We start from the raw sequence: 72,089 nt of genomic DNA, 5'->3' as shown, positions 1-72,089 counted from the left end.
GAACAAGCGTGCACAAGCTTGCGCTTGTAACTTGCTTCCAGTGTGAACACCTTCGCCGCGCCACCAAGAGTTTCAAACGGATATTCACTAATTTTGTTTCTTCAGGCACGCTTGGGCACGCAGGCACTTCCATTTTACTTATCCAAGCGTGCCTCCAATATGATCGCAGCCTTAGTGACGGTATGGCATATTTGAGCCCCGCGGTCAATTCGGAGACCTAGGCATGGCATAGTTGCGCTCCAAAGAAATCAGGTAGCAGAATGGACATGGCATAATTGCGCCCTGAAGAAATCAGGTAGCAGAATTGACATGGCATAATTGGGCTCTGAAGAAATCGGGTAGCAGAATGGACATGGCATAATTGCGCCCTGAAGAAATCGGGTAGCAGAATGGACATGGCATAGTTGCGTCTCGATGGGCATAGTACACACGAAAGTGATTGTCATAAAATAAATAAATTACTTTAAAATATTATAGTGGCAGCTGCATTTTTAAGAACATCTTCCTATTTTCCCGCTTCTGAATTCCTCGATCACGAGATTTAAAAAACGAAGCCTATCGATATCGGTAGGCTATCGATAATCACTGCAGAAACAGTAGAAAAACAGTCGATAAAGTACTGCCAATTTCATGGTGTTCATTTTAACGGTATCGATAATGAACATTAAGTCGAATAAGAAATCAATAAGGTTGGTTGATTACGAGGCTCGAGTTTCTGTAATGTCTTTTTCTCTACCTATTTCATCGGGGCGAAACTATGCCATGTCCCTCTTTTCTACCTGATGGGAAAGGGGCGCAAGTATGCCCACAAAACAGGGACCCTTTTTATCTGCTGCATTTTACCTGAACGTGGGGCGCAACCATGCCCTGCCCCTTAGTGATGCAGATGAAGTCGCTCGTCAAGAAAAATTCTGCTCGGAAATATTGAATCGAATAGGAAACGATGAGACATTCCTGGACGTCATCTTCAGTGATGAATCAACATTTCGTACCAGTGGTAAAGTGAACATTCACAACTACCGAATCTGGGGTCGCGAAAATCCACATGCAATTTTACAATATGTTCGTGCCAGCCCAAAAATTAATGTTTCTTGTGTTGTCAGCAAATTAAAAAATGTATGTTTCGTTCTTTTTCACCTAGAAAACCATAGACGGTAGTCCAAATCTAGCTTTCAGGTAAAGCTGCCTGTGAAGCAGACTTGAATAATTTCAAGAGAGAAATTGTTCCGAGGCCGGGTATCGATCCCGGGACCTCTAGCTGAACGCACCAGCGCTCTTACCGAATGAGCTACCCAGGAGCTCCACCTGACATCGTCTCACAATTTCAAGTCACACTGAGTTTGTGTGCACTCGATGTGGGTTTCTGGCGTCTCGTCAGCCCACTCGAGGTGTGTGGATATATGGGGAAAAATTGAGACGGGATTAATAATCAGAAAGTGAGTTAATACCACAAGAACTGTATGTTTATTTATAGATTAGAGATTAAAATAACTCCATCAATTACTGAGAATGAAGTCAGATAGAATTCCATTTAAAATACCCAGTTACAATCCAAGAATATATAATACTGAAGACCAAGAATAAGCTAGGAACGTCATTTTTAAATGAATCTCAGCTTTGTGAAGCCGGAACGGGCCTCTGAGCCAAAGCGACCAACACAGCATCACAGCATTTCTTGTCGTCTTCTGTGGTGACCATGCTTGCAAATGAACCTGGAGTTTGCGAATTCAATCCGTTCGAGTGCAATAAACATTCGTAATATTATTTCTTTCGGAAAATAAATTAATCCGGGATACGTTACGTAAAATAATCCTGTCTCTGGATAAAAAAAAAGTTTCAGGCAGAATTTATAGATCATTTCTCGTCCGAAGTAAATTCTGGAGATAGTACTCATACTGTGGGACCGTTTGGGTGGTCTTATGTGCGTGAATTTATTACACTCTCCACTTGAAATCCTCCCATTCACTTGTACTTTATTTAGTCTCATTAAAGTGACGACTCTGCAATGTATATGAGAATTATAAATAGAAAATTTACTTGGTCAACACACTTGGAAGGTTATGGAGATAGAATTATTGTTTTGTGCGAGATACGATCAATGTTAACACGAAAATTTAATTAAACACGTTCGTTTAATAAATATGCTAGAAATAAACAAGACTTCTTATCTCGATGTATGTAATTTTTCTTCCTACTTTTTCGACCGAACCGATATCCCGTGGGTCAGCACGTCGCTTTTCGATTTTATTGTATAACGTGACTTTATGCGAGTAGGTACCTTAAAACAGACGAACATTTTGCTATAAATTGTATCACATTTCTGTTTTCCTATAGACGACGCGAAACTTTTGTCATAGCAATCGTCCTTATTTTTAAAAGCTTTGCCGAAAATGTAAGTTTTGACACCTGTGAAGACTATCTGCGTGCATTGCTAGAGTGTCTATTTTACATATCAGAGATGATAGTTCAGGTCTGTAATTTGTTGTGATGATGGCGATAAATAGTTTGGATTTAAATTGAACGACGTGGAGAAGAGCTTGACAGAAAAAAAGTTTTTTTCGTGTTTAGTGATGCAGGAAACATTGTTACTAAACGTAGAGCCGCATTTAATTCGGAGCATGTGAATGCACTCACATGGTTAAAATCATGGATGAAGCAGTATTAACTGGGTGAGTCTTCATACTTTTCGTTATTTATGTTTGTCTCAAAAATTCCGGAGAAATTGACACAATAAATTATAAGCCTCATAATAAATATGTTAGTAGGTAATTAAAATACTTGTACTGTAATATGAAGATACAATAGAATACATATATGCAACATTTAATACGTATGCTTATCACCGAACACAAGTTAAATTGAACAACAATTGTGTATTACAATACATTACAACATGTTTTCAAATCGATCAAAATTCGATTAATCGATTAAATTCAAATAGTTAATCGATTAAATATTTTGATCGATCAACAGCACTAATAAAATAGTACATTATGCAACGAGCCTATAATGATAAGAAGCGAGTATGGATGTTTATGAAACGAGCGCAAGCGAGTTTCATAATTTTCATACGAGCTTCTTAATTACCATTATAGGCGAGTTTCATACGACTTTTTATGCTCGACCATATTTCTAACTTGAAATTATTCAGATGTATACATTTTATTTGTATCTGACAAGATCGGAAGTGACCTTGTTCTAGGTCGTGAATTGTGAGATGTGCGCAGACGCGAAAGTACTGGTTTTTTCCGAGGAACAATAATGTCATTGACCTTGACGTAATCCCGTTAAACTTGATATAACCTTGATTATTGAATTCGACATTGAAAAACGAGATGACAAATTGAATTTATTTGAATATTATTTACAATTAACGCTAATTATTATAGTAATAGAACATAACCTTCTGCGACAGTATTGGATTTCCAGCCTCCGTGACTTTCGATTGCATATCCGAGAATAATCGATACTTGCGGTTTTATAACGATACAAAGCTGACTTGTCATTGGCTGAACACCTGTAAACTGAGTTGTCATTGGCTGAACACCTGTACTTTAATGAGTAGATGTACTTTAATGACATGTATTAAAGGACTGCTTCCAGGTGTATAATTACTACATTTCGGCATGGTCGAGCATAAACATAATTAAATGACAGTCGTCATTGACAAAGGACTCCAGAAAAATGTTTCGTATTGTTTTAGAGAATACAGATCCATTGCGAACGTGTTTCATGGACTCGATAATGAAAACAAATGTTGATATTTAACGCCAATGTCACGTGTTCTAATAATTATTCAGCTATTAGGATTTTTTACACGTTGGTATCGGAAAAACTGAGTCGGTGCAAAGAAAACACAGGGTGGACTGAGTACAGGATATGAAACTGCACATTTCTTTAAATTTTTACAATAGTCTGTTCACCTTTTATGTATCGTTCATATGCAGTATGCAAGGGATTTTTAAGAACGAAGAAAAAGAATGCTGAATCAGTGGAATCAGACCCGATGTTTCAGGAAAAATAACACTATCAAGTGTGCAATGAACATTCAAGGCAATTTGAGCTTAATAACTGAATATTTGAATAATATCCAATGAATAAACCATATTCCCGCTACGATATTTCACATATTTTGTGACGAGCTGCTTCAAATGCACAATGCATTCAGACATCCGAGTCATGTGAGGAATGCAGCGAAGAAGGTTACAAGTGAGCAAATAACTTCGGAATTCTTGTCTCGAGAGGATGTGTGCCTTAAAGACAAGTACAAGGCCATCGTTCTAGCAAACGTCTCTGAAAACCCTCTCTACTTTTCTAGTTTTCTTTAAAAATTAAATATGAAAGGAATCACCATTACAGAAAATATATCTCGATGTAGGCCTACTTTAATATAAGATAAATTGTTTTTATAAAGTAACATCCGATAAAAAAATATTGTAAAATTATGTGAAATATATCTTAAAATTATCGTATTCTGGGAGATGCGAAGATACTTTTTAAGTTCGTAAATAACAGCTTCAAGATTATTTTCATATTTATTCATAGTTTCCTGTCCAAAGGACTTTTAATTTTTAGTAGTTTATATTAAGATATTCATAGATTTCAAAAAGGCATATGACTCGGTTTTATATGATATTCTTATTGAATTTGGTATTCCCAAGAAACTAGTTCGATTAATTAAAATGTGTCTCAGTGAAACGTACAGCAGAGTTCGTATAGGTCAGTTTCTGTCAGATGCGTTTCCAATTCACTGTGGGCTAAAGCAAGGAGATGCACTATCACCTTTACTTTTTAACTTTGCTCTAGAGTATGCCATTAGGAAAGTGCAGGATAACAGAGAGGGTTTGGTATTGAACGAGTTACATCAGCTTCTTGTCTATGCGGATGACGTGAATATGTTAGGAGAAAATCCACAAACGATTAGGGAAAACACGGGAATTTTACTGGAAGCAAGTAAAGAGATAGGTTTGGAAGTAAATCCCGAAAAGACTAAGTATATGATTATGTCTCGTGACCAGAATATTGTACGAAATGGAAACATAAAAATTGGAAATTTATCTTTTAAAGTGGTGGAGAAGTTCAAATATCTGGGAGCAACAGTAACAAATATAAATGATACTCGAGAGGAAATTAAACACAGAATAAATATGGGACATGCTGTTATTATTCGGTTGAGAAACTTTTATCACCCAGTCTGCTGTCGAAAAATCTGAAAGTTAGGATTTATAAAACAGTTATATTACCGGTTGTTGTTTATGGTTGTGAAACTTGGACTCTCACGTTGAGAGAGAAACAGAGATTAAGGGTGTTTTAGAATAAGGTGCTTAGGAAAATATTTGGGGCTAAGAGGGATGAAGTTACAAGAGAATAGAGAAAGTTACACAACACAGAACTGCATGCATTGTATTCTTCACCTGACATAATTAGGAACATTAAATCCAGACGTTTGAGATGGGCAGGGCATATAGCACGTATGGGCGAATCCAGAAATGCTTATAGAGTGTTAGTTGGGAGGCCGGAGGGAAAAAGACTTTTAGGGAGGCCGAGACGTAGATGGGAAGGTAATATTAAAATGGATTTAGGGAGGTGGATTAATCTTGCTCAGGATAGGGACCAATGGCGGGCTTATGTGAGGGCGGCAATGAACCTCCGGGTTCCTTAAAAGCCAGTAAGTAAGTATATTAAGATATTTCAATATTAAAATCAAAATCAATATATGAAGCTGTTTTTATTGCATCACGTTAATTAATAAATGTTTGAGAACAGATGTCCCGTTTTGTGTCTTCATAGATAATATCACCCTGCTTATACGTGTATTCTTAGCGAAGTAAGGAAACTCAGCAGCAACGAAGAGGCTGAATTACGAGACGGACTATATACTAAAACTAGGGTTGCTGCCTGTTTGGATGGGAGGTGGGGATGTAGCTACTGATAGCCTATCATAACACAACCCCAGAACACAGCTTGTGGGCAGGGAAGTGACTAGGTCCCACATACCTGAGATATGCTATGTTGTACATTGAATGAGTCGGCTGGCTCACTAAGGCAGACGTCGATAAATTGCTGGACGGTCTCTGGGTGCACTGTCTTTATGAGCAGTAATGCGGCGCCTATTCTGTGTTTGATCTCCGACATATATTTCGAGGCCTTTCATCTTATATTGCGACCATGGGCGATGCATTGATACAGAATGAAGACTGAAATAGATGACGAAGACGTTTAGAGACAGATGATTATTAATTCGAATACAACCGAGCAAGCCCGTCTCTATAGTCACGTATAATGCGAAGATTTCTGTTATTAAAACAAAGATAATTATACAAAAGAATAGTAATAACTATTTATTTTTGTTGCCCACTGAAATTCTTATTTTTTATTAGGTTATTTTACGACGCTTTATCAACAGCTTAGGTTATTTAGCGTCTGAAAGAGATGAAGGTGATAATGCCGGTGAAATGAGTCCGGGTTCCAGCACCGAAAGTTACCCAGAATTTGCTCATACTGATTGAGGGAAAACCCCGGATAAAACCTCAAACAGGTAACTTGGCCAGACCGGGAATCGAACCCGGGCCACCTAGTTTCGCGGCTAGACGGGCTAACCGTTACTCCACAGGTGTGGACTGAAACAATCTTTGCTTGAAAGTTCAACAAGAATTAAGAGGAGAACAATGGTTCCAGAGTTGCGTTGAACGAAGTAGTTGTATTTGTACATGTATATTTGAAATATTATTAAATATTACACTATTTTCGCCAGTATGCTCGACACGTTTGCTTCGTGACGACATTAAATTTTTAGTTGTTACAGCGGACTACGTAAGTCTTCCTCAATATATCAAAACTTCATAAACAACTTGTGCTACAACTCTGAAACCATAAAAACTGGCTAAAATCTGAATACAGATTTGAAAAGCTCGTGTTTATTTATATATTTAACTCATAATAATAAGTAAGTTATAGCTTCAACTCTTATACTTCGGGATTGGCAAGCAATTGTCTGCAAATTATTAAATCGGTAAAGGAATTTACATTTTCCCAATACACTACTGACAATAAAACTTAATTCTATTATTACTATTACTATTAACTAGTACTATTACTATTATTATAGTTGGTATAAGCACATTTATGACTACGCATTGTAGGCCTATTTAAAGACGTTTCTTTTTCTTTCTTTTGCCCATAGTTATCTCATTTTTAGGCTGTGAGCTTCTTTTCTCTCTTCAGTCCACGTCGTTCCAGTCTTTTTCTTCGGTTTTTCCTCTTTGTCAGCTTGTCATTTATGGATTTTGATTCTAAAGATCTTTCTTTTTAAGACTGTCTTCTTGTGTGACTCCTGCCGATTTTAAGTCATTTTTTATTTCGCCAATCCATTTTAGAGTATCTATTCGTGCTTTACTCCTATTTTCATAAAATTTAAGTGTTTGTTTTGTGGGTCTGTTGCGGTCCATTCGCTTCATTTATTTTATTGGGTTATTTTACGACGCTGTATCAACATCTAGGTTATTTAGCGTCTGAATGAAATGAAGGTGATAATGCCGGTGAAATGAGTCCGGGGTCCAGCACCGAAAGTTACCCAGAATTTGCTCATATTGGGTTGAGGGAAAACCACGGAAAAAAAACCTCAACCGGGTAACTTGCCCCGACCGGGATTCGAACCCGGGCCACCTGGTTTCACCGCCAGAAATGCTGATCATTCGTTTGATGTGTTTGTAAAATTTTAACCTACGATTTCTAATGTCACTATGAATAAAATTTTCCTTATGATTTTGTATTTTTTTTTTTTTCATTGTTTTCGACATCTGCTTTCCTATTCAAAATTAACGTTTCTGCTCCATAGACACATTTGGTATAATGATAGTGTTATAATATCTTAATTTTGTATGTTTGGATACGCAATTTCTATTGTAAATATTTTAACCCTTTGAAGCATAGTGGTTACTCAGAAGGACCACCGTTTTCTTTCTTTCTAAATTTTATGGCATAGATATTCCACCAAGGAACCACCTCTTGAGTATAGATAGAGGTGCCATCTGTGATTTGAAACTGTGTGCAGATTTAAAATGTTGAAAAAAAATGATTGAAGCTTTGGTATGATCCATGATATGAAAAATATAAAAAATTAATTTGTGCTTCAAGGGGTTAAGCGAGTCGATGTGCTCTCTCCATTATTTTAGCATCTAATTTCGTTCGCTTTTGTTTCAACTCAATTTTCCTTAATCATTTCACCGAGGTTTTTAATTTGTGGGTCTCGTTTAATCTTACCATAATTGGTTTTCACATATTTTGGTGCTTGTTTGTTGCAGATAATGTATTCTGTTTTTTCCAAGGATATCTGGATACCGATTTTGTCCGCTGTTTCTTTTAACACATTATTATTATTATTATTATTATTATTATTATTATTATTATTATTATTATTATTTATTACTATTATTTTTATTTTTATTATTTTATTATCATTAATATTATTATTAATAATATTATTATTTACAAATCTGTGAGAACAATCATATGACTTGATTATAGTCAATTTTACAAAATACAATATAGATATATGAGCACATAATTACAAGGATAAATTAAATACTTTCATCACTAAGATTTAAAAAGTCATCGATGTGTTACAGTAAACTCATCAATATATAATCCAAACTAACCGTATGGCTATGAAAAGCAACCGAGGCTGTGTAATTCCAAAATGCGAAGCGACGGAACGTTTCAGTAATAAGTTGTAAGATGAAGAGGGCTACTGGTCAGAAAATAAGGTCAGTTCATGATTACAGGGTAAACACCCCGTTTCCGTGGACGAATACTAAATCTTTTATATTGCTAAAACTGGGAATCAAACCACGTATCACTTGAATAGGAAATGCGTACACTATCTACAGAGCCACGAGAACGCCAGCAGACAAATCAAATATAGATATGAAAATTTATATTCTCCACATATTACTACTAATGACTTTACGACTTAATTAAATCACTGTTAAGTTTGGATTAACGACGTTCATACTGAGAGCACCTTCGAAGTCTTACAAAGGCTCTAAAATGATCATTACAGCTAGAGGCGATGCGTGTGTACGGAAAACATTGTCACCATTTTGTTGAATCATCACGTTTAGACAAACGAATGGAAATTATTTCCGTTACACCCATTACACAAAAATAACACACCTATGTGTTAAATATTAGCTCTAAATATCATACATGGTATATATTACCATCTTATTACGTATCACGAAAGTAAACTGAAGAACATACACGAGACTTTCCTTTCCCCGCTTTAGTTGCTAGCACAGCCCAGACGTACTGAAGAAAAAATGTTAACATATGTAAGCAAACTTACTTACTTACTTATTGGCTTTTAAGGAACCCGGAGGTTCATTGCCGCCCTCACATAAGCCCGCCATTAATCCCTATCCTGAGCAAGATTAATCCAGTCTCTATCATCATACCCCACCTCCCTCAAATCCATTTTAATATTATCTTCCCATCTAAGTCTCGGCCTCACCAAAGGTCTTTTTCACTCCGGCCTCCCAACTAACACTCTATATGCATTTCTGGATTCGCCCATACGTGCTACATGCCCTGCCCATCTCAAACGTCTGGATTTAATGTTCCTAATTATGTCAGGTGAAGAATACAATGCGTGCAGCTCTGCGTTGTGTAACTTTCTCCATTCTCCTGTAACTTCATCCCTCTTAGCCCCAAATATTTTCCTAAGAACCTTATTCTCAAACACCCTTAATCTCTGTTCCTCTCTCAAAGTGAGAGTCCAAGTTTCACAACCATACAGAACAACCGGTAATATAACTGTTTTATAAATTCTAACTTTTAGATATTTTGACAGCAGACTAGATGACAAAAGCTTCTCAACCGAATAATAACAGGCAATTCCCATATTTATTCTGCGTTTAATTTCCTCCCGAGTGTCATTTATATTTGTTATTGTTGCTCAAAGATATTTGAATTTTTCCACCTCTTCGAAGGATAAATCTCCAATTTTTATGTTTCCATTTCGTACAATATTCTGGCCACGAGACATAATCATATACTTAGTTATGTAAGCAAACACGTACAAAAATTACGAGTAGGCCTACTAAATTATACACCATGAATTTGCAATTACAAATAACAGAATAAACATGTCAATGAATTTACATTATTTCCGTTTTGCAGTATGTAATAAGACATGAAGGGTTCAGAACCACAGTGGACCAAACGCCATGTACGAAAACCGTAAAAAAAACAAGGGTTAAAATGAAGTTATTACCACAATTCAAGGAAATATATAGCAAGTAATATAAAGTATACACATTAAAACTAAATTATATGTCAATCTTCATTAAACTAGAGTATTCACTTAACTTTAACCCTTGCTTTCTCCGTTTTTAATAAATAGCGCTTGGCCCACTATGCCCTTCATATATTGAATTCCTTCAAAATGTACCTTTGCGTCTGTCAGTATATCGATACCCCCACATTAGAGAAATTGAAACAAAACTATATCAAACCTAAGTAAGCGTCAAGTAACAGAACGTCCACATTTTTTGTCCTCCAGTTGCCACTACAGTAAAATAAATTTCGGCATCTAAATAAATATGAGCTTCATTAAGAGAAAATATTAGTAATACTATTCATTTTGTTGTGTAAATAAGAAAACACAAATGTATAATATAATTTTATCATTTTTCAGTCGGTTATATTATGAAGCTTATCAACATCTCAGGTTATTTAGCGTCTGAATGAAATGAAGGTGACAATGCCTGTGAATTATTTTTTTTATTTTATTGGGTTATTTTACGACGCTGTATCAACATCTAGGTTATTTAGCGTCTGAATGAAATGACGGTGATAATGCCAGTGAAATGAGTCCGGGGTCCAGCACCGAAAGATACCCAGCATTTGCTCGTATTGGGTTGAGGGAAAACCCCGGAAAAAACCTCAACCAGGAAACATGCCTCGACCGGGAAACGAACCCGGGCCACCTGGTTTCGCGGCCAGACGCGCTGACCGTTACTCCACAGGTGTGGACACATATTGGGTTGAGGGAAAACCTCGAAAAAAACTTGAACCAAGTAAATTGCCTCCCTCCGGGATTCGAGCCAGGGTCACCTGGTTTCGCGGTGAGACGCGCTAACAGTTACTTCACTGATGTGGACTCTCTTATCATAACATGGCATGCAATAGTAATATGCGTTACAAGAGCGGTATGTTGAAGTTTTCATGTTCGAGGAAAAGTTTGAAAAAGCGAAACGTAGTTGTGCTTTATTAATTTCCGAGAATTTAAAGAAAACATACCGCTCGTGTATCGTACATTATTTTGTGCGAAGATCGTTTATTACATACCTGAAAGACGAATTTCTAATTAGTTGCAATGAAATCTCCATGTTGGTTGCTGTTCAATGACGGAAAATTTGTAAAACCAAAAATATCTTTCTTCAACATTGTTGCTTTAAAATGTTTTCTGTGTTTACTATACTCCAGCAGGCCGTGATATACGTCTGTCTTTTTTTTCCCCCAGTCCATAAATGCGAACTTAAAACAAGCGGTAAGGTTATGTAATGATTTATTTTTCATTTTAATGTTTTAACAATATTATTTATATAACATAATGCAGTAATAACATCGGCATCTGGAATCTTGTTGATTTTTTCACGGCTTCCTTAATGTTACTTGCATCACGAATGCAGTAACTTTAGTGGAGTTGTAGAGTTTACTTAATTTTTGCAAATATTTAAAAACAATAATTAACAGTGCAATTTAGGTGAAATTGCAGTGGTAAGTTTCCAATTATAATTATTACTATATTGAACGTCTCTAAAAATAATATGTTAAAAGCCTAAAGCAGTAAAATGAATGTCGCGCTTAAGCGGTAAGAAGAGGGATATTGTTATGTGTGTTAGGTTGGGAATACTGAATGTGGAATTTTAGACACCGCGGATTGGTTTTGTGCGGAAACCAAGCAAATACGCACGATCTCGCACAAAATAAACCTTTCTTTCATAAGCATGTATATTTAATTTACAACTACGCAATTAAACCGTTGCGACTAACGAAGTCCAATAAAACTTCTCCTTTTATACTTTGCATTCGAATTTCACTTTTCAATTCGCATTTAGTAACAAAAGAACATGTCTCTGTAGCCTAGGATTGTGACGTGTCTGAGGCTAAAGTGCTAGAGCGCTGGTCTTCCGTTCAGGTGACCCGAGTTCGATCCCCGACCAGGTCGTGATCGAATTTGTTGTAGAGAAAGCAGACGTTGCAGAAGATTTTTCTCGGGGTACTCTCGTTTCCCTCTATCATTACACCAACACTCTCCACTTCCCCATCCAGCGCTGTGGACGAGCGGGTCCGGGTTCAAATTCTAGTTGGGACAAGTTACCTGGTTCAGGTTTTTTCCGGAGATTCTGCCTCAACTCATTAAGAGCAAATGCTGGGCAACTTTCGACGATGGATTCTGGACTCTTTTTGCCGACATTGTCACCATCTCATTTCGGAGAAAAATATTTTTTTTTTCCGAGAAAAGTATTCATTTGAGACTATATGGCATCAAATTTTTTATTCTGCTCTATCTATCTAATTTTATTAAATTTTCGTATTTTTTCTTCTTTTTTATTATTATTTTATTACATTCCATTTTGTTATATTCTTCCTTACATTTTCCATATTAACTATTTGTACTAAATGAGTTGCTTTTATTATATTCCAATGTATTTTACTTTCTTTTTTCTATTATGGTATTATTTTCATGTCGTTTAGTATCGATTTTGTTATGCTATTATTATTTTTTTTGTAATATGTTAGTATTCTGTTCTTTAACTTTTTGTTAAATTTTCACTGCTTGTATACTTTGTGACCTGGTAGAGCGTAAGGGAAGGTCCTATTTAACTCTGCCAGTATAAATAAATAAATTAATTAATTAATTAAAATAAATACATTAAAAAATAAAATAAATAAATAAATAAATTTAAATAAATAAATGCTTAAATGAATAAATAAATAAATTATTATTATTATTATTATTATTATTATTATTATATCAACCAAGAAATAAGCTATGAAAAGCTGTACAGTTCCACTCTATATATAAAGTATTATCATCACTACCATTATTATTATTATTTTCATTGTTTTTCTTAGAATCGTTTATCCACATTTACAAATGTTAGACATTCTCATAAACGATAATTATGTTTATGCGCTTTGTATGGTACCAAGATTACCGCTTAGAATATCGTCGTTGATTTTATGAAACCTCCTATGCGACAGTACAAGCATAATTTTTAAGAGGAAAAAAAATTAATTAAATATCAACAGACCTACACTGATCCACATGTTCACCAACATTTTCTACCAAATTATCTAACATTCTTTTGTAAGCCTATTGATATTTAATTACCTTTTTCTTCCTCCTGAAAAAATTACGCTCTGTACTGTCACACAGCAGGTTTCATAAAATCAACGACGATATATAAAAACCCCAAAACAAGAGAACCTAAAGTTTACAGAAAAGGAAAAGTAATATAAACTTCCTTAGCGGTAATCGAACATGCGTCCGCTTCATCCACCAAGTTTTATTTTCAAATACACAACCTTCAAAAAGTACTTCATGCCCATATATACTTTATGGGGTTGAACTTCAGTAGGTACCTCTGACGTCTTGTGTATGCCTCGTCATGTTTAGGTGTGCCCCTCTGCCCCTCGCCATGCATCAAGATCACAGAGAGAGCCACCTACGCACGTGTCGAGACTCGTTCAGCCCACCGCTGCCCGAAGATGATATTATCGGTTCGGTTATAATACACACAGCACGCGATACTTTTCATTGTAACACATTCCATGCTGCCACACCTCTACTCAACGCCACGCCACAAAATCGAACTCGCACCCTCCAAATCAGGGGGAGGAATCCAGGGTGGGCCTCTAATAGAATTCTGATATCTTAGGTGTGGTCGCTTCATGCAATTCAAATCGTAACAGCCGCCGCCGAAATTCGTATTTCATATTACTACCAAACAATTTATATTCAGTATTCCATTCAAACATTCTTTCACTTGAAGATGTCTGTGGCATCAATGATTGCCACTTGTGAATATGAAAGGTTTCATAAACCGGTCTTGTATTAGATGAAATTGTTATGTTGAATTTTCAGGCATGATTGCAAAAGGAAATTGAAAAAACAATCACGACTGTTCATATCCTGAATCCACGCCAAAATCTTCACAAGACATAGCACTCGAACTTGAATATCATCATAATAACATTATTTCATATCATTTAATACACTGTAACGTTAGTGTTTTCTGTACATTCACATGACACTTACAAAATACATGAAGGCAACATTAGACTCCTATACTATTTTTCTAGAAACAAATTATACATGTACAATGTATACGCAAAGACTAGAACAGATAAGTTATAAAAATTGTCATTAACAATTCATTTGCCATAATTTTATTTCTAACAGAGACATTTCTCACGGGAATTTTACTTGAAGCAAGTAAAGAGATAGGTTTGGAAGTAAATCCCGAAAAGACAAAGTATATGATTATGTCTCGTGACGAGAATATAGTACGAAATGGAAATATAAAAATTGGAAATTTATCTTTTGAAGAGGTGGAAAAATTCAAATATCTGGGAGCAACAGTAACAAATATAAATTTTACTCGGGAGGAAATTAAACTCAGAATAAATATGGGAAATGCGTGTTATTATTCGGTTGAGAAGCATTTATCATCCAGTCTGTTGTCAAAAATCTGAAAGAATTTATAAAACAGTTATATTACCGGTTGTTCTTTATGGTTGTGAAACTTGGACTCTCACTTTGAGAGAGGAACATAGCTTAAGGGTGTTTGAGAATAAGGTGCTTAGGAAAATATTTGGGGCTAAGAGGGATGAAGTTACAGGAGAATGGAGAAAGTTACACATCACAGAACTGCACGCATTGTACTCTTCACCTGACATAATTAAGAACATTAAATCCAGACGTTTGAGATGGGCAGGGCATGTAGCACGTATGGGCGAATTCGGAAATTCATATAGAGTGTTAGTTGGGAGGCCGGAGGGAAAAAAGACCTTTGGGAAGGCCAAGACGTAGAAGGGAATATAATATGAAAATGGATTTGAGGGAGGTGGGATATGATGATAGAGACTGGATTAATCTTGCTCAGGATAGGGACCAATGGCGGGCTTATGTGAGGGCGGCAATGAACCTCCGGGTTCCTTGAAAGGCAGTAAGTAACAGATATATTTCTTGAATTTCTTGTATAACTGTATGAAGGGAGACGATGTATTTGATTTTTGCTTATTAAGGATATTATTTAGTTGCTTATAACTAGAGCCCTGTGTTTGGTCACTTTGAATACAAGTTAGATGTACGGCGATCATAACTAGCTTCGCTTGGTACGGAGAGCACTGCGAGGCAAAGCAGTTCAATGTACTGTGATGCCGTCTCCCTGCACGCTCCGGTACTGAGTGTTTACAACTGTTAATTCGTGTTAATATGTGTATAAGTCGGTGAACAACAGAAATAACACTCGTGTACAGAATACTATTTGGATTTAATAACAATAATAACGAAGTATTTATTTTACGTCAACTCACATGCAATAAAAGATAATTCTTACCAAGGACAGACAAAACTCCAACATTTCAGGAAACAGCCCCTTTTTTTTCATGAGCCAACATATTTTGTCCACACAAACTCGCACAATAAGAAAACCATTCGAACTAAAATAAAAATACATTTACTGAAATATATTAAACAATATTAAATATCTAAGCAATGCAACCACACGCTCTCAGAGACGCTAATTGCTCTTCACTGAGGCTATGTAGTAACAGTATCTTGAGATGCGCAAGAAATATAGACTAAAGATATTAATCTAAAAACCACGTTCGAATTTCTTCCTACAACCGCTTTTGTTAACATTATGTATTAGTCGTGGTAATATAAAAGAAATCTAAGTCTTGAAAATTTTGACCTTTATAAAAATTTTAAGCTAAACGTAAGACTTTATAGTCATCATGGAATTTGGCTAACTCTGATTTTATTGTAAGTAAAACGTATCTAGATACCTTAGATCTAATTAAAGTTGGCATTAACAATTGAAAAAAAATATGTATCCTATATATATATATATATATATATATATATATATATATATATATATATATATATGCAGACACACACAGGTTGCCCTCGGTAGCGTAGTTGGTATAGCGCTGGCCTTCTATGCTCGAGGTTGCGGTTTCGATCCCGGCCGATGTCGATAACATTTAAATGTGTTTAAATGCGACAGGCTCATGTCAGTAGATTTACTGACATGTAAAAGAATTCCTGCGGGACAAAATTCCGGCACACTGGCGACGCTGATATAACCTGTGCAGTTGCGAGCGTCGTTAAATAAACCACAATTATTTATACAGGATGATTCAGAACTCATGTTACAGAAGAATATGATAGATAGAGGGTACTAAAAGAAACATTTTTCGGTAAGTGATATGTGTCCTATCTCGCACCGATGTAGCGCTGCATTTGTTTCATTGTTGTGGCTGGTAGGAAATTATTCATGTAAACGCCAATGGCTTGACTGCTTACCGAGCTTTCAATGAAAAACAACAGACAATGACACTTAACAACTTGGGCATTACAGAAGAGCTTGGAACCGACGCCCCCTTTCTTGTAAACAATGCTGGCATCGATGAAACATTGACTGCGCATCCGTTCAAATATGCCACGTGTAGTAAGTATGGTGTTACAGGTCCCGACAATCCGTGGAAGAAAATAATCGATCTGGTACAGAGTTGGCGTACACTAGGGTCTTCAGATGCCCCGCAAGAAGAAGTCAAGCGGATTAAGATCTGGCGATCTTGCTGGCCATGGAACGGACCTTGATAACCAATCCATCTGTCACCAAATGTTGCCGTCTGCTGTTGCTTTGCCACAAGACTGAAGTGCGCAGGAGCTCCACCATGCTGGAACCATACCCTGGTCATACTGCAAGTGGTACTTTTTCCAGTAAAACGGGCAGGGTGTTTTCCAGAAAATCCCTATAATTTTCTCCCTTTAGGCGATTCGCCATGATATGTGGACTGAGACGACAAACAATCACATGGCAGTCACAACACTAAAACAAGTTTACTGCAGTTCCGGTGCGAGATAGGACACACATTGCTTAATGAAGAATGTTTTAGTACCCTCTATCAACCATATTATACTGTAACGTAAGTTCTGAATCACCCTGTATATATATATATGTGTGTGTGTGTGTGTGTGTGTGTGTGTGTGTATACATATCAGAATAAATACAGTAGAACCCCGATTATCCGTCACCCTATTAACCGATTGACGGATTATCCGACTGTCTTCCTCTCTCTTTTTTTTTTTCGCTACAGAAACATATGAAGTAATACTACTATACTGTACGTTATATTAGTACCAGTATGTATTTTTTTTCTAGAGAGTGTTATTACAAGCCTCGACACTTACACAGTATGGTCTACTGGTCGAGTCGCCATACTGTACAACTTCTACTGTATATAAAATAGGCTATATTCCACGAGTGACAAAAGAAAACGTGATGTGCTAAGTACCGAAAAAAGTGCAAATAATTTAATTGAGGAAAGAGAAACTGTACGTAAATCTACAACACGAGACCTCTACTATTCCTATCTGTCCGCTGACACCCATTACAAGGAGTTGCCTTGCCCCTTAAAACCCGTCGTTGACAACCAGACTTAAACGAGAGAAATGCTGATTTACTGCCTAGCGTGTTAAACAATAGCTCATGAAGGAAATATAAAAAGTGCAAATATTATCAACAGTAATCTCACTAGAGGTTTTGATTTATCTAGAGAAAATCAAAACTCGAGTGGGATTTAATTGACTATTACACGATTAGAAGAAAGTAGGCTATATAAAGATTAGAAGTAACAAAGTGTACAATAAAATATTAATTGGCTTACGAAAATACAACTGTCTTCAAATGTATTATTGTACCATCTCAACATTACGCTAGATGGCAGTAGTGTTTTATGATAATGTTTTCTTGTTACCGGTATCAGTTGTGCCAGCTATGGAATCATCATTGAACTCTGTGGCCTGTTACTAGTCAAGAAGGCTTTGTTGATTCAGTTTCATTTTTATTAAGACAGTTGCATTCCACTTCAATTATCCGAATCCCAGTAATCAACGTCACTTGATAGATGATTTTCAATAAATCTTAATATTAAACAATCTCTGATACGTGACTATCCATAATATCATATAGCAGAAGCTATAACATAACCTAACTAATATACACAAGTGTTAGAAAAGTTTTATTTAAGGACGATGACATAAAAAAATAAACATGAATAATTTTAAAAGGAATAATTATTGAATGTACAATTTTCAAATTTGAATGTGGTTGGTGGTTCAATTGATGTTATATTGACGTGTGCATAATAGAAGTGGAACTCGTTGATTTAGGCCTACATGGTGTTTTCAACTTATTCAGGATTTCCGAATGAATAATTTTAAAAGGAATAATTATTGAATGTACAATTTTAAAATCTGAATGTGGTTGGTGGTTCAATTGATAATATATTGGACGTGTGCGTAATAGAAGTGGAACTCGTTGATTTAGGCCTACATGGTGTATTCAACTTATTCAGAATTTCCGAATGGTGCTCTTCATTTATTTGTAAATCAGATTTCAGAAGATGCATAGGTATGATCAGTGATTTTGATTAATTCTTGTTCTTGAATGCCAATGCGAGTCATATTTGAAACTGCTGTGCATCGACTGTAATTATATATATATATATATATATATATATATATATATATATATATATAGGCCTATATATTTTTTTTGACGTCCAGACCAGCGCAGTTGGAAATGTTGGCAAACAAAGAAACAAATGCTAGGGACGCGATAAAATTAAACAAATGCTAGGGACGCGATAAAATTAAACAAATGCTAGGGACGCGATAAAATTGTGCGATAAGCAGCCATGATTGGTTGAAATACGTCCTTTCGTACCGTTTTATTGGTCAAAAGTAGTATGACGTAGTAAGAGTGTAATAGTCCATTTAATTTACGAAAATATTTAAGGTACGGGTTATCCGATTTTTTCGATTAACCGTTCAGTCCGTCCCCTTCATTACCACGGATAATAGAGCTTCTACTGTAGACATTTTTCTCTATTTCCCAATAAAATGTGTCTGTTGACTGATGTCTTTTTAAAATATACAGTACAATTGGTAGAGAGCTAGTTAATAACCGACGTCTTCCTCACAAATAGCAATCTGAAACCGCAAAGAAGAGTCACAGAAAGTGTAGTGTTAATTTACCAGCAATCTCTACACACAGCTGAAGCTTATATTGCTCGACTTATTTTGACAGAGGTAAATGGCATCTAGTTTATCATGTACGAAAAGAAAATCAAATGCCCAAAAGACCTGCGATATCTCTGAACCTCTGCATGAACGCCGCTCTACAAAGCACACGAAAACATAATAAAAATCAACGTAGCGGTAATGCGTGCTCTTACCAACCCGATCTCTGCTGTCCGCGGGTTTCAGCGGCACAGATCACGGCTAGGATATGCAACACACACAGAAGAGTGAATATTACCACCACACACGGTACGGCGTTTCTCCACTTTATCACACGTCTTTTGTTGCAATGAATTAGTAAGGAATAAATAAAGCCTTTAGTGCTAATAATACACATAATACCAGCTCACTCAAAAACATACAGGATAGAAGTGAAATAATCCTGCAGATTTGAAAGGATGATACGATATAATTAAAGGAATAGTAAACCTTTATTACGTTTTGTGATTAAATGCACGGTTAATTAGAAAATTAAGTTGGAAGTTTCAGCAGTCTGGCAACATCGCCGCTAACACATCCTATTTCTTCTCGTAATACAGATGTAAGAGGTCAACGAACTCAGGTCTGTGTCCCTAGGTGAACTACATAGGAAAAAAGCGGAAAAGACAGGAGAAAACGAAAATACAGGAGGAAACGAAAACACAGGGGGAACAAAAAAAACTGGGGGAAACGAAAACACAAGGGGGGACGAAGAAACAAGGGTGACAAAAAGACAGGAGGTAACGAAAATACAAGAGGAAACGAAAATACAGAAGGGAACGAAAAAACAAGGGGAACGAAAACACAAGGGGGAACAAAAAGACAGGGGGAACGAAAAAAACAGGGGAACGAAAAAAACAGGGGGAAAGAAAAAAACAGAGGGAACGAAAAAACAGGAGGAACGAAAAAACAGGAGGAACGAAAAAAACAGGGGGAAAGAAAAAACAGAGGGAACGAAAAAACAGTAGGAACGAAAAAAACAGGAGGAACGAAAAAACAGGAGGAACGAAAAAAACAGGAGGAACGAAAAAACAGGGGGAACGAAAAAAAACAGAAGGAACGAAAAAAACAGGGGGAAAGAAAAAAACAGAGGGAACGAAAAAACAGGAGGAACGAAAAAACAGGAGGAACGAAAAAACAGGAAGAACGAAAAAACAGGAGGAACGAAAAAAACAGGGGGAAAGAAAAAAACAGAGGGAACGAAAAACAGGAGGAACGAAAAAAAACAGGAGGAACGAAAAAAACAGGAGGAACGAAAAAAACAGGAGGAACGAAAAAAACAGGAGGAACGAAAAAACAGGAGGAACGAAAAAAATGGGGGAAACGAAAACACAAGGGGGGAAGAAGAAACAAGGGAGAAGAAAAGACAGGAGGTAACGAAAATACAAGAGGAAACGAAAATAGAGAACGAAACGAAAAAAAAGGGGGACGAAAAAAGTTACACAACGCAGAACTGCACGCATTGTATTCTTCACCTGACACAATTAGGAACATTAAATCCAGACGTTTGAGATGGGCAGGCATGTAGCACGTATGGGCGAATCCAGAAATGCATATAGAATGTTAGTTGGGAGGCCGGAGGGAAAAAGACCTTTGGGCAGGCCGAGACGTAGATGGGAAGATAATATTAAAATGGATTTGAGGAAGATGGGATATGATGATAGAGACTGGATTAATCTTGCACAGGATAGGGACCGATGGCGGGCTTATGTGAGGGCGGCAATGAGCCTGCGGGTTCCTTAAAAGCCATTTTTAAGTAAGTAACAAAAAGATATATGCTACACAAACCGACTGGATTTAATTGTACAGCTTCAAGTAGGTGTTGATGTTTCATGGCACCATGTATGTCCAACAATATCTTTATATACATATTAAGACCGACACTCCTTCCAACAACATTGGTCGTCCTCCTCCTCCCCCAATCGTTCCTTCGAAATTAGAAAAAAATAAAACCCAACCCAAGTGTTTTATATGAAATGGTACTTCAATACGCCAACACCCTTCGAGATCGTTAACGCCTTGGATATACAAGCCCGAAGTAATGGAGAGGTCAGCAGTGGGGGGAGGAATAGAGGAGATGGGAAAGACTATTTTAAAAACCAAACTTAAGAGTCGTGTGAATTTTCAACAGGCGTCGGATAAAATCTGAATTGCAAATTATTAAAAAGTCATACAAGTTCTTCTAGTAAACATACCCATGAATTATCATTTGTACTAAAAATGGGCAGCATACACGCTCATCGTTATTCGAAACTTCCAAGCATTATTGTCTATTCCAATGTTTCCGCTTTTTCTTGTGTTCCAGAGACACTGAATTAAAATCTGTTACTGTACTGCGGTAAGCACAGTAATCTAAGAGCTTTGGCGATTCAAAATTTTACTCGTGGGCCTTCCAGGGGTTGTCGCGCCACGTATTATTATTATTATTATTATTATTATTATTATTATTATTATTATTATTATTAGATTCGTAACAAGCTTTTTTTTTACAGTGATGGGTTGTTAGCCCTTCGCCCAAACCCCAAGATGGAGGACCATCCCTTATCGGCTGTCCACGACTGCTTATTCAATATATTCGCACCTACCCTCCATATCTGTAGGCCGTCTCCTCTATCCACAACCTGAGGACGCGCCATGCCGTGGTGATAAGGGACCCAATATTAATCCAGACGTTTGAGATGTGCAGGGCATGTAGCACGTATGGGAAAATCTAGATATGCATATGGGCTATTCCATCTCAAATCGACCGAAATATAGGGAAAATTGACCTTGTAATTTTTAAATACAATGAAACTTTTTCTGTCCGTAGAAAACTGTGATATAATGCTTTGTGCAAAGTTTGAGGCATCAGAACTTAATAGTGTTTAAATTAATAATATTTAAATTTATCGTATTTTCATAAAATTAACAACTTTAAACTGTTGTGGCTCCCGAAACCTTTTCACCCAATGATCAAAATCATGGTTTATTTTGATGCTGAAAAGTTAAAGTTTATATTGATATGTAAACAGTTTTTCTTACTTTTTATGGAAATGGAGAAATCTTGATTTTTCTTCATTAAGACGCCTTTGGCCACGAAAAAATATTTTTAAAATATATGGTTAGATTCCGCATTGAAAGTACAAATAAACACATATTTTTTACTGATGGCACGTTGATAAGAAAGCATTGAAAATATCAAATAAAGAAAATAAATAGTACGCGCGTGAACTAACCAGCTGACTGTGAGGCGGGAGATAGCCGAGAGAAGCAAGGCCAGTAGACATAAATACGTGATGTGTCGTCTAGCAGTCATGGCTGTGCTAGCTTTATCACAAGTTTTCATACACACAGGAGTAAAATGACGCCCAACGCTCGCTTATATTTAGCTCTCGGCCAGTGCGTGCGGTATTGCGCCGTTCAAGTTAGACGTGTGAAAATAATTTATTTAATACCCTCGAAACTTATTGCCGAGCCACTAAGCAATCAATGTCGAATCCCTCTTAATAATGCAAGGTTTTTTTATCAATATTATTTTACATTTTTACAAATGGGCAAAAAGCCTAAAAGCAAGTAAAATCAGATTATCTGTCTCTCTGTGTACAATAAAAATAAGGATTACTTCTTAACATAACCTACCAAATGTCAGCTTCAAAATAAGCTCTCGTTCAATGTCCTAAAGTAAATGGTTCCAGAGTTCTGAGCGCTGAAAGAGGCTTGTTTTTATAAAATACGCTAAATTTGTCGCTCAACAATACGAAAACCGTTTGACTTTCGATAGTATATTTTTGAAAATGCACTCTCCTCAGCACCTTGTATAAGTAGGGAAAAAATTGGGGTATAAAAAATTGCGAGGCTTTTTACTAATCGATTTCATATGGAATAGCCCATATAGAGTGTTAGTTGGGAGACCGGAGGGGAAAAGACCTTTGGGGATGCCGAGACGTAGTTGAGATGATAATATTAAAATGGATTTGATGGAGGTGGGATATGATGATGGAGATTGGATTAATCTTGCAAAGGCTCGGGACCAATGGCGAGCTTATGTGAGGGCGGCAATGAACCTCCTGGTTCCTTAAAAGCCATTTGTAAGTAATTTGTGCAAGAGTGTAAATAGGGACAAATTATGGAACTCATATTGCATGGACTCAGCATGACATTAACACAGTTCATACAGCCAACAATGGATAATCATCATACACTGTATTCTAACTCACTTTCGCGGTTTCATACAACATAAAGAGCTGCGCCTTACCGCTGTGCATGGCACTGCTATCCTAAATAAGATTGTAACATTAAAAATTTATTTTTCAATGAAACAAACATCGTCATTCCAGGTTGAGATGTGTCCTTTTGAAATCATTGAACATTCAAGTGAGTGTGAATTCGGAGAATGTAGTGAAAAACGAAAGATATTATCATCATCATCATCACCCAGTTTTCAAAGGTGCATGAATTTAACATTTTTTTCTTCTGCTTTCATTGAATACATTTTTTTTAATCAATTATAGCAGCTTTTATAATAAACTAACCATCAATATACGAGGGAAATCCAGGAAATAACGACCGTTTTGTTGTAATAATTAAAAAATATATATTTATTTGAAAAAACAAAGTCTGTTACATAACTGAAGCTTCCTTTACTTCTCTACATAATCACCACCTACATTTAAACATTTGTCGTATCTGTTCACTAGCTTTAGAATTCCCGTGTTATACTCCTCTGCCGCCAGTTCATTAAGCCAGGTGTTCACTGACTTCTTCAACTCTTCATCACTTCCAAAACGCGTACCACCCAGAAAGTCTTTCAGCTTAGTGAAAAGGTGAAAATCGCTAGGAGCAAGGTCTGGACTATAGGGCGGATGATCAAAGATTTCCCAACCGAATTGACCCAGCAATTCTCGAGTTGAAGCAGCAGTGTGCGGGCGGGCACAGATTTTGTGGTAGCCAAGATGTTGCGACACAATTTCACCAAGCAAAGAACGAGAAATGTCAGGAAAGGCAATATGCAATTCGTCGAGTGATGTGCGCCTGTCTTACAAGATTCTGTCGTTCACTTTAGTCTTCAGGTCTTCTGTGATGAGTGATGGGCGTCCGGGTCGAGTTTCATCGTGGACATTTGTTCGCCCATTGTTGAACATTTCACACCATTTTCTCACATTTCTTTCATTCATTACAGTATCACCATACACTTCTTTCAATTGCCGGTAAATTTCTGCAGGTTTCAAATGTCGGGCATTCAAAAATCGAATCACACTCCTCGCCTCTCAGTCGGCGGGATTATCAACCACGTCGTTCATTTTGAAGTAACACAAAATGCGCAATGGCGACTTGTTGCAACCAGTACTCACAACATTATGAGAACACATGTTAAGGAAGCCAGTTTGACCTTCAATCAAGGAAGGGAAGTCAGCTGCGCGGCGGGTATGCGCGAACGGTCGTTATTTCCTGGATCCCCCCTCGTAATACACAGTAGCATATACAGTAGCGTAATATTTAAAAAAGTAATACCTTTTATATTTTCGGAGAAATAACCACTTAAAATCAGCATTTCGCACTATGAAAACACCTAGACTACCTTGTCCCCTTTAATATCTCAAATTAGATATTTTTGTGCGTGGAAATAATTTCCTTTTATACTTCATGTAATGAGAAACGAAAAAATGGAGATAGCTCTGATTTAATTACGTTGCTACCCTGAACATAATTATTTTCATAGTTAATTGAAGCGATTAAAAACAAAAGTACAACGATGCCTGTAATTAAAACTCGCGCATACATATTTTTGCAGCATAAAGACAGGTTAATTTAGAATTCTGTTCTTCTCCAGAATGTAAACACCACAATGTTAATCAAGCACGAGTTTATTACGAATTTATATCGGCGCGTTATCCTCTTCAATTACAATGACTCCGGCTACGGAAAGACCAACAATAAGTGCGCAGCTGTGAATGGTTGCCATTCGAATAATACCCACTCTATTTCATTAAAATCACTTGTTCAGCGACTATGGGAAAATTCCGTACCTGTAATTGGTCTTCTTTAAGCATGAAGAGATTCTGTGGAGCTGCTTTATGAAGCCGTAGCACATTTACTGCGAGAGCCACTTCAGTAATAACCTGGACTACTAAATGGAAAAATGACGCATACGCCATACGTGTAGTGAACACCTTTTCAACTTACGTTGCCAGTTAATAATTAGCATGATTACAGACAGGAGGTGAATGTGGGAGGAAACATGAAATCACTAAACGGTGCATCATAAAGTTACACCGGCAATTACAGAGTTTATTCACGGGGTTATTTTAAGGCAAAATGATACGTGAACACGGGTCTTATTCTTAATAACTACATCGCTGTGTCAATTTGTATCGTGGAAGAAGTAGCAGACAGAAATAAAGAATACAAAAATCCTTCCGACAGTACTCTCCCATTAAATTGCAATCCCGTGCTGACTACTTATAGAGTGAGGCAAAAAAAAAAGAGGTAACCGAAACATGGAAATAAAATGAAGTTTGTGTTTATGTTAATTTGTTCACGTGCATGTTTATAATAATAATAATAATAATAATAATAATAATAATAATTTATTTTAGCTGGCAGAGTTAAGGCCGTAAGGCCTTCTCTTCTACTCAACCAGCAAAAAGAGTATATACATATGCATGAACTTACAAAGAATTCAATCATTTGATTTAGATTAGAGTTACATGTACAAAAGAGTTATTTACGAATTAAATAACAAAATACTATGAACTATTAAACACTGAAATAAACTGTGTAGCAGAATTAAGCTAAAATACGAGGTGTGTTCTTAAAGTAAGTTCCAAAAGGGTGTAGTAAGTAAACGGGAAGATATTTACAAACCATTTTTGTTGCATTGTATTCCCCACACTTCAATTACTTCTCAACATAATCTCCACCATTATTGAGGCATTTATCGAGTCGTGGCACAAGTCTTTCTATCCTCTCAATGTAGAATTCACCCGCCTGCGATGCGAACCACTCCCGCACTGCTGTTTTCACTTCATCGTCGCCATCAAAACGTTGACCACCGAGGAACTTCTTGAGGTGGAGGAAGAGATGAAAGTCACTCGGAGCCAAATCCGGGCTGTAGGGGGATGGACAATTTGTTCCCAACCAAATTTCGAGATGAGATTTTGGGTGTCACGAGCTGTGTGTGGCCATCTCCTGACCATTCCATCACTAATGGCATCATCACCATACACCTCACAAAGTTTACGATGAATGTCAGCTGGTTTGATGTTCCTCACATTCAAGAAATGGATAACAGACCGCATCTCACAGTCGGCGGGGTGCTCGATCACTTTAAACATTTCAAATGATCACAACTAACCACACACACGGACTGAAGCTCTGAAACTGTATGCACAGCTTGTCTGAGGACTGAAGAAGAAAACACGCATGCGCAAAACAACGACTGCAGCGTTGCGACGGCTATAATTGAAAACGGAACTTACTTTAAGAACACGCCTCGTACATGGAATGTAGTTAATATATTTCAAATAATATTAGATAATGGAAAGAGATTATTATGAGACAATTTTGAAAGTACAGCATAATCAGGAAGATGTCTAAAAGAAAGAAGTAACAATATAGTCAGTGATAGTTTAAATCAATATGATTGGAGTGAAATGCTAATAAGGTTATCTTTTAAGCTGTTCTTAAAGGTGTTTATTGTCTTGCAGGCCCTAATAATTTGTGGCAAGGAATTCCATTGACGCGAGGTGGATACTGTAAAAGATGATGAATAACAAGATGTTCTATGAAGAGGTATACTTAGCGTGCCACAGATAAGTGATCTGGTATTTACGTCGTGGTTAGAGCATAGATAAGAGAAACGAGGCGAAAGGTAATTTGGTGTTAAGCTGTGCAGAATTCGAAAGAGTAAAGACAAAGAATGTAAAGTTCTGCGTTCGGAGCCACGAAAGACTTGCGAAGGACGGTGACATGTGGTCATATCGTCGGATGTTGCACACGTATCTGACGCACATATTCTGAGCTCGCTGTAACTTGACTGACAGTTCAGAACTTAGGTCACTTAACAAAACGTCACAATAATCGAAGTGCGGCATTACTAGGGTTTGTACTAGAACTAGGGTTTGTACTAGTTTACAGGTAGGGTTCGGAAGATGGTGGAAATGTATCACCTTTTTCTCTAAGGGTCGTATTCATAGACGAGACTTTGGACCAAAGTTGACTTTGGAAAGTGCAAAGTCACCATTTTCCTATTCACAGTCGACACTTTGACGAAAGTAAACTTCAATCGTGACTTTACTTCGAAGTCGCCGAAAATCTAGACTTTGACTTTGATTTTCGTTCGTGAACATAAGGAAAGTGGCTGATATTTCGAAAATTGTTCAATTTTCCGGGAATATTGAAGACATCTAGGATATTATTAAAGCTGCTAATGTTCCTTAGTGTATTATTAGATATTTATTATTTTATTATTTTGCTAATAATTGTAACATAAATTATGAAATATACAGAGAAACTTTAGCTCGCCCCTGAAAGAGTAGAACTCGTGCTCAAGGGGCGGATTCCTGAATTTATTTATTTATTTATTTATTTATTTATTTATTTATTTATTTATTTATTTATTTATTTATTCATTTATTCATTTATTCATTTATTCATTTATTCATTTATTCATTTATTCATTTATTCATTCATTTATTTATTTAAATTTTAAATATACAGAATAAAGAATATAATTACAAAACAAACAAGAAAAATAGAAATAAAATAATACAAGCATTATAAAAAAAAGATACAGTAGTATTAACACAATTTGAGACCGAATGAGCAGCGCTCGTGCTCGGTCGCAGTTCAGATATAATATTAAAATAAATAATAATAATAATAATAATAATAATAATAATAATAATAAAAATAAATAAGTAAAATAAAATAGGAACTAAAATATAATTACAGCGGCAATGGAATTATATAATGTAATATTAACACTAGAGAAGAATAACATCGCACGTGAAAAGTAGGAATTGAAATTAATAATTATACAATACAATTATAATTAATAATTATACAATACAATTTCCAATTATAGTATATAAATTTAAATTTACAATTTTTCAATTTTTATAAAATCCATACATAACTTTTTTAATTTAATACTAGAACTATTAGAATTGACAAGGTTAGGATATTTATATATAAATTTGTTATATATTCTTGGGCCTAAATTACTACTATGATTAAATACTGTATAGATAATATAGATGATAAATTCAAATCAAGGTACAGATTTGATAAACAGACCGTATTAGATATCCTCATGTTTCAACTTTCCGTTCAACTTTTATTGATGAATAATAATCAAAGAGGATTATCTATTCCACCAATAATTGAACTTATTCCATCGCGATTTTACATTACAAATAAGGATTGATAGCCTGATATTGATTTGACTATTTAATTCTATAGAAGATAGGTTATACAGTTGGACATGCAGTTAAGTTAAGAGCATAATCCTTGCGGTCATCATAATGTTTTCTAAATAGTGATTTCAATTAATTTTTAAGTAGTTTCTGCAGATATGCAGGGAATACCTCTGCCAACTGTCAGCAGGATAATATGTCTCTTTCATAGTCTGTCATTGGTCGCATCTTCTTATCTTCCATATGTTCAGAATAAAATTATTTTATAACGAAATAATTCGGGGGCTTAATGTGAACCTAACGTACTCTAACCACAATCAATGTTTTATTCACAACAAAATTCTTAACAGGCAATACTATTTCAGATGAACTATACCATCATGTTTTGTAGTTACGAATTTTATTGTATTATAGGTATAAGAGTACAAGACTGTTCGGAACTGAGGCCGTGTCTCAAAGCTACATTTTCAGCTGAAGTGAACTAGATTGTTGACTAAATAGTCGGATGTGACGTCAGAAGTTACGATCCAAAGCTACGTAGTCCATAGCAATCAAGTCCGTAGTAGCTAGTAAACGAAAATGCTTGCTTGATTGTTGACTTGTTCACTAAACAAACATGGATACCTCATCAGCAAATGGAGGTTATGAAATCTGAAAATGCTTTGGAAGTAAAATAATGTAAATATAATTTAGAATAACACGTTAACTTTGAACACTGATATTGTTAGTACCTTCTGTACAATGTTTTAATCATTACTGTAATATTTTAAGCCCTTATCTTTTCCATATAACTCGTAATGAAACTGCATTAGGACATTGCCTTCTTAATTTAGTGCTGCACCGTAATGTCATGGTTTTTAGAAAAATAATCTACGAAGAAGGCCATGTTTCAAGCATACATGTCCAAAGCTCCCTAGTGTGTAGTTTACAAGTCACCTAGTTGCTAGTCAGTAGTGTGTAGTATGGACTTCAGCTTTGAGACACGGCCTTAGTTACGATTTGTGACCAAGTAAAAGAACGAAATTACTATCGAAAGGTATAAAGATCTAAAAATGTCAATTTTTGTACTCACATTAGTTTCACACTAAGCCCTCGAATAAATTATTCTTATGTAAAGCTGCAAGAACAGTTAACAATCGCTTAACATGTACCAATGTTCAATTGTTTCAATGATTTGTGACTCAAAAGATGGCTTTGACTATGGCAATGCCTAATCTATTTCAACTATCTATTAATTTAATTGGTTTAGAAGGCAGTGATTGTGATTGCCAACATTAGAAGAAGATCGTCAAATCTCGACTTACCGAAGTCAAAGTCAAATTCTCAGAAGTATTGTCTATGAATAGGACTTTCAGCAAAGTTAAACTTTACTGCGAAAGTCGACTTTGGAAAGTCTTCATCCAAAGTTTCGTTTATGAATACGGCCCTAAGACATCACAAACAATAGAGGATGCAATACAAACTCGTTTCATTTCAACACGAACTAATATAGCCTAGTGGTACTTTTATTTTGCATTTTTTCGGCCTTATATTGTCTACTGATATTTTTTATGAAATGTTCTACTTTTCGTTGCATTTTTTGCCCTTTTCTGCTTATGAACGGACAATTTTACGGTGTAATCGTAGTCTACGAGAAGTCACTGTAGATCCCTTACGCAATTCCATTGCGTCTTTCAGGAATTTTCCTTATGGTCGCATTAATCTTGACTACTGATCACGTGTGTTACGTGCTTCTCCCTATTCAACTAACAGAACAAATACTGCAGCCGCAGTGCCCGCAGTCAGCATAGTGTATCTCACAAGTGAAGACGTAAAAAATGCCGAAAGTAAGACAAAGTAGATTAAGTTTTTGCGACATGTAGTGACTGAATTCGGTGCCAATGTAATAGTTGTTCTATTTTGCCTGACAGAGTTAAGGCCATAAGGCCTTCTCTTCCACTCAATCAGGTTTCAATAATATATATGAAATGCAAAATTATATGATAAATTACAAAACAACACAAAAAAGATACTTTAAAGATTACATAAAATATAGAAGAAAATTAGAAATAGTCAAGATCAGTAACATAATATAAGGAGAATATAAACGTCGGCTAGAGTGTAAATCTGCTAACCGCCAAACCTAAAATTTTACAAGGGAAGCAAAAAATTGAGTTTAAATTAACTCAAGCTTTAGGACCAAATCAAAAGTACAGGTGGCATTTGTACCTGTATTTTGGATTTAGCCCTAAAGTTTCAGAGTTAATTTAAACTCAGTTCTTTGCTTCCTTTGTAAAATTTTCTTTTTGGCGATTATCAGGTTTACACTCTAAGCAGACTATAAAATAAAGTAGAAAATTACATACAATCAAAATTAGTTACATAACATAAGGGGAATATATACAATTCATAAGACAAGCTGCTCGAGATAAATTCGACGATTAATTCATTTGAGATATAATATACAGTTAATAGGAGAATACATATATCTTCCACAGATGGAAGAATACTATTTTTTTTGTAGTTTTCATTAATATCATGGTAAATTCTTTTAATTTTAATGTCTTATTTTAATAAATTTAAGGTAATATTTTGTGATTTTTAAGTCTTCAAGTTCCTAGTCCTATTTACAGGTAAGTTAATTGCTGACTGATGAACACCATGCAGTAACATTAGTAGAACGGATTTCAGGTATGAAATATTACTTGAGAAGTCAGGGTACCGGAAGAAATGACAGAACATCCTTGGCGTAGGTTAGGTCACTGCCTTTCCGTTTCCGCCTATAAGTCCAGACTTGGCCTCCACGCTCACCTGATTTGAACCATATCGATTTATACTTGTGGGGCCATTTAAAATCATTGGTATATTCGTCTCCGGTGCCTGACATGTTATATTCGTTACTCTATTATACAATAAAATGTAAATTAAGTTATGTATATGTTTTACAGTCATAAATAATGTCAAATAGCTTTCTTTCCCTCACATTTCCAAACAAAACCGGACATTTCCAAAAGATTTTGTCTATAAAATGCACAGAAAATAACTAAAATCATTATTATTGACACCATTAGAAGAACGGGCGTAACATGAACGACACATAAAATTATAGTTCACTTTGGGGTAAAGTGAAGGCTCGGTACAGATTTTTCTACTTCTTGAAAAATATAATATTTTGGAAATGACCGATTTTGTTCGCAACCTCCACAGTTATTTCTTTAAAAGGTGCAACAAATGTTTGAAACAAGAAGAGAGAAAGTATTAGCATCTCCTCGATTAATTTGTGTAAGTAAATGATGTTAACTGCTTGTAGGCTCTATTTAATCGTATTAATATTTTATATTAATAGTTCGTGGTGGCGGAGAGTGGTTCAGCAGAGTGTCGGGTTGTCAATCTGCGGTTTCTCTAAGTTTTACTCATCCCGTATGACACAATGTTGAATAAAATAACTTCATATGTAAGTACAGTCTCTATGTAAACGCAGTAATATCTCTCAAACATCAAGCTCTTCGAAGTTTTCTTGAAACTCCTCGAAATTTCAACTTAGCACCATTTTGCAGTAGTGCCTCTTGACATGATATGTGCGTTTTAAATAGATTTCAGCACCCTAAATCTCCAATCGTTACTGAAGCATTAAGACCTATTAAAAACAATAAGCCAGTTACAAGTACCATCTCGACTTCAACAACTTTCCCAAAAAGTTTGAAATGGTGGAGAGTAGTTGAAATTGCACTTGCCGAAGAACGAAATCTAAACTAATTAGCAATTTGGCTGGCAGTCAGTTATTTGCCAACTGAACCATCTTTTTATACTCACTGGAATTTTAATTTTTTAAAATCCCTTTCTTTCTCCCCATTCCATTTCACCACCCTACCATCATCCCCTCTGTAAGACTTGAACGTATAGCCAGAACACAAACCGTGCATAATTAGAGCGCTATTCATTATCTGTCTGAAAAAAGGTCGCAAGGAACAAAAAAAGAACTATTTTAAATGGAGTTCTTTGGACAATTAACCCTCGCGGTGTAAAAAAAAAAAATAAATTCTGTATGCAGTGCAGCTGCAATTGTCTATTCGAGTTGATTGCTGCATGAATGATTGAATGCAGAGCCCGTTCATTGTCTCCGAGCAATGAAGCTGAGAGCTGGATAATGTCCAAGTTCAGATGCAGAGAGAGGGAGATTTAAAAAAATCACTTTTTAAAGAGTTTTAAACATTTACACAATACACGTCCCAGATTCACAATGGATTAAATTTCGAATTCAGAATGTCTGCATAATCACCACAGCATTTCACCCAGTGAAGATTTGAATACTCACTAATGTATCTCGGATATTCGAGGTACAATACTTTATTAAACCTCAAATTCTCTGAGCTATATGTTTCACTCACATTTCCGGTTAAAAACTGAATACAATTCTGTCAGAAAATTGCGTACTAACTATTCAATAAAAACTCTCCTTAAGCTCATGAATTGCACACTATTTTATCTCAACGATGAATCACATAATTGTTCTCTTTTATGGGTCATCCGACTTCAAACAAATGTTCAGTGAAAGGAATAATAATGCCTTCTCTCCTTCTTTTCTAAAAGTGCTAATTGATTCTAAAGAATCACTCCAACGAGATGTTATATAGAGTGTAATGAGATATTGCATATTCACAGTGGTGAACAGAAAAATACATTCTTTTTTTTTTCTTTATGATCTTCGAAAAATACTTACTTATGATACAAGTTCGTAAAGGTTCTCTCTTTGGCAAGAGTAAAGTTTGTGAAACTGTGCGAAGCCGAGTGTATTGCGGGCAGCATCAGCTCGAGGCCGCTAAGGGGCAAGATGCAACTGGTAGCAGGTGGAGTAGAAATGGTCCAATCCCTGCAAGCGATTGCTAGCTTCGTTCAACCAACACCTTCCTCCAGAGCGATCATTGGCCCTAATCCAGATCTGCAGAACTGGAGCTCCTCAGAGCGACTGCTTACTACCCCTTCTTACCCCACCCACCTTTTCTACCAGTGCGGTCATGGCGTTCTAGTTACTCTCGACTCCATCAACATTCATTCTCGCGGCGGCAGGTATACAATTCGCTATCAAGAATTACAAATGAACAGATAATAAAATCCTTAGGTACATACCTTTAGAAAGTAAGAGAAAAATGAGTGAGGGAAATAAATAAGTTAAAAGACATGTAAAATAAGTTTTAAAATGTATGTGTGCATATAATGTAAGAAGGTCTACCTATGTATACATCGTTCTATTACTAGTAAAGCCGATTAAGTCCACTCTTTGTGTAAAATAAGTTAAGTACAGTCCCCGACTTGTCTTTTCGTGCTCTGTATTCTACTAAAATGAAATAAGTCCGAAATGTTGCATGCAAGCAACAACCCAATTAGTTTATTTGAATAATTTATTATGATTTTTCGTACATCAATAAGGTTTTAATTCCTGTTTTTACAAAACTTGCTTTACTGGTCTTAACTGATTTTACTGGTAATAGGACGATAAATAAATTGTACGTTGATAAGCGAGTGATAGCTATATGATCGGATGTCGATGCTGTCATTCAACATTGTAATGCATCCAGCCATATAAATAAACATAAATAAATAAATACAGAATACGTGTACTACAGTAGAGAACTGGAACATGGCAAAATCTAAACCCGTGAAGAAATACTACTTCCAAAGGAAATGAGAATATGATTATTATTTGATGAAGACGAAATAATTGCTTGTTTACTGTGTCCCATCCAATTTATTTCTACTCGTCATTTCAATATTAAACCACATTTCAACAAAGCCCATATTAAGACTTATGGAATGCACAAACTTTCGGGTAAGTTCATTATTACGAACTGTATATCGATTGATTATTTATTTATATCGGCTTACTTACTTACTTACAAATGGCTTTTAAGGAACCCGAAGGTTCATTGCCGCCCTCACATAAGCCCGCCATCGGTCCCTATCCTGTGCAAGACTAATCCAGTCTCTATCATCACACCCCACCTCCCTCAAATCCATTTTAATATTATCCTCCCATCTACGTCTCGGCCTCCCTAAAGGTCTTTTTCCCTCCGGTCTCCCAACTAACACTCTATATGCATTTCTGGATTCGCCCATACGTGCTACATGCCCTGCCCATCTCAAACGTCTGGATTTTAAGTTCCTAATTATGTTAGGTGAAGAATACAATGCGTGCAGTTCTGTGTTGTGTAACTTTCACCATTCTCCTGTAGATTCATCCCGCTTAGCCCCAAATATTTTCCTAAGAACCTTATTCTCAAACACCCTTAACCTCTGTTCGTCTCTCAGAGTGAGAGTCCATCTCAAACGTCTGGATTTTAAGTTCCTAATTATGTTAGGTGAAGAATACAATGCGTGCAGTTCTGTGTTGTGTAACTTTCACCATTCTCCTGTAGATTCATCCCGCTTAGCCCCAAATATTTTCCTAAGAACCTTATTCTCAAACACCCTTAACCTCTGTTCCTCTCTCAGAGTGAGAGTCCAAGTTTCACAACCATACAGAAGAAGCGGTAATATAACTGTTTTATAAATTCTAACTTCCAGATTTTTGGACAGCAGACTGGATGATAAGAGCTTCTCAACCGAATAATAACACGCATTTCCCATATTTATTCTGCGTGTAATTTCCTCCTGAGTGTCATTTATATTTGTTACTGTTGCTCCAAGGTATTTGAATTTTTCCACCTCTTCGAAGGATAAATCTCCAATTTTTATATTTCCATTTCGTACAATATTCTGGTCACGAGACATAATCATATACCTTGTCTTTTCGGGATTTACTTCCAAACCGATCGCTTTACTTGCTTCAAGTAAAATTTCCGTGTTTTCCCTAATCGTTTGTGTATTTTCTCCTAACATATTCACGTCATCTGCATAGACAAGAAGCTGATGTAACCCGTTCAATTCCAAACCCTGCCTGTTATCCTGAACTTTCCTAATGGCATATTCTCGAGCGAAGTTAAAAAGTATTTATATAGGCTGCTGTTAAATTAAGGACGTCACTCGTTGTGTTCATTTTGAATTGAAATTAATAGTAACTTTTAAGGTTCATTACTTAAATGCTATAAATTTATGTTTATAGGAGGAAAGTTTTCGAAAATCTATAGCGGTTAGTTGCAAAGAAACTACAGACAGGAAATCTAGCATAATTGTAAACCTTGAAACGAGATAACGCCTTATAAATACAATGAATTTATTACAATCCCTTTTGAAAATTACATGCTGCCACTGATGGACTTTTGCACAGGCAGAGAATGTAAACAGCTCTACGCGGAAGTCGATCATCTTCAATGGAAGTGGAGTGAGGCTGACGTCATATTTCCCCTACTTTGCAGGCCTGCCGTAGCCCTTCTACATACCACTTGCGCAGAGGCCTTGTTCCGCCGTTCTACTCTACAGATCCGGGGATGGACCACAGGAGTTCGCGTTTTCCGCCAAATGTTAACCCGTCTTTGGTCGCGGCGTGAGCGCAATGCTCACTTTAATTTTCAAAAGCTCATAAAATTAAAATAAAATTCAGTTTGGATGTGAGACTCCTGCATGATTAAAAATGTGATCCTGTTAAGGAAGACGTTTCTGTAAAGCTCGAGGCCTTTATCTGCTTTATGAAAAATATTCAATAGCTGATATAAAATTAATATATCTTGAAATCTACATTTCAAACCATAATTGAAGGATGTGAATTCACTGCGGGCTAAAGCAGGGAGATGCACTATCACCTTTACTTTTTAACTTCGCTTTAGAATATGCCATTAGGAAAGTTCAGGATAACAGGCAGGGTTTGGAATTGAACGGGCTACATCAGCTTCTTGTCTATGCAGATGACGTGAATATGTTAGGAGAAAATACACAAACGGTTAGGGAAAACACGGAAATTTTACTTGAAGCAAGTAAAGCGATCGGTTTGGAAGTAAATCCCGAAAAGACAAAGTATATGATTATGTCTCGTGACGGGAATATTGTACGAAATGGAAATATAAATATTGGAGATTTATCCTTCGAAGAGGTGGAAAAATTCAAATATCTTGGAGCAACAGTAACAAATGTAAATGACACTCGGGAGGAAATTAAACGCAGAATAAATATGGGAAATGCCTGTTATTATTCGGTTGAGAAGCTCTTATCATCCAGTCTGCTGTCCAAAAATCTGAAAGTTAGAATTTATAAAACAGTCATATTACCGGTTGTTCTATATGGCTGTGAAACTTGGACTCTCACTCTGAGAGAGGAACATAGGTTAAGGGTGTTTGAGAATAAGGTGCTTAGGAAAATATTTGGGGCTAAGCGGGATGAAGTTACAGGAGAATGGAGAAAGTTACACAACACAGAACTGCACGCATTGTATTCTTCACCTGACATAATTAGGAACTTGAAATCCAGACGTTTGAGATGGGCAGGGCATGTAGCACGTATGGGCGAATCCAGAAATGCATATAGAGTGTTAGTTGGGAGACCGGAGGGAAAAAGACCTTTAGGGAGGCCGAGACGTAGATGGGAGGATAATATTAAAATGGATTTGAGGGAGGTGGGGTATGATGATAGAGACTGGATTAATCTTGCACAGGATAGGGACCGCTGGCGGGCTTATGTGAGGGCGGCAATGAACCTTCGGGTTCCTTAAAAGCCATTTGTAAGTAAGTAAGTAAGTAATTGAAGGATGTGAACCCAAAACTCACTCTGTCCATTTGGTCAGTTCTATGATTTATACAGGGACATCATTTTATTTTTACTAACATTTTTAATATTAACCTGTCTATACCTTTAGAGAACCGGAAACACCGCTTGCTCCCCCCTCCAAGGCTGGAGTTCGATGATACTGGCGTAAAACACAAATCACTCTACTAGGTATAGGATGGAAGAAAAGTAGTTCATCCATTTACGTAAACTAGGAAATATCGCGATTTTGAGTTTGATAATTTTCATTAGGTGTTTCTTTAATCAAACTACAGTACTGTATTAAGAATAAGTGTTTTTACTCACGAAGTGAGTTATCCATGCGAACGTATTCATTATGCAGTGTATATTATACTGTCTACAGCACATTAGCGTACAATATAGAGAAAGAAGTTAAATTGAAAAATAATCATAATATGAATATTTAAACACAATTTTGAAAATGGTGGCCGTTCATTTCGATACAGGCTTCAGTTCTTTTGTGCATATTATCGCACAATAGACTATTGCATCTAATTCCAATTGCCAGTTTCGTCCTTCGTACTAGTAACTCATGTTGAAATAATTCTGTACCTACTCTACGTACTGTGAATTCAATCTTCACTTCTGCCCGACCCGAAAATATAAAATTACTCAGACATGCTATCTACTGTCCGTCCAAGTGGTTATGCCGCAGGATTGTAGAAAGGGAGGAAATCACGTGACAGTTAATTACTTAACGAGGCCCTTTTATTTAAGTTAAATTAAACAGCTGTGTAAGAGAAATTAATGTTTTCAGAAAAGAGCTAAGACAGCCCAGCTTTTACAGAGGGGCGAGCAGAAGCAGGTGGGGGAAATCGGGATGCGACGTAGGCATACGGACAGTACCTGTGCGAAAATATGATTCAATATTGAAAGCTCTTTCGTCACTGGAAAACGCGAACATATTTCTGGAACGTACTATACTCAGTAACTCAGTACTGCTTACTATCTGCGGTCTTGGTTCTGTGTGGAGTTGGAACTTCCTTAGTAGAAGGGGTGGGAGTGAAGTACATTCAAAAACTCAGGTACAATAAAAATTGAAGTAAAAATAAAATGATGTCCCTGTACTTGCAGGGTGATTCACGAGAATTTACCGTCCCTTACTGAGCTTATTTCCGAAGATATTCTGAGCAAAAAATGTCATATAAACATTTGTCCTGATCTCAATACTTTCAGAGTTACACTAATTTGAAGTTGTTTGTAAAATACCATTATTCTTGAGTTTTAAGGGTAAAATAATATAACAGATAAAGAATGAACTATTCAGGAGTATCATTTCTTTAAATAGCTAGTATTCTGAAGCTAAAAATGTGTTGGAAATTTCATAGTTGCTATGTACAGAATTTTTTCTCGATTTTTAACTACAAAATTACATTTTCTGACGCATTTCTCACAAAAATTGTTAGAAATCACGGCGCTCTTATAAATTCCTATATATTACTATACATTAGGATGCAGAATTAAACTGTAAAATATCAAGTTCCTAAAGTCGTATGATTTGTAACAATTTTTGTGATAAGTGCGTAAAAAATAGCAATTTTTAGTTAAAAATTGAAAAACAAAATCTGTACAAAGCAATTAATAACACATTTTTAGCTTCAGAACACTAGCCAATTAAAGAAATGACACTTCTGAATAATTGATTCTCTATTTTTAACATACTTTTTACCCTAAAAACTAAAGAAAAAGATAATTTACTAACAATTCAAATTAGTGTAACTCTGAAAATATTGAGATTAGGACACATGTTTATATGACATTTTTGCTCAGAATTTCTTCGGAAAGAAGCTCCGTAAGTGACGGTAAATCCTCGTGAATCACCCTGTATGATTATATTTGAGACCTCCATCATATTTTAAGCTCGTTTTCGTCCGAAAAGAATGCCAATCCTCGTCTAAAAGTTTGTGTTATTGTGCATGTCACTTGAAATCTCGCTCAAACCGAAGAACGGTAAATAAAAAAAAACTAGCCCAGTTCTTTCGTTTTGGGATCAAACTCTTCAATTTTAGTTTCAATAAAATGCCGCGTTTTCAGAGCGCGTTAACTGGAACGTTTGACAGAGAACTGGAAGGTTAGAGTTCATTATTCACAGTCACATTTGACAACAAACAATTGGGGCAAAATTTGGATAAACTCTGATCAGTATGCAGAAGTTGTTGCAAGCATCTGTTGATAGAACTGACCATAACGTTTGTTTCTGCCGGACAGGAGCACGGAAACCAGATAAACGGAATAGGGCAATAAATGTTTGCAGATATCGATTACAACCGCTGGCCAAACCTGCCTACATGCACCTGGCATCTGTACAATACGATCTACGCGAGATATGAAACCACGGTTTTCAGAAGCGGTTCCCGCATTACGAGGATGCATTACAGCGGTTCCAGGAACTGCGTCGTGAGCAGGTACATCCTGGAGCAGAGACGTCGCGAAACATGATACGGCATAAACCCCGGCATTACTCTTCCTCTCTGAAAACAGTGAATAACGCAGATAAGGGCCTCGCTATGATTCACAGAAACTTCTTCTCTGGTAGCAGCACGCTATCAACAATGAGCATCAGAAAACATAAATCTCGCAATAACCGCTGTCAAATACTGAAAACCAGGCAGATAAATTTCACAACGGATTTTCAGTAACGTATTATTTCTAAACATAGACTACGCTATACGAAACACTGCTAGAGTCTGAAGTCTAAAGGCTTGGAAATGCATGAGTTAGTAATACAGAATAATTCTACAAAAAAGTTAAGTGAATATGAAAATTATACAGGGACATCTTTTTATTTTTACTTCAATTTTTATTGTACCTGAGTTTTTTAATGTACTTCACTCCCACCCCTTCTACTAGTAAACTTCCAACACAACCAAGGCCGCGTACATGCATTCAAGCAGTACTGAGTATAGTACGTTCCAGAAATATGTTCGCGTTTTCTAGTGACGAAACAGCTTTCAATATTGAATCATATTTTCGCACAGGTGCTGTCGTCCGTTTGCCTACGTCGCATCCCGAATTTCCCCACCTGCTTCTGCTCACGCCGCTGAAAAGTCTAGTGGCTGGGCTGTCTTAGTCTTTTCTGAAAACATTAATTTCTGTTAGGAATTGGACGTCTACGTAATATTATGCAACTGTTTAAAATAACTTAAATAAAAGGGCCTCGTTAAATAATTAATTGGCACGTGATTTCCCCCCTTTCTACGATCCTCCGACATAACTACTTGGACGGACAGTAGATAGCATGTCTGAGTAATTTTATTTCTTCGGATCGGACAGAAGTGAAGATTGAATTTACAGTACGTAAGGTACGTTTTTACAGAGTAGGTACAGAATTATTTCAACATGAGCTATTAGTACGAAGGACGAAACTGATAATTGGAATTAGGTACAATAGTCTATAGTGCGATAATATGTACAAAAGGACTTAACCCTGTATCGAAATGAACGGTCACCATTTTCAAAAATGTGTTTAAATATGCATATTATGATTATTTTACAATTTAACTTCATTCTCTATATTGTACGCTAATGTACTGTAGACAGTATAATATACACTGCAGAATGAATACGTTCGCATGGATAACTCAATTCGTGAGTAAAAACACTTATTGTTAATACTGTACTGTATTTTGACTACACAAAAACTTAATGAAAATTATCAAACTCGAAATTGCGATATTTCCTAGTTTACGTAAATGGATTAACTACTTTTCTTCCCTCCTATACTTAGTAAAGTGATTTGTTTTTATTTTACGCAGTATCATCGAACTCCAGTCGTGGGAAGGGGTAGCAAAAGGTATAGCCAGGTTAATATTAAAAATGTTAGTAAAAATAAAATGATGTCCCTGTAGTAAAATTTCTTTATAACGAACATCAGTTAACGAAATATTCAGTATTACGAGATTATTTCTGTTCTCTTCTTTCCTCCATACAGTTTGTTAAAATATTTCAATTCAAGGAATTTCGTTAAAAAAAACAGTATAACAATATACAAATTTCGCTCCCTTGCCAAAAAAAAAAAGTCTACTTTCTTAACGACAAATATTTTAAATATAGAGTTCAATTCGTTAGGAAGTAGACAACATATCAGGGACTGGAATGCTTTACCTACAGACTTACTAAAGGCTTTACCAATAATCAAAAATATATTTAAAATGACTTTACTAATAGACGGTAGTATAATATACACATTATTAAATTTAAAGGGTGTAATTGATGTTTTGTTATTTGAAGTGTTGTATCAGTGAAGAAGTGTATTATGTGAGTGAAGTTTTAATTTAAATTAATTGATTTATTTAATACTTTATACTTGAGCTACATTAGGCATTGCAGCCCGAAAGAGCAGAAGCTCGTGCTCGGGCGCAGTTCAGATCAGTTATACAAAATATATCACAAAATTAAGAGAGTTCATTGAGCACAATAGCATTAATAAACGGCAAAATACAAACAGCATGTAATAATAGGGTCTATATACAAATAGAAAATACAAAGTACATAAATATAAGATATCAATTTTTAACTCAATTAGCTTAAACAATTAAATAATTAATCTGATTTGTTTCTTAAATCTATGTGTGTTAAATGTACTTAGCTCAGGGTAAGCTCTAATTAATGCATTATATACTTTGAGCCCAAAACTTCTGCTGTGTTTTAATCCAGCAGTTGTGTGTCATTTGGGACTATTTAGAAAGAAACTGTAGTTTCCTCTCGTATGGTATTCGTGAGGATCAAATTTAAATTTGTGGTTTTTATGGAAGTAAATCAGCAATGTTTGCTTATAAATTTGTTCTAGATTTGATACACCAAATTCCTGAAAAATTATTTTCGTTGGGTAATCAAAAGGTTTATATACACAAATTTTGATAATTCTTTTCTGGAGCAAATTTAAAATGTGAAGTGTGTTGTGTAAATGAAGTGTGTTTGTGTTGTGTAAGTGAAGTGTGTTTGTGTCAGTGAAGTTTTATAGTTTATAGTGGGCCCTGGTGAAATGAGTCCGGGGTCCAGCACCGAAAGTTACCCAGCATTTGCTTATGTTGGGTTGAGGAAAACCCCGGAAAAAACCTCAACCAGGTAACTTGCTCCGACAGGGAATCGAACAGAAAACCACAATTTAAGTCACACAGAGTTAGTGTGGACTCATTGTTGGTTGCTTGACGGTTGTCAGCCCACTTTGAGGTCTGTGGATATAGAAGGAAAAATTGGATCGGTGTCGGTAGTTGGTAGAGCGTTTGTACGTTTAACCAAAGGTCCCGGGTTCGATAACCGGCCACGGAACAATTTTTTCCCTCGAAATTATTCAAATCAACTTCACAGGGAGTTAGACCTGAAAGCTTGACTTGCAATGTTACATTTGTTCGGATAACATTTTTGCACGTTTAAAGAGCAAAACTAAAATTATTTCAATAATTCATTATCATAATACACTGCTGTCTTAAACTGACCGAGTATATTGGGAATTCAATCAATGGCTTTCCCAAAACACTATGACATGTTTCATATAAAACCATTTTTATCTCGAAAAGAAAGCTAAAACGAGCAAAATTGTATTAAACTTTTTTGTTTTAAATATCTCAAAGAATAACCTCCAGAAATTAATGGCATTACTTACGGTTCACCCAGCACATATAGGGTGCACAAAGGGCCAAAGGGTGCTTCAGTGTACGGACCCTGTCTCGGGTCCAGCCCTCGTAAAGCCAAGCCAAACAGCGATGAAGGGACGCAGCGTTAACGAAGTGAGGAAGACGTACAGTATTAGAAAAAAGGTTTTGTCGCACGGATACTTTATAAGTCCCAGAAAGAAGGCAGTATGCATGATCAGAAGACGAGCAACTTGCTTCACAAGCAACGACTAGTTGAGGTAATAAAATTAGTTTTGTTTCGTTATATGTACAGTATGATCATGCGCACTGCCTCCTTTCTGAGACTTGTAAATTATCTGCGGAACAAAACTTTTTTCTAAGATTGTACAGTAGTGGCAAAAAAAACGGACCGACCCTTGTAGCCGATTTCAGTACCTTGTACACTCCAGAGCACGATCGACTGGTGACTAAGGGCCGTATTCATAGACATTCTTAGCGCGGGCTTCCGGTGGATGATCAGCGAACTAACGTTTTTCATATTCATAAACCAGTGTTAGCGATATGATATATGACGTGACGTGACGTGACATGACATATGACATGATATATGATATGATATATGATATGACATGATATATGATATGACATGATATATGATATGATATATGGTATGATATGATATATGATATGATATGATATGATATATGATATGATATGATATATGATGTATGATATGATATATATGGTATGATATGATATATGATATGATATATATGGTATGATATGATATATGATATGATATATGGTATGATATATGATATGATATGATATATGATATGATATATAATATATGATACATGATACGATACGATACGATACGATATGATATGTCAATCCTGTACAAGTAATCAATCGATAGCCGGGGCTAGTTTAACACGCTCTTAGCGCGGGCTAACGAAATGCCTATGAATAGCACCCTAAGACTTTCGTGGTTCGAGTCCCGCCTGGGAAGGAAACTTTTTTTTTTGTTCCTTATTCAAATTTATTCCCAATACTTTTCCATTGCAACGATATTTTACTATTTAACTAACTTATTATTCCCAGAACATGAATTTTACCAGCAATCGAAAAGTACTGGAAATAAATTTGAATAAGGAACAAAAAAAAGTTTCCTTCACAGGCAGGATTCGAACCACGAAAGTCTTAGTTACCAGTCTATCGTGCTCTGGAGTGAACAAGGCTCTGAAATCAGCTATAAGGGTCGGTCCGGTTTTTTTGCCACTACTCTACACGTAGCCAGATAGCACGTTCGAATCCCGTGTATGATGGATATTTGTCCATTGTTTATGTAATGTTAGGCTAGATCCGTCGTCGTGTTGATCTGATGTCATTGTCTTGCACCCGCTAGTGTAAAGGCCCATTCACAATTAAAATTAAACATAACCGTCACATAAACACAGAAGTTTGCGCCCAGGCTACCAAATGGGATCATTCAGAATTATTCACATAAGCATTGACATAAACATTACCGTAAGACGTTAACATGAAAGTTTGCAAACTCCAAACTTTCATGCTTATGCTTACGTGATTTGCAAACGGAACACAATCGTGGAGCGCTGAAGTATACGACAGAATATGAGGAAATGGCGTCGTTGTTATGTTTCCATGGTTACCAAGTATGTTTGCTGTTATGTTTATGTTCCCATCGTGAATGATGGTATGATTTCTTGATTTTACTGTAACGTTAAGCTAACGCTTACGTTATGTTTAATTTTCATTGTGAATGAGCCTTAAGGCAGACAAGCTAGTGTAGATTGTGAGATGAAAATCTTGACCAACAATCATTTTCAACTGCATTTTCAAGGTTTAACTCGCACTTCTCTAAGGGAGAGACTGATGTTAATTCTCAAGCAAGAAGTGAAACAAAAATAAACTGCTAAATTGAAACAGTTTAAAAGAAGGCGTCAGAAACACTAGCCGGGTAGAAGGCACAGAAAAAGTGGAGAGAGAACAACGTTTTATAAGTTACTATTACAGGCATAAAGGCTTGGGTGTTAACACTAATTCCTTCAAAATATACACTCTGAAACTATTATAAATGACGACGAAGTTTTTACAACCTTTTCCAAAGTCTGTTTTCGTGGTTTGCAAAGAGTTACGTGTCCTATATTTCTGATCTAAATTGATGCGTGAAAAAGATGAGCGCCAGGATGCTTTTAAAGGCAGTTTAATGGCTATAAGTTGGTTATGGTCGAGATATTTTCTATTGCGGTTTCAAGAACACGTAATTGGGTATTTCATTCCATGTAATTTGTACATTTATGTGGTACCCACCAACATTGTTACTGGAGTCGTTAATTGTGTATCTCCTTATATAGTTTTCAATCACATTTCTGGTTCATTTCACTCCACAGAGAGTATCTTGCTGAAGTAAAAACTACTTTGAGAACGGAATCGTGTTAAGGTTTAACCGTACGAATGTTACAAACAAAATAAAATGGGTCGCCTGAAGAAATCTTGTTCATCATAGAGAGAACCTAAGAAAAGGACTTTGGTTTTACGACCAATGACAAAGGTGACAATATCTGAAGTTATAATTGTACAACTGTGTTAACGAAGAATGTTGTGGTATTTCAGATTTGTAATGAAATTCTTCACTCCTCAATAACTACAGGGACATCATTTTATTTTTACTTCAATTTTTACTGTACCCGAGTTTTTTAATGTACTTCACTCCCACCTCTTCTACTAATGAAGTTCATCCGTCCTCTACACAGATCCAAGATCGAATATACAGTCATAGTAGCCTTATGGTCATAGTAAACAGTACGTTCCAGAAATATGTTCGCGTTTTCCATTGACGAAAGAGCTTTGAATATTGAATCATTTTCGCACAGGTACTGTCGTCCGTTTGCCTACGTCGCATCCCGGTTTCCCCCACCCGCTTCTGCACGCCCCTCTGTAAAAGCTAGTGGCTGGGCTGTCTTAGCTCTTTTCTGAAAACAATTTGTTAGGAATTGGACGCCTACTTAATATTATACAACTGTTTAAAATAACTTAAATAAAAGGGCCTCGTTAAGTAATTAACTGTCACGTGATCCCCCCCTTTCTACGACCCTGCAATATAACCACTTGGACGGACAGCAGATAGCATATCTGAGTAATTTTATCTTTTCGGGTTGGGCAGAAGTGAAGATTGAATTTACAGGACGTAAGGTAGTCTCTTATAGAGTGGGTACAGAATTATTTCAACATGAGTTACTAGTAAAAAAGGTAAAGGTATCCCCGTAACATGCCATGAAGGCACTTGGGGACAAGGAGGTAGAGCCCCATGCTTTCCATGACCTCGGCACTAGAATGAGGTGGTGTGGTCGGCACCACGCTCTGACCGCCTTTTACCCCCAGGAAAGACCCGGTACCCAATTTTATAGGAGGCTGAGTGAACCTCGGGGCCACGAAGGACGGAACTGGTAATTGGAATTAGGTGCAATAGTCTACAGTACAATATGCAAGAAAGAACTGAAGCCTGTATCGAAATAAACGGCCACCACTTTAAAATGTGTGTTTAAATATCCTTATTATGATTATTTTTCAATTTAACTTCATTCTCTATAGTGTACGGTAATGTGCTGTAGACAGTATAATATACACTGCATAATGAATACGTCCAGTTCGTGAGTAAAAACACTCATTGTTAATACTGTACTTATTTTGATTAAACAAAAACCTAATGAAAATTATCAAACTCAAAAGCGTGATATTTCCTACTTTACGTAAATGCATGAACTACTTTTCTTCCCTCCTATACTTAGTAAAGTGATTTGTTTGTATATTGTATTTTCAAGGGAAAAATTGTTCTGGGGCCGATATAGATCCCGGTACCTTCGCTTAGCATTCGTCAATTTTTTTCTTATGTGTTTTAATTTGAAATCTTATTTCAACATTTAAAGTTAATTTAGTTTTAGTTGTATCTTTTCTGATTTATGGATAGTTCGAGCATAATCATTAGAGATTCATTTTCAATAAACCTATTCGGAAATACTATGAACAAGAGATGAACAATGGGATGAAACTTCCAGAGTAAACCGAGGCAGACCTACAGTAAAAGAAACTTAACTCGTTTTGAACACAGATCTCACAGCAACTCTTGGGCATCGAATTCTGACCACCTTGATTAGAAGCCGTCAACTGATTGAGATACAGACATTTCAATTGGAATGCTATCCGTAGTTCTGTCTATTAAAACAGCTGAAAAAGTTCGAAGCTATTCTGATTATTAGAAATAACGGAATTTCAACCTGATTAAATATCCAGGTATAAAAGAGTGACTTTTAAAAGCCCCCTAAAGGTCTTATTAAAACATTTAAATATAAAGCTGCGATTGAAATGGCTCTAAATACAGCTTAAAACTACATTGCTTCAGGAGGAAATTATTGCGGCCGATAAATTGGTCGCCTATATTATTAAAAATTAAATTGCAGAACTTTACAGAACCCCTTTCGTGTTCATGTATAGATTCTTTCTGACTACAAATACTTGCAAGTCAAATACAACAGAGCAGCTTCATACGACGTCACAGTGCTTCATATTTTATATGACAAAATTAGTCATGAAAAGATTAAAATTGAAATGGTTTTAATTGGACCTAAATATATGTAAAATGCATTAATTGACGGGAAATAGGCATTAAATCAACAACAGTGAATGCTCTCAATTGTATTTTATTTAAACTGCAAAAAAAAAAAAAAAAAATGAAAATGTAAGGCACGAAAGACAGCAAGCACAGAGCATTTGTTCCGTACCATTGATTTCTGCAAACTCCTAAACCATTAGTTCTTCCACGCTCAGAAAAAAAAGTTAGAACAAAATGGGTCTAAAACACAAGACATTTTGGGAGGAAAAAATATTTTTCAGTCATACAAATCTGAAATATTTCTTGTTCAAATGTAAACAATTTTTTCACATGCACTAAAATCAATCGTGCATCATAATACAACTAGCAGCTTGTGCAGCAAATGCTGCAAACTAAGTTCATTACAAGTTGAAATAAACATTTTTCAGATTTATTTTCAATGAAGAATACCAGATATTTTGAAAGTTATTTGCTTCCGTAATGATGAAACATACTCCCTCTGAATGGTTTTTTATGCCAAATACTTTTTCTTGAACCTATGCACCTTCAGATTTTGAATTTCAACGCGAAAACTCAAGTAACAACGTCAGGACGATCAGTGGCTTTTTCATGTGGATTGTAGGTGAAAGTTAAAAAAATGTCAGGTTTGCTATGCTTTCGAATAATAGACAATAGCATCTTGGTATAGCTGCTGCATTTAGAGCTTGAAATGTAGGGGGTAAAATCATTTTATCTTGCTAAGAGATCTTGCTGAAATGATGGGGAGAATTTTGTATTCTTCTTATTTTATCAGCAAGTAATTCCTTTTGATCTTTCCTTAGAACTGTAATTTTTGCGCTCTCTCGAGTCAATACTGAAGAGAATGACGCACACAAATATCTACACCACATCGTCGTTAAGTATATGAAAAATATCCAACCCCACTTGATAAATAACACTATTAAAAATAAAATATTTTATAATATTATCTTACGTAAGTTTTGTACTTATATATTGTATATAGCCGGCACTCAGTAAATTATAGAAATGAAAGTCTAATTTAAGATATTCTCTATATCTATTTACATAACCCCAATATGTCCCCCTTTCATATCATCAATATAGCATTAATATGTTTAATTAATGAAAAATAGTCACATCATGGCATTAACTATAATAATATTTCATTTATAATGCTAATAATGTCATCACATCACCTCAAGTTTTGTAGATTTTAATATCCAATACACAGTGTACTCAGTAAATTACATACCGCAGAATCAGACCTGTAAATTATTTTTAGTAAGTTTTGAAGTTTTTAATAACCAATTGAATTTGAGCTCTAAATAGGCTATGTCAGCAATCCCACAGGTCATGGTCTTCGTGTAATAGCCTATTGTTTATTGCAGTGTGTATTTTGTTTTATACTGAAATGCAATTAGTTCTCAAAACTGACGAAAGATGGATTTTGGAAAATAGGAAAACTAACGTTTCACTGAAAGTTACTATTTTTCTGAAAATCACTGGAGCCAAGCTTCAAAATGACGGGTCATTCATTAAAATCCGTTCAGCCGTTTTCCTGTAATTTCCATTACCAGTTCAAATTATATATATATATACTAGTGGCTTGTGCAGCAAATGCTGCTGCAAACTAAGTTCGTTAGACGTTCAAATAAATATTTTTCAGATTTATTTTCAATGAAGAATACTTGTCTTTTTGATAGTTATTTGCTTCCATAATAATGAAACATACTCCCTCTGAATGGATTTTTTTAGACCATATACTTTTTCTTGAACCTATACAACTTCAGTTTTTGAGTTTCAACGCGAAAACGCAAGTATCAATGTCAGGACGATAGCAGTAGCTATTTCAGTCATTGTGGATTGTAGGCAAAATTTAAAAAATGTCAGGTTTGCTAAGCTTTCGAACAATAGCATTTTCGTATAGCTGCTGCATGTAGAACTTGAAATATAGAGCGTAAAATGATGTTATCCTACTAAGAGATCTTGCTGAAATGATCTGGAGACTACAAAATTTTCTAGGCCTCTTATTTTATCAGTAAGTAATACCTTTTGATCTTTCCTTAGGAACTGTAATTTTTGCGCTCTCTCGAGCCAATACTGAAGAAAATGACACATATCAATATCTACACCACACCGTCATTAAGTATATGAAAAAGACCCAACCCCACTGGGTTAATAAGTATAAAAATATTTGATTTTTAATAACAATATTATTATCTTACTTAAGTTTTGTAGTTATATATAGCAGCCACTCAGTAAATTATAGAAATGAAGATCTAAATTAAGATATTCTCTACATTTACTTACATAACCTCAAAACATTTCACTTTCATGTCATCAATATAGCATCAATATTATGTACAATTAATGAAAAATAAACGCATCATGATATTAACTATAATAATATTTAATTTCTAATGGTAACAACATCATCAAACCACCTCAAGTTTCGTAGATTTGAATATCCAATACACAGTTGTACTCAGAAAATTATACACTGCAGAATCAGTTTTTAATAACAAATTGAATTGAGCTCTAAATATGTCGGCAATCCTGCAGGTCATGGCCTTCGTGTAATAGCCTATTGTTTATTGTAGTGTGTGTTTTGTTCTGAAATTCAATCAAGTCGGCCGTGATTGAATAAAATTAGTTCTCAAAACTGACAACAGATGGATTTTGGAAAATAGGAAAATTATGTAGGAAAATTGACATTTCACTGAAAACTACTACTTTTCCGAAAAACTTTGGGTTCCAAGCTTCAAAATGAGGGGCCATTTATTAAAATCCGTTCAGCCGTTTTCCCGTAATTTCCATTACCAGTTCAAATTATATATATATATATATATATATATATATATATATATATATATATATATTCGCGACGAAACAAACGACATGCTGAAAAGTTGTTTAGTGCCACACATTGTTCATAACGTTTCTGAAGATTATTTAACATGTTGATGAACAAAGGACACAAAACGTGACGTTATCTTCTCGCGTAATTCGGGAATGTTTGTAAGTGGGTCATATGTATGTCTTGAAAACTGATTCTTCCAACATAAATACTTCGTTGCTAGGGAAACATGGACAGCAGATGATCAACAATTTCAGTGGCGTTTGTTTTGCTGCATACCGTAGACACAACGCGAAACGAATAGTTTAATGGAAATTTATTCACATCGCACCTTCATCTCTCACACGGGGTACAAACGAGACAATGCACTCTGTGCTATTATTAGCTATTTTACTCGTGTGAACGACTTCCTAGACAAGTGGAGGATGGGGTCTGGGACACCCGACATCGTGACCATGTTGATGCTCAAGACAAGAAGCTCTACATGACGAAACAATTTAAGCAGCATTAACCACATCCGCACGAGGTTCAGCTCCAACGGTCTTTTAAAGAAGAGTGAGTGAGAAGGACGGGAGGAGAGAGTATCATTGTTATTTTGTCGCCGTGTGAAGTTTGCCGCCAACTTTCTCACGCTTCTACCTGCCCACCCATCGGCACGGTGCGTACACCAAGTGTCACAAAACAATGATGCTTTAATATTGTAAGCTTCAAGTCATTATTGTAAATACTTAGCCAAATACACGTTCTATTCTGTCTCTAGCAGTACAGTATCTGGTCATAAGAGACCCCGGTTCGTGTCCCAAAAAAGAAGTGCAGATTCATATCTGTCCCGTAAGGACCGAATATGTACCCTTTAACTGTTACTTCTTGTAAGTCTCTTTGTTTAAATTATAATCTGGATTTATTCTGAAAATATGACCAAAAAGTTCTACCGAATTGCTAAATCTATACTAATAATAAATCTGTAACCGAAATTTTTGTGGTAATTTTCGTTTTCCCAAAATAATTGGTGTTAACGTGTATAATTATTCATCCTGAGACCGAAAATCCCTTTTTGAAATTATTGTTTGTTTGTATGTCTGTCTGTTACCTTTTCACGCGATAATAGCTGAACGGATTTCGATGAAAATTGAAATATAAATAAGTTCGTTGAAACTTAGATTTTAGGCTATGTGGCATTCAAAATACTTTATTTAAAGGGGCCTGAATTAAATGAATCGAAATATCTCGCTTATTATTGCTCTTTGTGAAAAATGTTACATAACGAAAGTTTCTTTGAAAATGATTTCCGATAAGTTTTATTCTATGTAAAATTTTGATAGGACTGATATTTAAGGATATACAAGACTTTTAAAATAACAATATAATACATTTTCACCGTCGCCTCAGATTATAGCGTTGTTGTTCCTGCAGTAACTCCTATGTGCAAAATATAACATTTTTGAGTAGGAAGAAAAACACGTTTATTCATTCCATGGCAATGGTACATAGGAGATCGTGAATTCTTACATTTTCGAAAGAAAGAAATATAATTACTTATCACTATATATGCTGTATCACTATTTAAGTTATTTGAAGGGTTCAGAACCATAGTGGGCCAAACGCCATTTACTGAAGGCGTAGAAAACAAGGGTTAAAATTAAGTTATTACCATAATTCAATAGAAACATATAGCAAGTAATATAAAGTATACACATTAAAACTAAATGATATGTCAATCTTCATTAAACTATGGTTGCATGTAATAACAATTAAGAAACATGTTAAAGGAATTACAATTGCACCAAATGAGTGCTCTCTGGACCAAAATGATCGCATTTTAATTATTTAAGTACAATTTAAATTAAGTAATATATTAAACGATTTATCCTTCTATCAAATACGAATGTTCCCTGGATCAAATGTCCTATTTTATTCATGTAATTACTTTATATTTATTTCTAACGGGTGCAGCGGAGCGCACGGGTACGGTTAGTTTGTTAATATAATCCTCACAGGAGTAAGAATGGAGCGAGTTAAAGCGTCATATTTTTTAAGATACGAGAAAAATCACATCCGCAGCAAAATTTACCTTTATCTAGCAAGCCAAATACTTGACTGACGGCTCAAGCGAATCTTGTTTCGTAAAGTGGGGCAAAACAAAACATGGACTAATTAAAAACTTACACTATTATCTAAATTCGCATTATTTACATCATGTACACTAGAAATCGCTATTTTTACTCTTTACACTATAATAAAGAATGTAGGCCTACATTGGTAATACATTATTTACACTATTAAACTTATGTACAGTATTGTGTATTGTAACGCAAGGTATGTTATTTCAAAATACTATGGCCTACTTTTCCTGTACATTGTATACAATACTGTAAATAATGTTTGATTATGTAAGGCTTCATTCTTTATGATAGATTAAATAGTGAAAATAGCGTTGTTTAGTGCGAACAGTGTCGAGAGATGTAGATATGGACTACTTTAAAAAGTCTGTTATCAGAAAGGCTCTTTTCGTCTCTAGGGTATGATCTTTCTTCAAATATTACTTTGGTAAAATATTTATTTTTAATATACCAATTTTTTTTTATTATTTCGATTCAAACTGACTTATTTAACACTAAATTGTAATTGTTTAAACTCATAGAATTACATGTAACTAGTCCACACCTGTGGAGTAACGGTCAGCGCGTCTGGCCGTGAAACCAGGTGGCCCGGTTTCGAATCCCGGTCGGGGCAAGTTACCTGGTTGAGGTTTTTTCCGGGGTTTTCCCTCTACCCAATAAGAGCAAATGCTGGGTAACTTTCGGTGCTGGACCCCGGATTCATTTCACCGGCATTATCACCTTAATTTCATTCAGACGCTAAATAACCTAGATATTGATACAGCGTCGTAAAATAACCCAATAAAATACATGTAACTAAATACATCTACATTTTGCTCTTACTATTTTTATCATTATTATCATTATTATTATTATTATTCCACTGTTTTTTGTATTGATGTTAGGCTACTTATATTTGCCATGTATTTTTACGCTGGTTGAGTGGAAGAGAAGGTCTTATGGCCTTAACTCTGCCAGTACTAGTAAAAATAAATTGAATAAATAACTCAACAAATAATTTAAATTATAGGAAAGATTATCTTAGTAACAATTTTTATCACTAGAATGTATTTTCAACAGTCTCCAAGGTGTAATTTTGAATCACGAATAGAATGTCAACAGCAGCACGAAGATGCACGCGTTCCCCGATAGTACTTCTGCCACGCGCCAAATAATGACATCACGCCAATATAGTCTACGAATCCACCGCTGTGGAGTAACGGTTAGCGTGCCTGACCGTGAAACGAGTGGGATCTGGTTAAAATCCTGGTTGGGGCAAGTTACCTGGTTGAAATATTACCCCGGGGTTTTCCTTCAATCCGTACTCATTTCGCCTGTATTGTCACTTTCATATCATTCAGACGCTAGATAATCACAGCAGTCGATAAGGCGTCGTAAAATGATCCACTCAAAATATTACAGTCTAGCCTAGTCTTTGAACAACTACCTTATCTTCGTACGCCCCGGGATAAAATACGGTTTCTAATTTATGACCCAAAAGTTGCAACCTGAATATTTTGAATGAATGTGAAATTAATTCTGCTATTATGAACTGATGTTGAGACAAAAATAGGAGGATCTTTTGTAGTAAATGTGGGAATTTAACTAAAAACATTTAAAAATTAAATATTTCGGAATGCATAAAATATGCCATTCGTAATATGATAAAGATCCTGAATTATTTCAGACTGCACAAAATACGTAAGAAAGTGTTTGTTATAATGACGACACTACTCATATGTCGGTTTGAAGGTGCCACATATTAGGTTAACTTTTAATAATCTGGTGTCAATGTCCATTTCTCTGTTGGGCTCTAGATTAAAGTCTAAATAACTAAGAAATTAACACTCAAGTATTATCACAGCCTAGTATATACAGTCACGAAGCTCAATACGTGGTAAATATGCATCCATAGATAGTTGCTAACCACTAGGAGCGCTAATATCGCCTCATTATATACAATGCGAAATGGTACCGGCACAATCTATTGTTCCTAGCACCCTCACAACTCAAGCTTCGTGACTATATACTAGACTGTGATATTATGTTAAATACACGTTCCAGTAATGTTTAGACGCAACTTTTTTATATTATCTTCACATAAGGACTACTTTTAGTTTAAGAAGACAAAAGATAATAACATTTATGTATAGGCTATGGTACCGTTTTGTTTGTTTGTTTTTTTTTTTTCTTATTCTTTTTAAACTTTATGTATAATTACATTTAACAGTTTTAATCAGATTATTATTATTATTATTATTATTATTATTATTATTATTATATCATATCTTTACAATATTACTTATATTATTCCAGTCTTCATTTATTTGATTTCATTAATACATTTGTAATTCACTCTATTCAATTGCCATTATTTTTAATTATCTCACTGAACTAATTTTAATAATTATTATTTGTGCTATTTATTTTGTTGCATTTGGTCAATTTATTAATGTAGACTATTATATTGATTTTATTTCATCTCACTGCCATTTCTATCATTCATTCTCATCATGATTTGTTGTTTTGTTTGTACCTTGTGCTAAACTGTAATTGGCCTTGTGCTGTTGTTTCGCACATTAATATTATAAATAAAAAAAAATTATTGTTATTTTATTTATTATCATTTTATTATTATTTTTTCTTCTATCCAGTTTTCATTATTGGTCACACCCGACCTCAAGCATCTTGCTTTTTCGGGTGTGACCCAGTTACCTTGTATTTATACAATAATTTGTAATATGTAGACTATTTGACTATGAGATTGGCAATCAATTTCGAATCTTGAAGAATATTCATATACGAGTATCACAATAGTATTGTAAAATCTTAAACATCTTAAATGTAACAGAAACTGACAACATTCCTTCGCCAAATTAAACTAAATTACACAGGAATACAAACCACTTCCAGAGAAGAGAGACATTAGAAGAACGGTGTGAAGGTGGATAATAAAAATGACAAAGGAAAGAAAAGACTGCCACCTGTCGGAGCTTTACTGTGGCATACAGCTCTAAGCAGCGAGTCAAACCGTACATATGACGCGTCACATAAATCAACGGCTATTGTATACTTTTCATTGTAAAACGTGTCTTGACAAAGACTGTTACAAACAATTAATGATGCGTAAGATTGTATTAAATGAGGTGGATTTCGAACCCGAGTCAAGAGTAAAAGAAGTCCAGTGAAGCTTGCCCTTGCTCAATGTCCGTCCTGAGTCTGGAGTCACGGAAAGTCTTTTCACTTCATTTTCAAGACGTCTGCACTAACTGATTTATCTCAAAGAAACGCCGGGTACCATATTAACATCAAAGTTGATGAGGGAGAGTCGACTAGAAGCGACGAGACATTTATTAAGAGATACCGGGTGTATAAAAATCTTGACAGCACATAAAACGATGCATCGCTTGTTACCGTAAATTCTACTAAATAACAGTTGTCTATCATTTAATGATAAGGGAAGCAAAATCACACGAAATTTGCATTAAGAATTTACAGCTAACGTGATTCATAATGGTGTTATGAACTTATTCTAAAGGCCATAATTAAATCCAGAAAAATCACAGTCAATCATTGTGGGCCATTCACGTTTGTTAAGCGTTACCATATCAAATTTGTCCCCGATTAAAATATGCGGCACCGAAATTCCGTTCAGTGAATCAGTAAAGAATCTAGGTATTTATATGGATAAAAGTTTAAATTGGAACCTTCAAGTTGCAGAAACCTGCAAAAAAGTATTCTCATTAATCCACTCATTTAGGCGATTGAAGAATTTTCTACCCTTTTCCATGAAAAAAATGTTAGTGCAAACACTCGTGATGCCCCACTTCGATTACTGTGATATTCTGCTTACTGATCTAAGCGTTACTTCGGCGCAGAGACTGCAACGTGTTCATAATATGTGCGTCCGTTTCGTCTGCAATATTCGTCGGGCTGATCACGTAACAGCATCTCTCGAAATGTTGTCCTGGATCGTAGGAAAATCCACTGTCTTTCCCTTCTCTTTCACATATTGCATTTCTCCACTCCTGTCTATCTTGCGTCTCGTTTTCAAAATTCATCCACCCATCATAACCTAGACACACGATCACAACACTCCTCAATATTATCCATTCCCTCCTACCGAACATTCTCATATTCATCTTCTTTCACTGTGGCTGCTTCTCGACTTTGGAATTCCCTACTGAGTAATGTCAGGGACTGCCAGACATCAAACTAATTTAAGAAAAGGCTAACGAAATATTTTCCTAACAATTCTTGTTAACAATAATAGCTCTTTTAAATTATCTCATTATTATTATTATTATTATTATTATTATTATTATTCACTATTCCTTACCAATGTTTATTATTGTCACACTAACATTACTAATCTAACTTTCATTATTTACTTTCATGTTGTTTTATGGTTTAGACATTAGCTAATGTAATAACTATGTAACCAATTGTATTCTATTAGAATTAGAGTCTGGCTGGGCGGAAGAGAAGGCCTACTGGCCTTAGCTCTGCCAGATTAAATAAATAAATAATTTATTATTATTATTATTATTATTATTATTATTATATTCGAAAGAAAAAAATGACATTTTTGGCTGCTATACCGAATGAAAGATGGTCACAGTCATCTGTTAATGTGACGTTTTTGTGTAACTTACATGGAGACTAGAGACGAACAAAACTAACTGCCGCTCTCGCTCGCTGTGTTCGTTGCATTTGTCTTTCGAGTCTTGTCTCGTCATTCTCGTGCGCTTCGAGTCTCGCTCATCATTCTCGAAATAGCATTTGGTCGGCGTGGAAAGATTTCGTAACTTTGAATAACATTATATCACTGAAATAAATAACATTACAAATATTTAAATGAGATAAAAAGACAAAACAGAACAGTATCTTAGTTATCAAAATGTTCTGGTTCTATTATATGATATTACCTACGGTTATATAAATAGAAAAAAAAAACAATTCTCAAATAAATTTGCATTTCTAAGAAACATAAAAAATAACGTTAATATCTTTTCACTTTAGATTGCACACTTGATCTCAGACATATGAAAAGAAAATTCCTAGCCTTTTAATAAGAGCCTAGTAATTAAATAAAGACTGGGGAACGGATTATTGTATACTGAAAGGTAGAGATGATGTTTCAAACAGGCCACTTCATTGTATACACATATGTAACAGTTGCCAAAGCAGATACAAGTTCAGTCAGGTATAAACAACTATGGCGATTCAAGGCTGCTTGACGTTCGGGACTTCGGGAGTGATCAATCTCGGCGTCTCGAAACAGTCACAAGCAGTCTTTACGTCAACGACGCGACTTATACAACATTGTCGTGCGGGTTTTCGGCTTTGCGGGCGCTGTTAGTCTTGCTTTCTCAATCGTTGTTCATCTCTAATGGAGACCCTACTATGCATCCACTTAACATGAGATCGATGGAATATAGTAATAATAATAATAATAATAATAATAATAATAATAATAATAATAATAATAATAACCTAAGGGTATGAAAATCTTCATCTTTATACAGAGTGTATGTGAATGACTTTTTTTTTTTTTTTTTTTTTTTTTTTTTTTTTTTTTTGAGGGGATGTAGAGAATGATACGGCGAAGATTTTTCACCAAGAAACCCACCACCTATGACCGGATATGAGAAATGGAGTATCTAAAGCACTGTGAGATGATGTAATTCATCTAGTATCAGATAAAAAAGTACCATAAAGTAAGAATTGAAAAATATTGCGGGAAGAAGCACTTCCGCTGGGACTCAGATTGCGTTTCCGGCTAAGAAACTATAGTCCCGTTGCTCTAATTTTCGGCAGCCAATCGCGTTGCAGGTCGGCTACATTTAAACGTGTGCGTCTTGTGATTCGCTGATGAAGACGTCATTAATTTCTTTAGGCTCGATAAATATTTAATATAATCGCCCGCCATTTTGGCTCTTTCGTTGGCGTTCACAGAAAGCACACGAAGACGTTATTTGTCGCTCAATTATTTGCTGAATTACAGTGCGTTTGATTTATTATCATAGGAGCTACGACATGATAATGTTTAACGGTGTGGCAAATAGATTCCTCGTATGGTAGCTCAGCAACGAAAGAACAAAAATGGCGAACGATACTACCTAACTAGACTTTATAGAGCCTTCACTTCCTAATACGTAAGCAAAGAGGAGGAGTCATGCCGGGAATAACAGCGTCGCGACTATAGAGATTGAGGTTGAATCCTCAGTAGGAAGTAAATGGATGTGAATCACTTGTCCTGTGTTTGTACCTTATTGTCTATTTTGAGCAATGCAGACCACACTACGTGAGAGTCCCGCTATTTGTGAATGATTAATAATGGCTCAAAACCCTATTAACATGCTTAGTTCAATTTAATATCCTTATATTCTTCGACCTTCAAATGTTGTGGTAACACAAACGCAGGTTAGTTATATAGTATCGCCGTTGATTTTATAAAAGAACCTATACAACAGTACACAACATTATTTTTCAGGAGGAAGAAAAAGTTAATTAAAAATCAATGGGCCTACATACGAATATGAAGTAATTCTGTAAACGTTTGTGAATATGATGAACATAAATGACATCATCGAGGATCAGTGTAGGTATATTAATATTTCTTCCTTATGAAAAAATTATTTTCTGTACTCTCACATATCATGAGGCTTCATAAAATCAACGACGATATGCAATCGCTTTGTTCATATGATGCTATTTATCACACTGGAGTAAAGACCTATATAAAGTGATGTTACTTTGTTGAAAAATGAATGCTAATACATTAATCTTCTGGTGGCGCCACTCACGTGATGAAAGAAAGAGAAGTAACGATACCACGATGGCATATCAGGAGCTTGAGGATGAGGGGTTATAGGAAAGTGTACGAGGAAATAATCTAAGCCTGCACATAATCCCCTGGAACGACGAAAAAGAATATTCAGGAGAGACGAAAAGTGTATGTGATGTAATCCAACTTTTTAAAAAGTCAATAAGGAAGTTTAAATGAAATTTCTTTCATTTCCAGGTAACTAAGCAACCTGCTGAACTCCTAGATAGCAAGATCCTTCAGAAAAGTAATTACGAAAAAAACAGGATAAAAATAACAAGGGAGCAGATTCCAGCGTGCTGTTAAGTTGCTACCACAACAGGTAATTCCGTTGTAAGAGTCTCCACACAATTGAAGTCAATTTCCAGACCATCATAACAGCATCCGTCTCGCGTCACCTCGTACGAAGCAATTTCCTCCTGAGAAAACCCTGGCTCCAATGTAGACGAGTATTCTACTGCGACTGGAAACTTAAAATTCAATTTTCAAGCTCCGAGACTTACATTCAGTGACCTACATAGTCACAATAATAATAATAATAATAATAATAATAATAATAATAATAATAATAATAATAATAATAATAATAATAATAATAATAATAATAATAATAACACTTATGGCTTTTTAAGAAACCGTTCACTGTCGCCCTCACATAAGCCCGCCAACGGTCCCTATGCTGAGCAAGATTAATCCAGTCTCTACAATCATATCCCACCACCCTCAAATCAATTGAGGGGTTTTCCGGAAAAAGGGCGTATACGTCAATATGGTGAACTGAGATACAGGCAATCTAAGATTTTAAAACGCACCTGAATAAAATGTTATACAGATAGTGAACAAAACTATACATTAAATTAAAAATCTTAGCGAGTATAAATGTTTTGTAGCATTTAGGCAGTTTATATTACAAAATTTCCTTATATTTGTACCATATAAAACTTCGGTCTACACGCCCTTTATCCATATAATGATTTGCTTAGGGGATTTAATATAGATTTCAGATTTAAATTTCACATTGAATTGAAACAAAGATACATTTTATGACATTTATTATCTACTTCTAAAGTAATTTACATTATTTCAGATATACTGAGTAGACATTAAGTACGCAAAGCAAAATCTCTGAATATAACAGAAAAAGAAAATCTCCATTTTGTGTGAACATAAATAAATAAAATTTACTCTTTGTATAATCCTGATAACAATAAGCCCAAAAATCTGAATATTGTAACAAATATCTTTATAGAACCTAAAATATTTCCGTCTGAATCTATGAGTTTCATAAGTTTGTTTACTCTTAAAGCACGGACAATAATGAACATAAAAAGCAATCAAAGGAAACAACTGGACTGACTAAATTGAACTATATATATTTGCTTAGTCTCTACCAAGAGAAAACACACACAGTACAGTATGCTGTAACGCTCAGCACTAGCTCTACTTGTAGACTGACTGACTAAATCACGCACGCACGCACGCACGCAGCCCTGTCCTGCAGGTATGTACAGTACAATCAAAACAACATTTCGCTACTATAATTATTCACTACATTTTAAACCGTTTTCCCGAAGAAGGGCGTAGAGGTCTATCCGCCTTTCTTCCGGCAAAGCCCTCAATTTTAATATTATCATCCCATACCATGTAAATTTGCAGCTTTCATTCATCTGACTATTGGAGAGAAAGATTTAGGCTTATAATAATAATAACAACAATAATAACAATAACAATCATAACAATAACAAAAATAACAATAATAATAATAATAATTATTATTATTATTATTATTATTATTATTATTATTATTATTTATTTATTTATTATTAATATTTGTGTGCTGAACAACAGCCAGAGGCCAATTATAGTTCAGCACAATACACAAACAGAAGATACAAAGGTACAAAAACAATTAAATAATATCCTAAATAAACAAAAACATACATAAATAAAATAGATAACAAGAACAGTAAATACTAATAATCAAAACGAAACTATACCTTAAAAGGATCTAAATTGTGCCCATGCAAATTGGCATATTTTATGCATCTACAGACTGGAGAAAGTGATTTAGAATTTCTGTTATAAAAATTGTTTTGAAATCTTAAACCTTTTGTAGGAATACGAAGGCTGATGTTGTTTATGATAGACTCACAATCAATATCACCATTGATAACTTTGCAAAGAAATTGATAATCAAGATTTTGACGTCTAGAATAAAGGCTACAACAGTTAAAATATTTACAGGTAATCTCATAGTTAAAGTCAGAGGAATTGGGTATAAATCGAAGAGCACATAAGGAAATAAATTTTCTTTGAATATTTTCCAATTTAACCGAATCTGTTGAAGTAATGGAATTCCAGGCTACAGATGCATAATCAAGTTTAGATCGAACCAAAGTAAAGTATAGAATTAATAGTGACTCTGGAGTAGAAAAAGAATAAGTTATAGACCTTATTAAACCAAGCATTCTTATTGAATGATTAATATAATAATAATAATAATAATAATAATAATAATAATAATAATAATAATAATAGTAATAATAATAGATATTTTAGTTTTATTCTTTTTTTTTTCTATTTACTAATATTTTATTCTGCTGTACAGGTATCTGGAACCAATAACACTTCAGCTCAAGATAAGAGCAGAAAATTTACAGTGAACAAGGAATTACAAAAACAGAGCATAAAAGTATGTATTACAATTAGATACAAAGACAAGTTCTGTATGGTAGTGAAACTTGGATCTCGCTTTGAGAGAGGAACAGAGATTAAGGGTGTTTGAGAATAAGGTTCTTAGAAAAATATTTTTTCCCCTTTTATGGAAAATACTGGAAATAAGAGGCTTTCCTAAGCACCTTATTAGTGCCGTTAAGAGTTTATATGTAAATACCAAAATAGTTATTAGCTCAGGTTTTAAAGTGTCAGAAGCAATTTTAACAAATTTAGGTGTTCGACAAGGGTGCAGTTTATCACCCACTCTGTTTAATTTATATATTGACGATCTAGTTTTGAAGTGGAAAGATGAAATACAGACTGCGATTAAAATAGAATCTAACACACCTTTAAATACTTTACTATACGCTGATGATCAAATAATTATCCAGGAAACAGAAGATAACCTACAAAGAGCAGTGTATAGATTAAGCCAAAACGCAATATTTTACAATCTAACTATATCTGCAAACAAAACAAAGATAATGGCTTTTAAAGGGAAAAATCCTGTTAGATCTAAGATAATAGTAAATGGAAACATTTTAGAACAAGTATCCCACTTCAATTATCTAGGATGTGATATTAGTTTTAATTATGAGAAAGATATTGAGAAGAAAGTTAATAGATTTCAGATGATATGTGGAACAATTGGAAGAACTTTAGGAAGAAAAGCGAGAAAAGAAACTCAAATGAAATTTTATAAAGTTATGGCTGTACCTACTCTTATATATGGCTCTGAATCATGGACAATAACAAAAAAAGAAGAATCACGTATACAATCAGCAGAGATGAAATTTATGAGATACGTAAGAAGATGCACTAAAGCCGATAAAATAAAAAATGAAACAATAAGATCAGATCTCAATATTTTCTCAGTACACGACATGGTAGAAGAAAATAAAACAAAATGGAAAGATCATGTTGACAGAATGGCAGAGAATAGGCTACCAAAGAAGATAATGAATTATCGCCCGATCGGGAAAAGGGATCTGGGTAGACCTCGCAAGAGGTGGCTGGACGATAGAGACCGGAACAGGTGATATCACCTAAACCTTGAAGGGAGAAGAAGAAGAAGAAGAAGAAGAAGAAGAAAAATATTTTGGGCTAAGAGGGATAAAGTTACAGGAGAGTGGAGAAAGTTACACAACGCAGAACTGCACGCATTGTATTCTTCACCTGACATAATTAGGAACATTAAATCCAGACGTTTGAGATGGGCAGGTCGTGAGACAACTAAGCCAGGAGATAATGGGTTAGAGTGGCCAGTTCTGACTAATCTGGATTCAGATGTATACAAACAATGATTGTCCTTCCTCTGACATCGTCAAATGAGATGTACTACCTGATAATAGATGTAGGCTGCTTATCAGCCAGAACCTCAATCAGAGGCGAGTTAAATAGGTACAGGTAACCTAATTATTTCTCAGTAATACATTCAATAAACAGCAAGCTTCCGTTTCATCTCTAAAAAGCCATATTTATTGGATGTACTCTCGCTACTGCTATAATAATAGTAAGCTAGAATATTTGATGTGTTAACACAACGTTTGTTAGTTAAATTTATTCAGTGTCAGCTAGTTCTTTACATAATGAAGTCTATTTTCAAGATCGTCGGTCGGAAAGTACAGGTTTGCTTGTGTCTGGGACTTTCTTCGCGATTGAAAAAGAATAAAATACACAAGTATATGCTTCGGGATTTTGTAGTGGAATTCCATTTAAAAAACGGCAGCACTATCTCCCTAAAAAGCATAACAAACTATTTCCTGGCAGGAGCCCCGACAACACGTGGTATCTCTTCCTTCTTAAAAGCCTATCTCCGCGTTCTGGAAGCATTCCCAGTAACCGGGATTCAGAAACTCAATTTTACATCCGTGCGGATCCGCAGAAAAATGCGTCGCCCGCTCTCTCCCGCCCATTCATAGGTTATGATGCATATTTTAGATTCTGAAGATGTGAAGCGCTAGCGTACTCGTGGTGGCGGATCTCTCTCAGTTATCAAATATCTTCTTTGAGAGCTTAATCCGCGAAGCCTGATACCAGAAAATACATTGCCCTCCTTCCACGGAACCTCCTGCTGAGCCATATGTATCGCGATCCAGAAGAAAGGGTTGGCCAAAAACATTGCACTGATGCAAAACAGATGTAGAAAGTTGATCATCGGGCGAGACATGGAGCACCCATAAGCACTTCAGCCCGAAGAGGCTTTTGTGCACGACTAAGCTGGCCTCAGCATGCATTCCTCTCCATTCTACTAATCCGTGCACCATACATCTAGTTGTGATATGACTTTTCTCATTGATTTACGTGTGTACGAGTCTCAGGTAAGGACGAACCTAGAAGGCGCCGATCCTTCTCATACAGAACTATGAGTCTCTAGAACTCATAACCAGGGACCGGATTTTTATGTAATATCATGGTGTGAAATATGTACAGGGACATCATTTTATTTTTACTAACATTTTTAATATTAACCTGTCTATACCTTTAGAGAACCGGAAACACCGCTTGCTCCCCCTTCCAAGACTGGAGTTCGATGATACTGGCGTAAAACACAAATCACTCTACTAGGCATAGGAAGGAAGAAAAGTAGTTCATCCATTTACGTAAACTAGGAAATATCGCGATTTTGAGTTTGATAATTTTCATTAGGTTTTTCTTTAATCAAAGTACAGTACTGTATTAAGAATAAGTGTTTTTACTCACGAAGTGAGTTATCCATGCCAACGTATTCATTATGCGGTGTGTATTATACTGTCTACAGCACATTAGCGTACAAAATAAAGAAAGAAGTTAAATTGAAAAATAATCATAATATGAATATTTAAACACAATTTTGAAAATGGTGGCCGTTCATTTCGTTACAGGCTTCAGTTCTTTTGTGCATATTATCGCACTATAGACTATTGCATCTAATTCCAATTGCCAGTTTCGTCCTTCGTACTAGTAACTCATGTTGAAATAATTCTGTACCTACTCTACGTACTGTGAATTCAATCTTCACTTCTGCCCGACCCGAAAATATAAAATTACTCAGACATGCTATCTACTGTCCATCCAAGTGGTTATGCCGTAGGATTGTAGAAAGGGAGGAAATCACGTGACAGTTAATTACTTAACGAGGCCCTTTTATTTAAGTTAAATTAAACAGCTGTATATTATTACGTAAACGTCCAATTCCTATGAGAAATTAATGTTTTCAGAAAAGAGCTAAGACAGCCCAGCTTTTGCAGAGGGGCGATCAGAAGCAGGTGGGGGAAATCGGGATGCGACGTAGGCAAACGGACAGTACCTGTGCGAAAATATGATTCAATATTGAAAGCTCTTTCGTCACTGGAAAACGCGAACATATTTCTGGAACGTACTATATTCAGTAACTCAGTACTGCTTACTTTCTGCGGTCTTGGTTCTGTGTGGAGTTGGAACTTCATTAGTAGAAAGGGTGGGAGTGAAGTACATTCAAAAACTCAGGTACAATAAAAATTGAAGTAAAAATAAAATGATGTCCCTGTGCATATTTATGTAAGAAAAATAAGCTGAATATGTACCAAATATGTAAAAATCATGAAAATACTTAATATCAATATGTGGAAGGTATAGGATAGATAAGACTCTCCAGTTGTGATTTCATAGAGCACCTGAATTTTTTACCGCATACTTGACACATTGCATTTTTTCCATCTGTAGTGAAACCTTCATCCATCGCAATCCATGATTTTATTTTTGTCGTTAGGATTGAAGATATAGAGGCCATTTTAGTTAGTTAAAAGCAGTAGATAAACTCACCAAGTACTAAAACTAGAGAACTGAGTGAAATGAATGACACAACAGTACTGCAAGCACTGTTTCGCTTTACTGGATTAGGAGAAGATAAGAGGAGATGTGGGACACATGGATTTTAGCTGCTCCCTGTAAGAAACAAAGTACCTACTAAAACCTCAAACTATAGGCATTTACAAACTGTTGTTCGCCTGGAACTAAGGACGTTATGTTTCATGCCGAAATATAGCCTATCTTTTCTTGAGTAGGTAAAAATTCTGTGTATTTCAAATTGTAAACTTCCCTAACAAAAGTCCCCCCCCCTTTAGAGAAGTAAAAATGAATAAACCCCCTAAATATGTAGATTTACGTAATATCAAGCCATAATATGTAATGTGGAGTAAATATGTAAAAATATGTAGTATCAAATGTGATTATATTAATGGTAATTACAAGATTCGCAAAGATTTGTTATTTATATACGGTTAGGTTGAAAGGAATATAATATGTAATTACATAAAAATCCGGTCCCTACTCATAACCGCTGTCATCTGCTAATCTGAACAAACCGGAACATCTGCTGTGGTAAACGGTAGCTTCGACGTCACTTAAACACAGGAGATGTCCTATTTTTCGAGACTGACATAATTAAAGTGGAATTTATGTATTTATTATGCATTTGTATTTATTTATTTATTTACTCTGTTGGAGTTAAGGCTACGAGGCCTTCTTTTCCACACCACCAGAAATGCAATACAACTACAAGAAAAATTATACATCGATGCAATTAATCTACAGTAATAACGGAATGACAGAATTAATACGACTTAAAAAACAACTGAACATATAAGTAGAAATTTATTTCGGAATATGTATTATATGTCTTTCTTGTGTTAAATTTTACCGTACCTGGTTAATATGTTTCGGCCTGTTATTGGCCTTCTTCTGAACTGGTTGTAGCTGATCTTGGCGCTTTTTGTTTTGTTTCCTGTGGGGGTGTGTTTGTGTAGTGTAATGTGGAGTCAAAGAGTGTGTGTGTTAAGAAATTGAGTTGTGTGTTGAGAATTTCATTTGGATGTATTTTTGTGTGTCTGTATATTCGTATTGTTCTAGTGTGTTTAGTTTTTGGCTTTTTGGTTGGATGTGTAGAATTGCCATGTCTGTGTTAGCATTTGTGATGTATTCTGCACATGTGGAAGTGTTTTGTAATTTTGTTATGGCTGTGATGTGTTCTTTGTAACGTGTTTGAAATGATCTGCATGTCTGTCCTATGTACGTAGAAGTTGTTGCAGGTGTTACATTTGAGTTTGTTACACCTGTGTGGTTGTATTTGTTTTGTGTGTGTGTGTGTGTGTGTGTTATAAAACACTTCCACATATGCAGAACACATCACAAGGGGTTATTCTTTGAGTTATTTCAAAGTTTAATACAATTTTGCTCGTTTTTTGCTTCCTTTTCAAGATAAAAATTATTTTATATGAAATATTTCATAGCATGTTTTGAGAATGCCATTGATTTAATTCCCAATATGCTCAGTCAATTTAAGAGAGCAGTGTATTACCCCAGATCACATATAGATTCCTCATTCCTATGTTAAAATCGGTTGCACTTTGAAGCGAACAACCGCCAGGAACGCCACCCGTCCGCCGTAAACGAACACGAGCTAGCAGTACAGTCGCTAATGCAATTCAAATGGAAGTTATGACGTGACTCCTTATGTAACAACTAGATGGCAGCATAGTAAACCTGACAAAAGTTGCTACCGTCAAAGCCTATAACGCCGAGCAATCAGGGTATATATCTCCAATGCTCGGGAAAAGTGACATAAGTCAGTTTCCACAAACCTTTTTTGATAATTTATTGACAACTTACGGAACATCTGCTCGCTTGGAAAAAATACGTAAGTATTTCTCCCATTACAATAATTCATAGAGAAAAAAATCAAATCGACATAAACCAGTGTAAGTTGTCAATAAATTATCAAAAAAGGTTTGTGGAAACTGACATATCACTTCTCCCGAGCACTGCAGATATGATCTAGGGTATTACGATAATAAATTATTTAAATAATTTTAGTTTTGTCCTCCAAATGTGTAGAAATTTGATCCTAACATGTAACTTATCGTTCTGTAAAAGAATTTTACAATGTTGTATTCGTTCGGATCAAATTTCTGCATATTTAAAGGACGGAACTAAAATTCTTTCAATCATTTATTATCATAATACACTGCTCTCTTAAATTGACCGAGCATATTGGGAATTCAATCAATGGCTTTCCCAAAACACGCTATGATATGAAGAGTCCACTGCAAGAATGATGGATGTCATTTGGAATACATTTTGCAGGAGAAGCGATTGAAAGTTTGAAATGCTTAGCGCTCAAACCTTAACTGAGATTTTCCGATCATTACTGGACAATGACTATCAGTGTTAATGCCATATAACTCTGCATGTACATTCTACATGTCTTAGGCTATACACTGGCAGTCTTGGTTCATTTTCGACAAGAAAGTGACATCCATCATTCTTCAAATGTTTCAGATGAAACAATTTTTATCTCGAAAAGGAAGCAAAAACGAGCAAAACTGCATTAAAATTCTTGGTTTGAAATAGCTCAAAGAATAACCCCCTGAAATTAATGATATTACTTACGAATCACCCTGTATAGTCGTCTAAAACTTACTGAAGCTCCATCCGTGTCGAGTTGTTCCGCTCGCGCTGGCGAACAGAGGCAACTCTGCATCCGCCGCGTATGCTTTCGACGACGGTTTCTAGAAAGTAGATTTAATTTGATTCGGTTTTATTAACGACACGCGCTGTCAAACTGCAACTCGACACAGAAAATCAATCGCGGGACGGCGTATCATTGATTTATAATTAGTGACGCCGGACACGTGTCAGGTAAAGGTAAAACTACTCCGACCAATCATGTCGACAGATACAACAGGAGTGGCGACTGTTAGCTTCACGCTCCCTACTTTTATCCCTCTACAGTCCTCGAGGACAAGTATCGTTTTACGGGCACTAAACATTTCATCCCACTACATTGATAGAATAGTATTTCAGTGATGTTTATGGTGATGAACATTTGGGTGCTGGGATAGGCCTAGTGTATTGAGTTGCTAAGTAAGTATGCGTGTGAGGATACCTAGGTATGCGTGTCCGTCCCAGGAATCTGTGGAGTAGAAAGACGAAAGAAGATCTCTGCGCAAGTGGTATGAGTGAGGGCTAGGCCAATGACTGCCCTGGGGGAGGCACTGCTTGAACGAAGCGAGCAATCGCTTGCAGGAGGGGATAATTTCTATGTGAACTCTACTCTACCTTCTACCACGAGCATCTTACCTTTAGAGGACTCGAGCTGATGCAGCCGGCAATACACTCCGAAGCCGCTAAAAGGTAAGATACTCGTGGTAGAGAGTTCAGATAGAAACGATCCCCTCCCTGCAAGCGATTGGTAGCTTCGTTCAACCAATGCCTTCCCAAAGCGGTCATTGGCCCTAGCCCTCTCACATACAACTTTCCCAGAGGTCTTATTTCGTCTTTCTACTCTACAGATTCCTGGGACGGACCATAGGTGGGAGGGTCAATAGGTGGATAAGTGGATGGGAGGACAAGGGGATAGATAGTGAACAACCATAGATAAGCAAGACATAGATAAGACAGGCAGACATAGTTAGACAGAGAGGGAAGCGGATTGCTGGGTATGATGATAGGTAGTTAGGCGAGAGGGAAGAAGTAGGTAGAGTAGGTAGAGTGAGTGAGTGAGTGAGTGAGTGAGTGAGTGAGTGAGTGAGTGAGTGAGTGAGTGAGTGATTGGAAAGAAATATGTAGGCTATACATGCGAGTAAGTGGTTGGGAGTAGGTAGTTGGTTGGCGAGTGGTTAGTTGGTTGGAGAGAAATGGGTAGATGGACGAATGGGTGGTTGGGAAGAAATAGGTAGAGGTGAATGGGTGGTTGGGAATAGTAAGTGGTTAGGGAGTAACAGGTAGTTAGGCGAGTGGGTGGGTGGGAAGAAATAGGTAGTTTGGTGAATGGAAGCTTGAGAAAAAATATATAGATTGCCGAGTGTTAGGTCCGAAAGAAATAGATAAATATGCGAATGGATGGTTTTTAGAAATAGGTAGGCCTATATAGGCGAGTGGGTGGTTTGGAAGAAATGGTAGGTAGACGAGTATGTGGTGGGGAAGAAATTGGTAGACGATTTTGTGGTTGAGAAGAAATAGGTAGGCAGACGAATGGGTGATTGGGAAGAAATAGACGAGTGAATGATTGAAAAAAGGTAGGTGGATAGATAAGTGGGTGGTTGAGAAGAAGTAGGTAGATAGACGAGTGATTGGTTGGAAGGAAGTAGGTATATTAGACGAGTGGGTGGTTGAGACGAAGTAGGTAGGCAGACGAGTGGGTGATTAGGAAGAAATAGACGAGTGAATGATTGAGAAAAGGTAGGTGGATAGATAAGTGGGTGGTTGAGAAGAAGTAGGTAGATAGAAGAGTGATTGGTTGGAAGGAAGTAGGTATATTAGACGAGTGGGTGGTTGAGACGAAGTAGGTAGGCAGACGAGTGGGTGATTGGGAAGAAACAGATGAATGGGTGGTTGGGAAGGAGTAGGTAGATAGACGAGTGGCTGGTTGGGAAGAAATAGGTAGATAAGACAAATGTGTGGTTGGGAAGGAATACGTAGGTTTGCGAGTGTGCGGTTAAAAAGAAATAGGTAGATAGACGAGTCAGTGGTTGAGTAGAATTAAATAGATAGATGAGTGTGTAGTTGGAAAGAAATAGGCGGTATACGAGTGGAAGGTTGGGAAAAAAATTTGTACACAGTAGGAGTTAGTTTGGAGTTTGCTAGGCAAATCAAAAGGTATTTAAGTTAAGTAAATAAGAGAATAACTGGGTTGATGGAAATGTAAGTGGATACAGGAGTGATTATAAACTAATATTCGGAACACAAAAATACGTAAGATAATGACGTCATATCATCGTTCTCTTTATCGATTACTAATTCGATAATTGGACACATATTGTCCATTGTTTTTTAGGTCTATAAGTAGGGCTACATTAAAAATATAAAAAAGCGAAGCCGAAAAGGAAAGAAAAGGGAAAAGGGGGGATGAAAGAAGAGAGAGAAAGGAAACGATCGGCATGACACACTACATCGCTACTGAAACTAAATTCCAGCGATATATGCAGAGTTGTGCCTCGTTTATTCATTGCTCCGTGAACAACGCCAAAAACCAAACACTATGGAGGTACAATGGGATAGGATTTGTTAATGTATTGCTCCAAATGCACGGGTTTTAGGGTTTGTGTGCCCAGTTACATTAGCGGCATCAGTCAAATCCATGACAAACGCAGTGCGGATAGCCACGGCGCGTGAACGTATTAAAATGCAAGAGAAGAGTCCACCACATGGCCGGCCAGGCTGCCCCTCTTCTTGCATACCCCCGATATCATTACACAAACCACCCCCACCAGGCGCAACCCGAGTCGGGGGGAAAAAAGCTCGCAATTACCGTCACGCGAGCCAGCCGTGTTTTGTAGAACCAATCCCAAACAAAACATGACAAAAAAACAAACATAAACCGCAGGAATAATTATTTTCAAATTAGAAATATCATTAGTAAATGCAAAGATATTTGTTTCTCATACCAATGCTCCAAACGATCGGAAAGCAAGCTGAATTTAATTGTTTTAATGTTTCGGCTAACATGAAACCTTGCTCGCTTCTACGCAGTAACAACTGAACTGTATTACAATCGTTAGAACGAACGGCTAAGTACTTGGAGAGTTCTACTATTGAAACTCAGAGAGGATTTCAAACCCTTTACATTCACATCTGGATAATGATGGTTCTTTAATATGTATCAGTCAAAACTTAGTGCTTACAACATACAACAGTACATATTTTAGCACAAAACTGTTTAATTCATACTTACTTACTGGCTTTGAAGGAACCCGGAGGTTCATTGCCGCCCTCACATAAGCCCGCCATTGGTCCCTATCCTGAGCAAGATTAATCCAGTCTCTATCATCATTCCCCCACCTCCCTCAAATCCATTTTAATATTATCTTCCCATCTACGTCTCGGCCTCCCCAAAGATCTTTTCCCCTCTGGCCTCCCAACTAACAGTCTATATGCATTTCTGGATTCGCCCTTACGTTCTACATGC

This window comes from Periplaneta americana, chromosome 13 (genome assembly GCF_040183065.1).
Source record: "Periplaneta americana isolate PAMFEO1 chromosome 13, P.americana_PAMFEO1_priV1, whole genome shotgun sequence".
In the NCBI taxonomy this organism is placed as follows: Eukaryota; Metazoa; Arthropoda; class Insecta; order Blattodea; family Blattidae; genus Periplaneta; species Periplaneta americana.
The sequence above is the reverse complement of the archived record's forward strand: the minus strand, read 5'-3'. Positions refer to the sequence as shown.